Raw genomic sequence first — 72,089 nt, 5'->3', positions numbered from 1 at the left:
GAGTAATACCAATCAGGAGAACATAGAGGTTGGCTTCTATCACCCAAAAAACCCCCAGTGCTGAGGGCCAACACCTGATAACAGCCTTGAAGGGAAATGCATCTAAAGTAGCACTCACTAACACCATTCTGCACAGCTCCACACCTACACCAGCCCTTTCATTATAGTACCTCACTGGGGTTTTGGGCAAGGTGTGATGTGGTGGTTTTGGGGGTTTTTTTACCCTTCAGCTGAGGGCAGGGTGTGGCCTTTGCGATGCTTTAGCAGGTGGTGGTCGCAGCCCCGGGAGAGCCTCCCCATACCTGCCACTGCCTGCTCAGCAGGCGCAGCCCGCCCAGGTGGAGCAGTTTCCTCTAGCCCAGATGACACCTATTAGCCCAGATTTCCTATCGGTGCTGTATAACCTATTGTCTTTGAGCTTCACAGAGGAGCTCAAGCTTCCAGCGGCAGAGGCAGGTGGCCCAGCCCCGCTGCCCTGCCCTGGCTCCCAGGCAGAGCCCACATTTCGCCCCTCGGCTCCCTGACACCCGCCTCGTCGCGGCTGCAGCTCCCCGTCAGGCCTTCCTCCCCCGTCAAAAAATGGCCCGGGGGCCTGGCCAGGGCCTGCCCGGCCCACATCCCCGATCACAGAAGGAGGACCTGGGCGGAAGCCTTCAGGTGTTAACCGAGTACTTTCAAGGAAGTTCTTAAAAAGGCCCGAGCTGAAAACGTCATGCTTTTGTGTGACTCAACACACAAGCCTAAAAAAAAAGCACGCAAGTCTTCTAGAGGGCCTGAATGCCAATCCTTCCTGTGCAATCATGAGTGAAAACAAACAAAGCCATCTTAACAATTCTGTAGATGACACATTTTAAACAAAAATGGACTATATATACACATAATCTAGCAGGCTGCATTAAAATGTACACATGAGAAAACACTTTACCGTATAAAGGGACCTGGCATATTTCCATTCACGGGAAGAATTTGCATGGCTTTTCAATGACAGAGCAGGTAACTGCTTTCGCAACGTAAAGTTTTTAGGCTGCTAAAATAGCATCGTGAGGAACGGGGCATATACATTTCCCATTTCTTCTGCGCTGCCGCCCCAGCGCCGGCCATGTCGGGGAGGCAGCGGTCGGCTGAGAGGCAGAGCCCCACCGGTGCCTGCCCGGGCCGGCATGCCATGGGCTGGCTTTAAGCACCTCTTGGCTGTTCGGGCCGGGAGTAGCCTCTCTCCATAAGCAAAAAGATAAAGTAACCCATAAATGAAGCCAAAAGGCGGTGGGCAGCTCTGCGGCTTCCTGCCACGAAGAAGCCCGAGGCCCAAGGCCCCTCACCCCCAGGCCTCTGCAGCCACAGGGAGGGAGGCCCCAAGGCCTGGGGTAAGGGGCATCCTGGGCCGCGGCCTCCCTGCTGGGCCACAGGTGTATTAAAAATATAATATTTTTATATTATATAAAATAACATAATAGCTATGGCGCAGGAGCCCGGGGCCTGCCTGGGGCCTGGGCCCACCTGCGGTGGGGAGGGCTGCGGCTTTTGTGGCAGCCTGCTTCTCCTGGCTCGCTTAGCACCTACTCACCTTTTGGTATTAAAGGGAAAAATATAAGCTGATAAGCTATCCCTAGGCAGCGTTTCCGAGCTGCCCAAAACAGCCTCTGTGGCTGCAAAGATCCTTCAATAGCCTGTCAAGAACTGACGTGGCTGTGTAAAGAGCTGTTCGTCCCTATATCTCATTTTAGACGGATGTACGTGCCACTTTCATATCCTTCAGCTCAGCGTAACATTTGCCCTTTCATGTTCTCTGTTTAAGCCACCGGGAATTCAAAGCTATTTCAAAGCATAATTATAGCAATCTGCATATAAAAGGCTATATGTCCTACGGAGAGTTCAGTGGAAAAAAGCAAACTCCTCAAAAGAAGAAAATTAGGAGTAAATCCCACAACTAAGATTCAGTAAAGTTAATACATTTTTCATCTGATGTGAACGGTCTGTGGATTCGAAAAGCCAGTGGAAAATTATCTAAGCCACTGCACCGAGTCAGTCTGCATATGTATATAAAAAATGTAGCTGCTATGGGGGGCCCACGGCTTCAAAGCTTGCTGCCGGCCGGGGTGTGCGGCAGGTCCCTTGTTGATCTCAAGGCATCCTGCAAGGTGCTGCCTCGCAGAAATCGGTTCATTCATAATATTCCTTACACTGAACATGCAGAGTTAACCCCATCAAACTCATAAAAATGCTTAAAAATCATTGGAATGTTTTTAATTTACCTTACTCACTTTACACACTTGCCTTAAAACATCTCTGACAGAAATACATCTTTTTTTTCATTGAGTTGCATGTAGTCACAGGACTTGAGGAACATTATAATAAATTAAAAATTGAATATTTGCAACTTAATCATGAGCGCTGGCAATACTGATTTTCTGGGATTATGTTTCACAGGTGGTTTCCCTACCACACAGTTTCTCCTTCTCCCTCTTCCTAATTTTTCTGGGATTATGTTTTCTAGGAATTATATTTCTGGGATTATGTTGCAGCGGAGGTTTCCCTACCATATAGCTTTTCCTTCTCTCTCATTTTCCAGGGCCCTCCCTTGCCTGCCCCCCCAACTCGTCACCACACGCTCCTTCGTGCTAGCCACTTTTCAGTTCTCCTTTAGCTCAGTCTCCTTCATCGGCTTTTTCTTCATAAATTTAGGCAGTATGTAGAGATTGTTTCCAAAGAGCCTAAAAGCACTGGGAAAGCCGCTCCAGCGGAGCTGTCTTTTGCCTCTACCATTACCTTCTGCACAAGCAGCCAGCCATTTCACCCTCCCTGGTTGACATGCTGCAGACAAACCCACACCTTTCTGTTTTTCTAGGAAGAGCTTGGTAATCATCGTTTGGCTGAGAAGAGCCTCACAAAAAGTTAAAACCAGTATTATCAATGATACCGAAGATCAGAGAATTTGCATCCTGGATATTTAGAAATGCAGAGACATATGACTTTTCTAGAAAGCTGTGTTGTGAAGAGGCTGGAATACAAGATTTCATTTTAATAATAGCAGATGACAATAATCCAGACCTTCAAAGGTGCTGGAACAACTTAGGAAAATCAGTGAAAAAAACAGGGTATGTACAACTAACATTTCTGTATTTATAGCCTCTTAGTAATAAAATGCATGTCTGTTAATCAACTTACTTTATTCTCTTCTTTGAGAAAGATATTGCATTGATTTCTTAATTATAAGAACGGTCTTCCAATAGGGGTTCAGCTCTGATCACATTTTCTAGGCTAAACTACAGTAGTGAAATTCATAACAAAATTGTTTACTTTTAAACAAACTTTAAAGCATCCCTTTGATTATAGGCAATTCCAGTGTGAGCATGTATTGGTAAACACGTATTACAAAAAATAAAATACTGGCAAAAAGATTACAAGTAGAAAGAAAGGATTTCTCAGAAGTTCATGAGAGGCAGCATTCAGTCCTGAATAAAAATGTTTTCTTGCTTGTTGTTTGCAAATGCCATAATTTGCCTTTATTTTAAAATCCTGCGTATTTTAGAAAACGGATAACTTCAGGCTTTTAGCGTAGAGGCATTGAAGCATATGGTAATCCCAGTCCCAAACACTAAAATGTGCCTGTCTGTGCCAACTCTTAATTACCAGCTCATTAACACTCAGGTGTCAATTGCTGGTGGCAAAGGCAATACTCAGTTGGCCTGGTTTCTGTCATGCACAATGTAATTAAATTGACCTCCGCAAAAGGAGCCCAGTAGTTGCCTGATACCACTTGGACACCGATTGCCGCACTAATCACAATCGTGTAATTTAGTGAATCACACAGTGTAATGAGGGAAAGACTCTGGAGAGTACCAAATTGTACTTGCATATGTAATAATGACTTTAAGGACAATTAGGGAAATAATCGCTGCTCTGTTTTCTTCCAAGCTAATAATGAACTGCAGTAACTATTTGAGTTTCTGTTGTTGATTTAAAACTTTAGCTGCTATCTTCTATTTTAAAATAATGGTCAGCAGCAATTAAAATGTAAAAAATAAAAAAATTAAGACTAGTAACAAAGCTCCAGCTTCCTTGTTAATAGCCCCACAACAGATTACAGTTTCAAGTACTACTGGCTGCCTACTTAGTGCCTGAGAGACCTGTATTAGATGGTGTGTCCCAAGAGAAAAGGGTGGCTAAATGTACCTCACTGATCTCCAAAACGGGCCAGCATGCAGTCACCCTCACCTCACGTGCCCTGCGCACATGACAGCGATGTGAAGGAAACCAGCCAGGACTGTGGGTGGGGGGAGATGGTGGGCACGCCACTTCCCAGGTAAGGGCTCTACCTTTGGCACCGACATCTGAACCGTGTGTATGAACACAAGTACTCGGTTTAGCCAAGATTTAAAAAATGCAGCTTTGTCTGGTCAATGTACAGCTTCTGAAGAGGACTCTCTGCCTTGGGAGTTAAGAAAATGGGGCTCCTAAGGTTGGGTTTATTGTATCGAAGCGTTGGCACTTCAATGAAGCGTCAAAATTTGGAGCATAGTTATCTTTAACTCCCACTTGGCCAGGTAAACAGCACCAGCAGTCAATTCAGTGCAGCTTCAATTTCAGCTTCCCCTGATACTTTTCTTTCTTTCTGCTATTATTTAGCACCTTACTGCTATACTTTAGTGAGGTCACCTAATGTCCACGTCTAAGCTTGGGTAGAATGGATCTGGGCTCTGACACGCAACCACAGTTCAAACCTGTGAACTTCCAAACGGTCAGCCACACCTTAACTTCAGCATTTTGTCTTCAGCAGTTCTGAAGGCTGTGAGTCCCCGGACAGATCTCTGGTCGTACACAAGTACTGAAATTCCAGGCTTAACATTTCTGTGGAGAAAAGCTCTGATGTTCAACTTCTTTGTCCCTTCTCATCCTCTGCCAGCAGGCCATCTTTCCTACACATCTTTTCTGCAGTACCACTGAATTTCAGTACTGTATAGATTAGGTTCCCACTTCCTGGGTATTTTCCCTTGTGGTCCTCTGTTTGTTTGTCTAAATCCTGCTGTTGACTTTAATAATTAACCTGTAAGTTCAGTGTGGCGAGAGCATCTTTTATTAGTGTGTTTGTGCATTCGCTAATACAAGCAGCTCTGCCTACAAATGGGTCTCCTACGTGCTATTGTTTTACCGACGCTGACAAATAAAAATCTGATGTCCACACCTAAGTATGTGTAAGAGAAGGTATTTTGTCCTTGTACTGATACATTGCATGCATTTCATTAATCAGCAAATCACATACAATATGAAGGAGAATTTTTATGATACATGCAAGCAACTTTTTTATATATAATACAGAATGTCAAGTATATTTGCATGAAGACATCGGATGGTGTCAATATGTGACACATGCTAAAACTAGAACTTAAAAATTCAAGACTCTGCTGCAGGTATTTTACATATAATAAATATCTGGGTCTTAGATTTTTCTTTTACACTAGTACCAGCATGATACCTGAGCCCTGGGCTTCTGTATGGTCAATTCAGTTGTCATGGTGAGTGGTTAAAAAACCACCGCCAAAGAGTGCAAGCCATCTGATTACTAGTTTCTGAGCTAGGAGAAGAACAAAGATTTTTTTAAAAGTGAAAACTTTAGTTCTCCCAGAGTGAGGTAAATAGATTTGCTGGCAAAGCTTATGCAAAACACGTAGAAGGTGCAAAATAATTTCTAGAGATGCTGCAAAATCTAAAGAACAGATGAAAGCATTTTGTTGATGATCTGTTTATTAAAGATTGTGAATTCTGGAGAAGTGATCCATCTAACAAAGAGAAAGCAATGCTGTGCAGAGATTAGGAACAAAAGGGAAGCATCTTTCTTGAAGAGTGACAGGCCATCAAGGAAAGACACTTTCCAGTGAAGTGCTAACAGATGTAGCATATCAGACTCAATCAGTTGAAAGGTACCCAATCTACAAACAAGAGGAATTCAACATTGTTTCATGCATAAGTTCCTACCTGCAAAACAGTGCTCAGCATGGATTGCATAAATATGCAGCTAAGGGAGGAAGAAAAATTCACGGTACCTTCCCAGCAGACATTTGTAAATGTATCCTGTGTTTGTTGAACAAAGAAAGCTTAACATTGAAATAAAGATGATGGAAATGCTGCATCCATAATTGTGGGAGAAAGGAAGTCAGACTCTTTTTTAATGTACTAACTTACTTTTGAAAAACATTGAGTATACCTGGCACCTCTGGTTGCTCGGAAGTTTTTAAAATCAGTCTTTGGAGACATGAAGTATTTTTAGATAAAAAATACATTCAACAACTAATTTCTTTTCGGTTGTGAGTTGTGAAGGAATCACTCTTCAGCCTAAGTACGGACCAAGAGACGCTTCCATCGGAAGGGCCTGTTCCCAGGTTCCTTCAAAGAAAGGTAACCCACAAGTGGCTCCACGGTGAAGTCCCAGTGACGTGAGCTCATTGTGCTGAGAAGCAGATGGTGTCATCCCCCAAATATGAGTTAGCTGTAGCCTTCTGAAACTCCAAACTTTCGCTTATTGTGGTAGCTATTGTACGACATAAGCGCATGTAAGCGATCCTAATAAAAATGCCCGACATGTAAAAGCATTATCCATTGACTTTTTGAGAGGCAATACACAGGTTCAGACAGAAGTACTGAGATGTGCAAGTGATCCTTCTGAAGCACTTGCCCCATATTCCTTTTACAACATTGTGAGCTATTCCTTCACCACCCGTTTTGTCTATACCACTCCATTTCTATTCCATTTTGCTCTCTTCCCCTAAGGAATCAAGCCCTCATTTTTGTCTGTGTATGTTTATCTACTACCACTCTTTCTGATCATGACAGCTGCTGGTGATTTAACGTACAAATGGCAGCCAGAAATCAGCAGGCCACAGAGTGTCATTTGTTATGCCATTTTGTCTTTGACTCTGCACAGTCTAAGGGCAATAAAGAGAAGGATGGTACTGATATAATTCAAGGTGATGAGCAGATTCTTCCAACTTGAATGGCCTTCTTGTGATCTTCCATATTATTTAAGGGTTCAAAGCCTTCTGAGATTTTGATCTTTTAAGACAGCCATTTTCTCCCAGTTTAGCTTCTGTATGTTGAGTAAGTGCAGGGGGAATGCAACAGGGTGTTAAAATACAAGATCAATCCAGGGAGGTGTTGTCACCAGCAGCAAGACAGAACAGTCTTTGTTGCTGTCTCCTTTCTTCTTCAAAAGCCCTAGGGGAACACAAATCCTGGGAATAGGATGGGAGCAGGGGGAGATCTTCACTTCTAGCAATATAGCCTGGAAGCAGTATAGTCTGGATAGCTGGTGAAAAATTGACGAACTTCTGGTATGATCAGCTTATATCAAGAGTGTGGAGTGATTAATTCAGGTACCCTTTTATATTATCTCATTTCTTCTTCTCTAAATTGTGAGTTCTGTACTATGACTTTGAGAGGGACAACCCCATATCTCACTTTTTAATTCAGTTTGTATTCATTGGTTATTTATGTATATTCACTCAACTACAAAATTGTAGTTCTACATAGATGTTTGGTATTTTGATTAATGGGTCAGTTTACCTTGTTTACAATGGACCTGGCAGGGCAAGATATTCACCTGTAGTAGACTGGTATTACACAAATACACAGTAGGCTAAGAACCTACCTGTATTCTCCTTGGTTCATTTAGACTAAACTGGAATTGAAGCAGGATTTTACTTGCACACCAATAAGTGCACAAAATTATTCAAATGAATTTATTTTCATACGTCTCTTACAGTTTTTCTCATTATCTTACTTGTTCAAGGTACCGTCAGGCCAATTTAAGTGTCTTGGAAGGGGAGGAAATTGGGGAAAGAGGGAGAGACAGAACTGTTACAGGTGCAAGGTTTTTCTTTGTAAGAGCAAACCAAGACCAAGAAGATAAAACAAGGACCGTGACAACATAGGCACAGGAAATGTTCTTATTTGATTTATTTGAAACAGCTATTACTCTGCAATCTAAATACTCTAGTACTTTACAATAACATAACATCAAAGAAATAAAATTACCAAAACAAAACTCCATCTCAAAATGAAACACTCCTTTTTCCATCCTCTTTGGAATCTCTCTTCTACAACGGCGGCACATTGTGCCTGCATCAGCACAGTCTGTAAGAACAGGTTAGGTAAACACGCATTGGTAACGGCATTCAAAGTGCTGACCCCGCAGCAAGGCGGGAGAATTGGGAACCAGTGTCAGGGTGCTGGAGGGCTGGGTGCTCCCTTGGGACCCGGGGCTCGCCGGGGCTGTCAGGGCAGTGCCCATCCCGTCGCCCCAGCCAGGAGCAGGGCAGGCGGAGAGCGGATGGGGACAGCCCCAGCCCTGGGCGTCCAGCACGTCCCTGGGCCAGGGAAGGGCTGGAACGTTGGCCCACGGATGGAGGTCAGCATCAGGCCTGGTGAGGGGAACCAGGGCGAGACACAGCCCCAGGATGCCTGCGGCCATCGAAGTAGTCCAAGGGAGTCAGAGAGGTGGGCAAATCCTCTTTTTATACCAGCAATTCCATAAGCACCATTCTTATTTTATTTTTTCTGTGTCTTTCCAGTTTGTAATGCTAGTGTGCGGGTACTTATTCCAGGGAAATGGTGAAAAAGCATTGTTTCCCAACTTAACTGGTACAGTAGTTCTGTTGTCAATAGGATGACTTAGGAAAGACTTCCCTTCCAGAAACGTATCCAATTGTCCAGAATCTCTGAACTTTCCAACATCTGCCAGGTAAATACCATGTAAGTCCTTCCCACTAATGCATTCTGTTAGCGTAAGATTTTTAGACTGCCCTTACCACCATTATGTCCAAGTATTTTCTGATAATACATTCATCTATATGACTAACATGTCAGGTGTGGCTTTCTCTCTTGGTGTCTCCCTTTGGCAAGACCGCAAGCTCTCTAATGGTTCTGTTATTTGCCTAGTGTCAGTCTGTGTGTCATCTCCAAAATTTCATCTACAATACTAAATAGTCCCTGGAGAGCAAGCTCATGAGTCTATATTTAATCAGTGATTAGCCGTAGAAGGTGGCACATGTGCCTAGTTCCTGCACCAAGAGAAGTTTAAATGCTTTTGTAGACTGGAGCAGCAAACCAGGAGATAATCCTCCAATTTGCTGTTTAGAAACTCTTCTAAGCTGGATATGGATGCAGGAATTAGCTGAGATGGAGAGAACCGAATACAGATTTCTCACATCCTGAAGAAATGTTCCAGAAGTCATACTGTCTGCTCTGGAAATCTTAGGCAGTTAGTCTTTAACCTCTTAACAAACATCTTAACAAAATAGGATCCTATTTTTAGGTGTTCTGGGAAGACATGTATTGAGCAGAAAACTACCAGAGAAAGCAACGCTGATAGAGGCCCTTTTTCGACCATGCTGATGATAGTATTTGCCCATGATGTTGGCCACTGAGGACAAATGCTTCTTTTCTGCGATGGGATCTAGACACAATTTTCTTTTCCCTGCCCTCCCTAATCAGCAAATCCAAAAGGATTTAGGCTCTGAGTGGAAAGATGAAGAGCTCTTCATTTTTCTCTTTGAAGCTGTCCCATTTTGCAAAGAATAATTATATATTCTTTTGACAGAGAGACCAAGGGCACCAAATTACATATTGCTCTCTAGACTACTAGTTAGCTCATTAACCTGCATGTAGGGAGATCTCAGCATTGTAACACCCATGTGATTTTACAGTATTTTATATTATAGTCAGTGTTGTCGAGGTGGTTTTATTCTTATTATTTTGATTTAGGAACTGGATTCTATTCCCAACTCTGCAACAAACTGCATTATGAAATTTCTCAATTATGCTTCAGTAAAATAAGCATCATGATACAGGCATCTGTCATAACAGTGGCATATATTTTGCTTACTAATAAAAGATATAAAGCGCACAGAACAGCAGTCAATAGAAATTTAACTTTAAAATAAACGTTTTTTTCAATTTCCAGCTAGGCATAGATTCTCCAGTGCTCGAGGTTATTTTTTGGATGAGAATAAGGTTTTTGTTTTTTTCCTGAAGCTTTCGATCTGTGAATATTAGCAGGGTGTTGAGTGAAGTTGTAGGTTTCACTCTGCAAATGAAGAATTAAACACTTAACAAATTTGCCTGCAAATGGCGGTTTCCAGTTTCCTCCAGATAGAATGGAAACAGGAAAGAAATTTCCTTAGTCCAGTAAAATACCGTGCAGACTTCAAATATCTTGTTACTGTATTTCACATCCTTATCCCTGAACAGTGGGAGGTCCAGAAATTATTTATGTAAAAAAGAAAAAAGGTAAACTACCTGCTTTAGCCTGGATTTTTTTCTGGATAAGCTGTATTCTTGGATCAGATTTACTAAATAAAACAAAATTTTATTTCATTAATAATAAAATGAAATTAATTCCTGTGTTGTCACACAGGAAGCGACAACAGGAATTAAAGTAGCAAATTAAAGATGCCGGGCTGTCCCCCGCTGTCCCCCGGGACAAGTACCAGACTTCACGTGCCGCTGTTGTTCAACTCGGCTGCGGTTGGACTAACTTGAGTGCATACTTGGAGTGTCAAGGAGTGGATTTATTTTTTATTTTGGGGGTTTTGTTTGTTTGTTTGATTTTTAACAGATTGTTTCCAGAAGCTCAGTGAGGTTTAATGATGTCGTTACAAGGTATATTGCATTTTCTGCCTAGGTTATGTTAATTAGCTATCTTTCACTTCCAGCGCTCTGCCTCTCTTCTCTTTCTTTGCTGACAGTCAGAATATAAATCAAACCAAGCCTCCTACAAAAACCGAATGGCCATGAGCTCCGAGGGCATCATTTAGCCTCATCTTTGGGGGTTTGAGCAGGAGAAGGTTCGCTTGCATTCATCATTTTTTTGCAGATAGCATAAGCCACAACAAAGATATTGCTGTCGTGGTGAAATCTTTCTCTTTCGTGATATTTATTTCCTGAACAACGCCCGATTTAAGTACCAATTAACGTCATCTGCGAGACTAGGAAAAGCAGAGAATGTTCTCTCTCTTTTTCTCTCTCTCTCTTCTTCTTCTTCACAGCGGAACAGTGCCACGCCACTGCTCTCCTGTCAGTACGCCATACAGTTTCTGCGCTAAATTATTCTGATACCTGTCTAGAAAAGCTGTAGCGATGGGGATGGAATTACTAGGTGATTTTAACATCAGACTTCACCTAGGGTTTTTTTTGGTTTTATACTCATCAGATGGGAATAACCTCCCCCCCCCGCCCCGAGGTGAACATGCAAACCCTTCAGAGGACTGCTTTTATACTCCGAGTAAAAGTTAGACCAGAAAAGATCATAGGAAATATCTTTCAGTCTAGGTCTGAAAGGAGATCACGTGCTTAGGGTCTGATTGTTACCTTCCGAAGCAAAACTTGCCAAAACGCTCATTGTTGAGGTTGGTATTTTCTTTGCTTGCTTTGCTCACACTTCCAACCACCAGCTATGGCAGTGTAAGAATACTCTGCTCCAATGAGTTTTTAATTCTCTGCCCTTCTGCATTGTAAAAACATGAATACATCTTTTCAGGACTGCATTTCTGTCTTTGTCTTCTTAGAAAACCTGAACAGTGGTATCCTTTAACTCGATGTGTTATTTTGCTTTGGGGTAAAATTATTAGAAATGTGTCTGGTTTAAACTGACACATAGCCATGTCTGAATTTCCAGACTTGATTTTGCAGCTTGTTAAAAGCAGAGCTAGGGAAGTTTCCCTTTCTCTGGTGTCAAATAATTTTATTGGAGGCTGCTCTTGCTTAAAAATGCATGTGCATAAAGGAAGAAATGAAAACTTCCTTTTGCTCTCCTACAAATCACTGTGGCTTGGGCCATTGCTTTTAATGGAATTAGGCTCTGATGCATATAAAATAGAGTTCTGTTCTGCAACGTGAATGTTTGGATCCAAGACTTCTAAAACTTAAGGTTGGTTTGGTTACATTCCCTTTATCACGTTGTTGTAAGGCCTTGTTATATAGTACATTACTCTTCATGGCTAGTGCAACTCAAAGATGAGTTATCCAAAATACGCTTCTAAGTTGAGCATCAGATGAACTTTAATCTTGAAGGGCGTGTATTTGGAAGCACAGCTTCATTAATCGTTTGGCTTAACTGAATTTTCCGTATCGTATAATATACATATATATTTTAGTATATATTCATCTACTTGTCTTCAGCTCTCTTCAGTAAGTGGTAAACGTTATCTGAATCCTGTTTGCCATTTTTGGTATCTTCTGATTGACTGAAGTGGTTAACATCCAGAGGACACTTTAATCCGTGCTGACACAGCAAACAAGAAAGCTTTAGCACAGTATGTTTCATCTTGACTCAGCAAGATTTCTGGCACTCACATTTATGTATTTTTGACAGGCTGCTTCCTAAATGAAGCACTTGCCTTCTGGAGAACTACACCCACATAGATTTCATTTTTCCTGATGTCTGTCAATATCATGAACTTTATTAACAAATTCGAATTCAAAACCAATTTCATCAAGAAAGCTGTCCAAGCTGGTTCTTGCTCATTTCTTACATACGAGGATATCTACAAAACCACAGATGCTCAACAGTGGATTTTAATGGATGTGTGTATTTGTTTATATATATCCATTTCACACCAGGACAGATTAGCAGATTAGAGACAAAATAAAACGAAGGAGCTCTTTAAGAAGAATTTGAGCTCTGATTGTAGGGATCAGTGCAATGGATTTAACTCACAGTTTCAGAATTTCTCATAGCAGAATATTATAATAAAGTCTTACTGGCTGTCATTTACATTACTGCAAACAGAATAAACAACTTTCTGTTCTTTATAGACGACTGATGCCAATGTTTTGCAACCCAATTGCAATAACTAATTGTCTATCAAAGGTGCTTATTTTGGCCCCTACACCTTTGTATGGTTTTTAATTCAAAAGTCCCAATGCCATAAAACTCGAGGCTTGGACATGGAACGATGGCAGGATATGATCAGCTTTCTCCATATAAGACATGCAAATATTTAACAGCCTTGCAAAATTGCAATGACAATTTATCAGCCTAGGAAGACTATCTATCCACCTTTTACCCTGAGAAATGGTAGTACTTAAAAAAAGAAGAAAAAAGCCTACTATGAGCAGGTAAAATTTGGAAAGTCAAATGCTGAAATGTGTGTTTGGTTGTGGGTATAATGCATGAAGGGCGTGAATTCAATTCTTGAATGCCAAACGCCATTCTACGCTAAGCAACAAGTCTAACGTTGTAGTATCACAAATGTGTTTCTACCCTTCTGTTTGCATTTACTGATAGGAGCGTACTCCTCGAAGAAAAAATCCAGTGGCAGCTTACCAGATTTTGAACTATAATAATATACACACACACGCATATCTCCCCCCACACACATACAGCGACTATAATGCAGGAAGCGTAATCTTTACACATTGTATTTATCTGTGCACTGTCATTCCACTTCATTTTGCAACAATACTGATGAAAAATTACTACACCTTGTTCAAATCAGCTGAGAATATATTAATGGAAATACCTCTTTTCTTTTTTTCTTTCTCTCAATAGGCAGCTTAGGAAAAACTTGCATTAAATAATTGGAATTTTATTTCAAGTAGTGACATGGTTTAGTATTTCTAGGTTTTGGAAAAATCCACCTAGAAGAAACTAAAGTCTGGTATTGAATAAATTGAATAGGCAAGCTGCTTAGAAATCTATTGCTACATATCTAAATCAAGAATTGGGAAAAAAAAAAAGATTTATAGATCTGATTCCATTTTGTTATCCTTTATATGATCCTGTCTTCTGTGCTGGGACTTTAGTTTACTCCAAAGGCAGTTCTTCACACACACAGCTTGTTCTATTATGCTCGTAAATTGTAAATTTAAACATTAAATATTGCTTCTGATACCTAATTGAAGGATAGAACATTCTTGTCCTTACAGCTGTGTACAGACCACATCCTCCAAAGCTTTGCGTGCCCTTCCAGAAACATTACGGAACAGCAGGGCGGAGAAGCTAGTCCGTGCTTTTTCTCTGAGGCAACACGTAAGTACACTTATATCATCCCTGACAGGTATTTTTTTAACTATTTTGGCAAACCTTTAATGGAGGTGATTGCAGAACCTTCCTTCTCCCAGCTTATAGATATTTCCCCTTAATACCCAATCTAAACATTTTCTGCCTGGTTCCGTTTACTTTTGTGTCTAATATGCAAACCAGAATCCCTAGCCATTTGCGTCACGTATGCTTAGAGGAAGAGGTAAATAAAAAGCTGATGTTTAAAGGCATTTACATACCTATCACTGCAGATAGGCACCTAGTAGCATGATGAAATATATGAGAGGTGCTGAACAAGTCCTTTTCAATGGGACTTGGCTGGATGCAACAGGTATCTTCCCCACTAAAACAAAGAAACGGGAGAAATTGAGCCTCTGCACTGCCAAATATGCTTCTCAGCACTTCTCTTGGGATACAGCAGCTATGTACTGGTTTTTAACGTGTCCTAAAGCTTGTGGTGTCAAATGTTACCGTACTGAAATTCACAGTCAGCTAGAGAAATCAGCAAAAGCCACGTCTTCAGGTATCTTGGGAGCCCAAGCTGTAGTACTTAAAACCTCCCTTTCCCTCAACAGTTCTGCGTCTTGATTCCTTCTGGGACTCCCCCAGTGACCTCAGAAGGACTTCTGTGCATACATGGACCAATGTCGACATTATTTAACATTAAAAAAAGAAAACAAATGGATGTGTATATCCCATACACTTTTCATGGAAAGAGTTCAGTTATGGAAATGAATGACAGGGTGTGATATGGTTACGTTTTTCAGAAAAAAATGGCATGCAAAATGCAAAGGCAGTTTCATTAAATAAAAACACTTCAACTGTCCAGGAAAACCATTTCCTTTTCCTCCCGAAGACTGAAAGCAACCTTAATTTATGGTATATGTCTAATAGTAGAGAGATACTTGGAAATACAGTTCTAAGAAGGGCAAGGACTTTCTTGCTTTAAAAGCAGGAACAAGAATTTAACCAACTCCTTTAAATGAAATATTTGTCACAAATGTCATTGCTTTTCTTCATTAAATTAACAAAGCATGTAGGTGACTAAAAGTCCCACTACCTACAGCTAGAGAACCATTTCACTGTTGTGGTTGCTCAAATCAATAGCCACTGTTGGTGCTTTTTTTTGATTGTGTTTTGTATAATATCTACGTTTTAGAAAGGATCACACAAAATATTTTGTAGTTATACAAATGTGCTGGATGTACACATTAAAAGTGTTTAACAAGCATTTTTTTTTCTTCAGAATATTAAATTAGTAACTTCAAGGCTCGGTCCAGTAGCTGTTTGTACAAAGAACCCTCGCAAATTGATCAGGAGTCTTGTTTGGATCCATAGCAGGACGGTTTCCATACAGATGATTTATATACTCCTATCTAATGGAAACTGTCATGATAAACAAAACAAAACAAAACAAAAAACAAAAGGAAGAAACCCAAACTCTATTACGACCTAGCAGTGGCTAAATTCAGCTTTTCACACATTCATCCTGTGGCAGCATTGGTGGGGATATGGGAACTTCTATAGAACAGCACGATCCAAATTCCACTGCAATCAAGCAGAGGTTTTCTCTTGTCTCACTTAATATTGAATCATCGCTAGGAATTTGTTCAAATTTGGCTAGACATTGGTTGATAACACAGTGTTCTCTCATTTGTTTTCAGTATTTGACATATTAAGATAGAGTGGGGAAAAAAACACAATACAAAAAGAAAAAAAAAGAAAAAAACATTTTACTAGTTTTTTTACATTTAGTAAATGGTACTTAAACTCCATGGACATGAAAGTAATTTTAAACTTTACCTTTGAAAGTTTACCTTTTTCAATATTTCATAGAAAAGAAACGCTCTAAGATACCGTTTCAGACCACAGAATTATTACAGAACATAAAGATTATATGCAAGGGCTTAATCCTTTTCCCAACAAAGATGGTAGCCAACCCCTTTATAACTCCGGTGGGAGAAGGGTCAGCTGAGAATGTGCCATGTTCCTAATTTCAAATCTCCTTTGTGATAAAAGAGTCGATAGTTTGGCATATACTTTGCCTCGGTAATTTGAATTCTATCAACAACTATTCCTAGCCACAAGAGAAATATTTTTAGGCAATATATTTGTATAGTTTCACAAAACTATGTCCGAGAGATGTGTGCGTGTTTGTGTGTGTGTATGTATGTATGTATGCATACTTATGAGTTTGGGATGATTTTCTTAAAATACTTAACTTCACTTACATTATATCTTACATTGCAAAATGTACAGACACCCAGTGTTCTTTTTAACAACATATACAGGTGAGTTTATAGAGCCTTATAAAAGATTTTGTGATTCCAAATTAAAAACCATAGAAATATAATCAAAATAATGGAGAGTGATTTATACCTCTGATAGTACATAGCGCTCATTCTGGTAATATTGACAGCTGCATCTTTGGCATTGAAAATTCATTACAACTTTTAGACAAAATGTTGTTGCTTACAGCTTTTTTTTTTTTTTTAAACAAGAAAAACAGGATTGACCAAAATACGAATATTGGGGAAGTACTATTAAAGGTTTATTTTAGCTTTGTTTTTTTAGCAAGGCTAGCTTAGGAACCCTGAATTACCTTCTCACTTTAGTGTATGGTGTAGACTGTATGAATCCATTTAAAAATCAACTAAGTTGTACCACGTTTTTCGGAAAATTATATATAATATAATATATATATATTTTATATTTATTTAGAAGCTTGAAATAGTACAGTAAACACTTTGCAACACGGTGTATAAACTACAGAATGTCTTTGATAATTTTGTGGGTCTTCAGATTAACAACATTTTTATGACCCACAGGTGAAAAGAACATGATCACAATCTCTCTTGTAAAGTTGGAATAGTTTGGGGAACACTTGATCACACAAAAATAATAGAAAACAGTCAAGTTTAAAACAGTGATATTGCATTTATAATGCACATTTCTTTTATCTGTACGATTGGCTTCTTGTGGTGAATATAAACATCTAAAGGGCTCAGTGACATTTTGGAGAGAGAAAGATATATAGTGCTGTAAACAGGCACACACTGATCAGAGAGGCAAGATCAGTTGCCTCTGAAGTTTCTACAGTTCTACACATTTCAACTCATTTCTCAGGCCTGCTGAGAGCAATTAGGTCCTATTGTTGGCCATGATGTCTCCAACAGCACACAAATCCTTCAGTTACACAGAACTGGATGGCCAAGATAATGAAGTTGAAAGTTGATGCTTTTTGTTGGTCGACTTTTGTGCAAATCATGCTGCGTCAGGTAAGTCCTGTAGAAGTGACTAGCATATCCTTTTCCGTGCTGCAGGAAAGAAAGAAAGACACTTCTGAGAGGAAAAAAAAAAAATCAGTCTCCAACAGTTCTTAGGTTTAGTATTTCTGAGAGTGTAGAGAAACAATGAAAACTTGTCACAAACTGTCGCTTAAAATTCCCGTTGTAGCAAACAGTATAATGTTGATTCACTTTTCAGAGAAAAGTCTTTTTGAGGCTTGATAGCCTGAAAACCAAACTTCACAGGCTGTTCTATTATTCTGTCTAACACGTCACGGCAAGTATTCCAATGTGCCTATACAGAATCAGTATAAGACCAAGGCAAATAGTCAGACTTGCAGGTTCAATATTACTGGAATTTCCAAGCCTATTTTTTCCTAGTTCATCTTGTTATTTGCAGCAAGATCTAGAATCCCCCACAGATTCAGAAGTCGGTTTTCCTTCTCTTTCAAAGTGAACCATTATCCTCATCACCAAATGGCCCTTTAGTCTGGTTTGACAGAGACGAAAAAATGGTGCATTAGTGCTACAATTCAAATTTCAGCATTTACTGTCAGGCTGGAAATTAACTCATGTTACACAGATGAAGAAGGTCAATGCATTAGCAAACCCGTATCCTATCCACCAGCTGTGGTAGCTATATTACCTCAAGACACTGGCTATTTTAACTGTAATTGGGAGCAAAGGTAACAAATGATTTGTAGTAGCATTCGGAAAGACCCTGGGTTAAATTCCAATCTCAGTCACACGTGAAGTTGAGACAAGGAACTAACTCGCTTGCTGAAGTATTATTATCATCATCATTATTGTTTAGTAAAGCTTGTAATGACAAAATCAGGTTTTACCTTAGCTCCAGATCAACTAAATCCCTACCTGAAATGCAGTATATTTCTGTGCATAAAGTGTTACAACTAAAACAAAGAGGAATCTTAACTTTAGAATGAATCTTTGAATCAAGCCATCCATATATACATGTTGATGCTTGCATGCTGACACACAAACACATCCAGTCTCCGTTCCATTTAACATAATTATGTACATTAGCCATACTTGTTCGCTATATATATTCACTAGTAAACATATGAAAAGTATCTACCGTATCACAGGGAAGTTAGATTACTTACAGGAAGATGTTAACATGGGTGTTGTACGTTTGTCTAATCTAGCCTGCCTATGCCATAGGACGCATGCAGAAAAATGTGAAAAATATTTACGTGTAAGCAATCTGTTCGACATACAGACAATTGCCAGCTGTGTTATTAACATTAAAATTAAAACATCTAATATATTCTAGTTTGGATGTTTCGGTTCTAGCAAATTAGTAGTAGAATTAGAAAGGATTTTTAAAAGCTTCCACAAGATTTTTTTTTTAACATAGTAGTTAAGATTAATGAGGTCAGAACCTTCCTGATGTTTTGATGTTGTGTATGATCAGACCAATCAAGTTTCTAGACATCTTTTAAAATATCTTTTTAAATGTTACAAAAAACAATCATTCCAATAGTACTAGTAACAATAACACAACTTATATTTGATCTTCAAAACTTTTTTCCGAAAGTTCATTAATAATTTCAGTTCTCTTGTAAATATTTAAGTTCAGTAGTTTAGATTGCTGTCTGCCATTGAGGAACTCATGCTGCAGAACAGACACAGTAGGACTTTCATGGGAGAAGACTATAGAGATACGCAGATTGCTGCTTTCATGCAGCACTACTGTCCTTCTAATCCTGTCTGACACAGGGCATTGGTGGTGTTGATGTGGCACTTGATGTACGCAGCAAAATCTGTTTACGATATTCTTTCAGATAATACGGAGAATGAGTTACTGGCTCTGTCTAGTCTTTTGCCATGTAAATTAATGCATTTTGTAGTTTTTAAACTTCAGTTAATGTGCTTATATTACAAATCAATCAGGCCATTTTACAGCAATAACTAAATAATACGCCTTAGGGTGCAGAACACCTGCGACTCTCCCCACCTACAAAAATCCTTGTCCCAAATCCTAGAACATCTTCTGCCAACACATGAAAGGCATTGGATTTCAAAGGCAACTTTTGTCCTCCGTGGTTTTGGAGGTTTTTTTTGTATTTGCACGGAAATTTATGCGCAAGCAAATCTCTCCATGTCTATACCAGTTTCCGTCTTTTTACAGATGGGGAATATAAATCAGAGAGGTTAAATGGAAAGGAGGATGGACATAGCTTAAAACAGAGGGCAATGAAAGTTCTGACACCTGCTTCTGGCTCTGTGTGTGTGCATGCATGTGTGTTCATAAATAAACTTTAATAAGAAACACTAGGCCTCTCTGTATCACAATTTCTCCATCTGTAAAATGGGAATAATATTGCTTACCTATCTCCTAGAGGTGCAGGAAGGTTTAAATCACTATTCTTTATAATCCATTTTGAGATCCAGAGATGGCAAGTGCTATAGAAATGGAAGTATCAGAGTCAGTGTAAGAGCTGGAACAAGAACACCATAATTTCTGGTGCCTACTATTATCCTCTGAGATCACAGCTCTCTCTTTCATCCCTATTTCACCTCCTCTCAAACTAGTGCATAAGGAAGCTTCAGGTCTGCGTGAGTACAGCTACTAGTTAGAAAGAAGGTTTTAATAATAAGCAGTTTCACAATTCCGTTAATGTAATGATACTATTTGTACATATATTCTAATAGTGTTTGAGGTGAACAAGATGATGAAAGAGTCACAAGTATTCCGACTAAAATTCGTAGCGTACATGATTTGTGCTGTACTGACTACCGGTCCTTCCCCAAAGACCTTAACAAAGATTCTGCATGTTACAGTAAGAGCGCTTAATGCGTAAAATTTATATGGAAATGCAATAAAAACTGGAAATAAAAACCAGCAAAAAATATATTAAGATTCATTTGTTCCTCAGCACACATTAGCAAGCCTCCCATTCACAGCGAGCTAGTTCTGTGTAGACTGATGAGAGAAGACATGTAAAGACATCAGTGGTAGATGAACAGAAAAAGAAATGAAAAACAGTAACATAACAAACAGAAAAAAGAAAATAAAGCATGAAGTGATTTTTCCTTGCTTATGAGTCAGAAATGAACAGAAAATACTGTCAAGCCCTAGTCTCTTTAATAAATCTTCCTTTCACCCTCTTGTGAATCATCCTATTGCATCGAAACGTGACGTCAGACAATACTTTCCAGCCATGAATACAGACATATACATTTCCTCTGTTGGCAAACCCTGGAAGGGATTGCCTGTACTTGGAAGACCTTCAAACTCTCTGAATAAAAATCTTCCCCTGCTTAGTATTGCTAGCTAATCTAACCAGGACAGAGAGAGGGCCCGCTGTGTCCCTCCACAGCTGGCAACGAAAGCAGCAAAAGACGACACCTCCTGTACCTTTTATAACTACTGGCACTTTCACTCTATACTATATTTAAGAGCTCCATAAACTCGCACAGCACTATATCTGCTATAACAGAATGACTGCAGAGTTCCCCCAAGTGCCAACAGTCTAAAGATCCAAATGAACCCCTAGATAATAAAATCTCAAAAGCATATCAAATGCCAGGCATGCTGCTGCTGTTACAGAAATACTGCTGATCCCCCTTCACTTAGGAGAAAGGAGAACCTTGAACCTAAAAAACTCCGGTTTAAACCAAAGCAAGCTACGCAACAGGGGCACAGGGGGAAAAGCCAGTACGTAAACTGCCGTCTTGCTGTTTCAGGTCCGAATTCTGTAAGTTAGCACAATTTCCAAGTAATATTTGTCTTCACGTGGGCTTTCAGATACGGGCTTCTATGCAAGCACTCAATGCATTACGTTTTTTCCCGTGGGTCCCCCGTAAAAAAGGGTGCCTCGCCGTGCCACCTTTGTGCAGATCGGGGGCCCCCACGCAACACTGGATACAGAGATTACGGCAGGCTGTAATCTCCTGCGTTCCACTCGGCAATAGCCCAGCTCTTCAGGCTTTGCAGCGAATGCCTTTCACTCGTAGTGAACAATAATTTTAAAAGGCGTTAATTACCTCATATACATTATGGCAATGTTGGTTTTAAATTTGCATTATTAATTTTAACTCTCCGTATTTTTATGGTTTGCTTTGCAGTCTATACGTTAACTGTAGCAGATGAAATATTGCCCTTCGCTAAGTCCCACGAGCTTTGACAGAGCCAGGAATGGATAGTTCTAGTGACAACCGACAGACCGCCATTCAGCATTCTTGTTTTAACTCAGCCCGACTGAACAGAGACCAGGGTTGAAGTTAGTGGTAGAAGTTATTCCATACGAAATAACCTGGCTGTTTCAGGTAACCTGGAGCTCTAGTTCAGTTACCAGCAACTATATTTTTGGAAAGAGCTCAACAAGTGAATGGGAATGCAGAGTAAACTACCATAGGTCCCTCACCCTTTGTAGTGGTGTATCCGGGTAAAGGGTGAGACACACGGCTGGGGCTGGGGGATGTAGGATGGGGATTACTCTGCTGCCACCCATGTTCTGTGGATAAAAAAGTATTCCAGTCACTGCAGGTGTCAATTCAGTATCTTTTGCAATCCATAAAGTCTTTTTATTTTTTTAATCAGCTGTTACTTAAAGACGTTTTTTAAAGCATTGCTAATAATATTTTCTGAAAGTTCCGCTAACGCCATTATAGAAAGAGATTGTCTTATGCAGTTCAATAAACCTTGGTACACAAATACGAAAATAATATTTTTCTCATATATCTCTTCCTCGTGAATTCATTGAAGGGAAACTTTTTTTCCTTTTCTTTCAAGTCTTTAGTTAAGAGATTTTGTGCTTCAAATCTTGGACAAAATAGCTTGCGTTCCAGATGCCCATGTTACATTTTACACAGTTAATGTGGTTTTGTTAACTCTGTATCATACCAAATAGTTGAAAACAGGAAGATGGAACATACTTACTTTTATACTTTAAAAAAAATGTAAAAAGGCCAGCACTCCCCTAATGTCAATGGGTCAGTTGGCTCTGTGGCCACTGTTTATGTGCTTATGTATATGTCTGAAGACTCCTGAAGGCCACCAAGGGAGTTAGGTAAGGAGGAGACCGCTTTCTGTCTGGCCATTTCCCCCATCTGACAAGCTAGGGAAGGCAGGACAAGTTCCTGCACGTGAAGATGTATGTTGCACCGAGGCAGAATTTCTCCTTAGTACAGACATGGAATTCAGTACAACTGAAATGTTCTTTCTGGGATCTGCAAAACCCAAAATATAAATATTGTTTCTAAAATAAACCAACAGTATTTGGACTGATGGGTACAATTACCCAGATTCCATGTGAAACAAACAAAAAAATTGAGCATTAGGTCTTCAGGCTGTGAATAAATAAAGTAGGCCAAAATGCAAAAGTTCATAATTGTTGCACTGAATCTTTCCTGGAGACAGACTTGCTTTTAGCTAAATAAACAAACCCCACAGACCATTAAAACCATTCCTTCCTTTGTGACTACATTTTTACTTCTGGAACAAAGACGATTATGCCAAAAAGCCATCTTTTGTATAAAACAAACAATGTAACCACATATATTGTCCTTTCCTTTTGTCTTGCATTAAGTACGTACATTTCCATGTCTATATTCATTTAAATCAGTTCAAGAAACAGTGATTCCCAGCCAAGCCAAAATTTGACCGTGGTGGACACTGTGCTGACCATAATCTAGCGAACGTGACAAATAGTGTTACCTACTCCATGAGAAGGGGGAAAGGGGGTTGCCCTTTGCACTTAAACACAGAAGTGCCACTTTTCAAATTTGATCACAGTGTTGAATTCTGTATCAACAACTTAAACAGATTACCACTCTTCTTTCAAAAAAGTTTATTGACCAAATTTCTGACTGACACATATTGCCACTTCTATTAGCTTCATTTCAAGATCGGAAAATACATACTTAAAAGATATTTTCGATGTTTGGAACATGTCTTAGTAAATATTTTCATATGGCAAGTGGGATACCCGATACAAATATTGACACATCATGATAGTCACTGAAATTACGTTTTCGTGGTGCTATTGAGTGCTCTGAGTTTTATATTCTACCTGGACTTAGCTGATCCTCTGAAAAAAGAAAAAGCATTTCAGTCCTTAAGAATAAGTATCCACGTCCCAGTTTATGTAAGCAGCAGTTAAAATTTCTCTCTGTTTAGGAATATCCTCAAGCCTAGGCTTAAATTTAAGCACTGACCTTAATCAACATGTGCTTTACACTAAACATACAATTAAAAAGGATTTTCTTTTGAATCAAGTCCTGGATTTTGTCATAAATGTTCTGTGGTACATAGGATACTTTTATGTGCGTTTGATTTTCTGTTCTAAATACTGGCAATTTTTTTTCCACGGCCAGCAACAGCTCGGTGGCATAGTACATGTCGGATTTGATTTATCTCTGGTTGCCATTATTTACTGCAGAAACAATGCTTTTTAGTTACAATTCAGCACAGAGAGTACTAAGCTATATTCTATAACGTACCATAAAAATACCAAAGACAGTTTTCCCACACGATACAGTGAGCAGAAGAAAGCATTTTCATCTTTCTTTACTATTATAACCGTATTATCTACCTGCAAACGCTAAAGATAATACATGACATCACAATTATATTCAAAGAACCATGGAATATATAATTTTGCAAGAGTTCTTATAATTATGTACTGTATTAAGACCAATTAAATAACTCCTAAATTATTCCTGTTGTATGTCAAACTTAGCACAGAGCATATTCCCTAAGAATATTTCCAAATTCTCTAACAGCAACTTACTCTAATTGCATGCATGTTCTAGTAGCCATTTCACATTCTTCCTGATTCACCGTAAGCTAATAATTTTGGTACTATCTTCAGATATACCAGTATTTGATTCCTTTCTTTTTTTAATAAAAAATGTTTACGTATTTGTATGCAACAATCATTTTTTTCTCCTCAATCTTCTTTTATTCTTCCTCCATGCAGTTCTGTTCTCTGGGTATTTTTTTTTTTTTTTAAATTTCACCGTTTTATTGCACTCTTCTGAAATCTACAATATACATCTCTTTAAGCTGACAAGCCTGAAAATGAACACCTCAGTTTGAGAGTTAACCAATGCACAATACACTAAAGGCTGGCTACAGTGTGACTTAAAATTTTCAGTGCCTTGGGGAGAAAAGGAGGGATATGAACCATTCCTGCTAAATTGCTTTTAAGTGCCCAAGTTCCCTATAGATTCAAGGGAGAGGCAGACATGTATCAGTCACCGTTTGGTGGCCTTCAGAGGTGCCTAAATTAATCATGCTGGATTTGGCCTGAAATAATTAAATTTACTTGTTCTTACACAAGGTAACATGCATTACAGTATTGCACCAGCAGTACGCTGTGTATTCCTATCTAATTTATCCTTGCCATGATGTTTTTTCCACCACCTCTCTCTCCTGGCAGGCATTACGCGGCATTAGGATCTGGCAGGTATGTCCCCTCTCTTTTTGCGAACATTTTATTTTCCATTTCTAAAACACAGTACTTAATATTGTTTTTCAGCAGCAGCGTACACTCAGGTTTCAGAGTCCTTCCCGCTTCACCAAGATAACGTACTTCAGTGCATCATATAAGCTTCTCGCAATCCTTTCAAAACTTCTCTTATTCGAAAAGACACACTGGCTCGGTTTCTGTCCATGAATGAAATGTGCCCATTACCATGCTTTGTCAGTCGAGACTACCAGAATGGAATGATTTATGTCCACATTATTAATATTTCTCAGCCATATTGAGCCATATATGGGGGGAATATAGTATGATCACATTCATCTGCTTTCAGGAGTGGTCCCTGGCCCACGTTCTGACACCCTCACCATGCCGGGGACTTGTTAGGGAGGATAGTTGACACAGGCTGAAGGCACGCTAGAGAGTGCGAGAGCACAGCCCATAACATTCCGGTGCTAGGAAGGATCCTGTTTAATTAATTAGAAGCAGTGTAGCCATATTGGACATGGGGAATATTGCAGGTACAAAGCACAGAGCACTTGATCTCAAGTAGAGCAGAAAAAAGTTATTACTGCATCTCATTTGTAAAGCAAGGATTTTTTAGATCTCTATTCCTATCAATACCCACAGCTGTGTGCAGCTACGTTCAATTGTCATCTAAATTCCAATTGAGAATAGATGGATGTCAAATTAAAGCACAAATAGGCAACTAAAAAAGTCACAAAGTGACAGAATTTTACTCTGACAGAAGATGAATCTACAATATCAGCATCTATAAAATTCCTGAAGAATAAAGAAAGGTTGCATTCAAGCAGTTTCGTAATGAATCCTTTTCCAGTGCTGAATGCAGCCATGGTGCTGGAGGTGAAAAGAAAAAGTCAGAGGACTCGGGTCACTTGCTAAAACAGGAGTCTGTCATCCCCGTAACTTCTTTGGTGAATCTACTCTGCATCCTTTTTTTTTTTCTTTCTAATCCACATTACTCCTGATAACCTGTAAAAATGTCATGTAAAATAACACCATTTACACATATGAAATAGATTCATGTGTATGCAAGAAATGCAGATTTACTCTTGCAACTCATACATGCACCTAATTTTCAGGCAGAATTTAGGAAGCAGGTTCTGAGGATTTCCTTCCCCATGCCCACAATGTTTTCTTCAACCGAGACCGTTATCCTATCAAAGAAGGAAACTACATTACCTCAGGAGAATTTGGTTTTACAGTCCAAATGTGAATTCACATTGATTACTATCGTTGTGTTTAGTTCTTGCAACAAATTACTAGGTATTGGAGTTAAAAATTATATTGTAATTGCATCTCCTACTTCCTGTCTTACAAGAAGGTACCAAATATATCATTTTTCACTCTTCTAACTTCACCATACTGTGTTTCTAAAACAAATTAAATATATCGACAGCTACTTCCCAGCAGCAGTCATCCTACTGCTAGCACGAAACTGTGGATTCTCAGTGGCTAGTGGACAAATAAAGCTGGTTTCAGGCTTGCCAGAGAAATAGCAACACCGGTCCCTATAGTGTGCTTGTCCAAACCCAACACGTAGATGCAGCTCCTTCTCTTACTGGCTGTTTGTTGCGTTCTTTAAATGGCTTTCCCTATTTTTCCTCATTTGGTCGGGGTGGGGAAAAAAAGGGAAGCCCTCAAAAATTAAAGCAGTGGAAATGACAGTGGAAAATCAGAGTTACTGTGAGCAGCAAGAGCCAGAAACAAGAATAATTTCCCTGCTTTGCAGGCCAAGGAGTTCCTCAGATAGAGGCAAGCAGAGAGGAAAAGCCTTTGCTGCGCACAGACCCAGGATTAGGCACACATTCAGTTCTCCAGCTCCTGACTGTCACAATAAGGAGGTTAGTACATTTAAGAACAGCGTTTATTCATAATTAATAGAATTAGCCTATCAAAAATAAATAACTTCAGTGCCTTTGAAAATTTTAACTGCAAACATCTCCTTGCTTTCCAAAGAGACTCATGTCCCTAAGTGTCTAAATTGCTTTCGTCATTGGATTTAAATTTATAGGACAAAGAGGCATTTTGGTCTTTTAAACAGCATAACACAGTAATCTCAAAAATTACTCTTGAAGTTTCAAGCAATCTTTCTGCTGGTTTGGTTTTTTTTTTTTTCATATTCTGCTGGTAGGAATCCAGAAAATGGTATTTTATTATTTTAAAACAAATCTCCACAGATGGTATATTCACAGCAGACATAAGCACTCTCAAAATGGACATAAATGAATAAATGCAGCACCAGTCCGAGATAGTTAGATATACAAGATTTCTATGTGTTCCAGTCAGAACTGGCAAATACAGACTTTTACAGCTATTAGAGGAAAAGAAATAGGTGAAGTAAAAATTTAAATTTCTTTCAAATAGAAGTTACTCAAGTTCTTTTACTTTTTCAATTATTTGCTGCGCTGTAGTTGCAAAGAGCTCTAGAGTCATCTAAGATAAAAGATGCTATGTAAACCTAAGAACGAGTACATTTTTTTAATCAGTATTTTGTACAGTACGGGGTACTGTTAATTCTATCCAAGATCACAGTTACATAGAGATTCAAGCAAACAGTGTTTAAATATAACAGCTAGCACCTGTGCTTTAAAATGAAAAGAAGAATCCTTATTTCTTTTTTTATATTCATTTTTTTCATAAAAACTGATAACAATAATGTAATTTATAGGTTTTACTGGGCTATAGCCAAGTTACCTTTGCATTTTTATATATCCCTTTCTAATTTTGCTTTCTCAATTATCCATTTCCTTTCTATTATTGCAGCAGTACTCTCTAAGTGTTCTTCCCTTTGAGCGATAGCTGCAAGAGGAATACGTTCAGATGAAGAATGCAAACCAGCCATGAATGTGAGACAAAAATACCTTTCAGGAGTTATGCAATAATCATTGAACAGTAAATCATCATAAGTGGTTTATTCAAGATCATAGAGTACCTACAATAATGAGTAAAAAGACATCATAGTCTTACTCTCCCCTTATTTATTTTAATTAGTATTAGTTGTTTAAGTTTTATTTCAGCTTTGAGGGGTTTTTGGTAAGCTTTATTTACCTAATAGATATGATGTATCTGAACTGGCAAACTTGAGGTATAAGTGAATAAATGTCTTAGCATTTCAGATACAGCAAAAATGGGAATGCTCAGATTTTTTAGAAAAGGAAAAATATTCAGTCAGGTTTCTTAGCATTATTAGATGTTGGCTTTTCAACTCAGCCTCCATTTTTGCTGAGCAATTTTGCATGTGCAAAGTCATTTGCATTTGTGCAGAAATGAGAGCTGTGTCCTGTCCCAGAGATAAATTCCTGAATGTAAGTTCGGAGTTCCACTGTCTCTGACAGGATAGGCAGGACATTCAGCTATGCAGAGCAGACTTGAAGTTGAAAGACACAATTTTAACATTCTTTTTGAGCAGAAAACTGTACTATTCACAAAGGAACAACTCTTTTACTATGCACATATAATTTGTTTATTCATTGCAATAGAAGTTGCATTTCAGTGCAACTTTTTCTTTTTTTCAGTCCAGCATCAGAATGTTTTCTTTCTTCTTACCCCAAGAACTGCAATATGTACATGCAACTTATTGGTGCTAATTTGTTTGCTTTTAATTCTGTGCCTTTTTAATTCAAGTATGTGTGAAAAATTGCGTTTAAAAATGATTAATGGAGGATCAGACAGCTCACAAGTTCACCTGATTTGTATTAGAAATCAAGTAGACTGATTTTAAAAGCAAAAATGTAGACAGGCCTCATTTTTAAAAATAAACCAAGTGTCCCACTCAAAATAGCTGTTAGTTTATGCAAATGTAATGCTATAATGTCTATCACAGCTGTGATAAAACTACACAAATAATTTCCAGAAATAAGATGTAACTAAACAAAAACACAAAGAAAATTCTCCTTGCATCATATTAAATGTACAAAATTGTAATTTCCTTCCTTTTTGGGGGAAACTTTTCAAAAACAGTAAAGATTTCTCGCTGCAAACATGCTAAATTTATGTTAAACATCAGCAGAAAATGTTGTGTTACATATCCTGCCATACAAAAACAGGCCTTTATGATCCTAAATAGATCAAAATACCCAAAAAATATTTACATGCACTTTTTTATTCCTTTGAAAAATAATCAAAGAATTGTGAGACACTTCTTTGTCCTGGTATAAAGACATGAACATTCTTCTCCTCTAGATTCTTTGTTCTGATCTAATTCAGGGAGATGGATAATGATATTAAGTTTAACAGTTCTTTGTGCTAGCTCTGTGGTAGATTATTTAAAATAAATTAATGGTCCAATTCCTAAACATTCAACTGTGCAAAGACTTTTGAAAGCTTTTTAATTGTATTTGTAAAACAACTTGACTTGGATAGGTCAAGGTGAGCAAGTGACAAGTATTTTGTAGAACGAGAACTTCAGACTACATCTGTATTTTCAGATAAACATAGGGACCTGTGCTCAGACCCAAGGCTGGCCTCCCAAATTGTGTTCAGACCTTCATTGTACCTCTACTGCAGAGTGAGTCAGTGGCTATCCAGGCTAAGAAACGGAGGCACAGAATGAGGACAAGCTTACCTTTAAAGTTTTTGGAGGATACAAACGACTCCGCAAGCCTACGTGCATCTACCAAAGGCAGTGCTGATGTTTAGGATCCATGACACACAAATCAAAACGGTTAGCCAAACTAAGGGATTTTTTTTCCCCTTCCTTGCTTAGGCTGCCAGTTCTTTGGGGAAGAGACCAGCCTTTTTATTCTCTATGTATATGTCATACCTAACATGATAAAATCCTCATTCATGCATAAAGTATGTTGATGGTATTGGCAATAATTACCATGACAATAGTATAGGTTCATCAGTGAAGATGCTTGCGTGTATGTAGAAAATATTGCGAGTTAATTAGGGGGCTACTTTAGAACACAACTATTATTCCAGAATGTCTCCTTGTATAAACACTGTTATTCTGTGTAGTAAATTGTGCCTTTATGTAGTTTATTTTAACCTGCTTCCAAAGTAGATTAAGCTATGCCCAGGTCATTTTTTTAGAGCAAACCAAGCCTTTCTACATAGAATGTTAAGATATTGTGGCAATATTCGACTGTTTTCATATATTAAAAAAATCCTAACCTCTTACTAGGAAGAAAAAAAATATTCTATCACTAATGTCAGTACATAACTTTAGGAAAGCTCTAAAGTATTATAAAAGAAATGCACATCTAGAATGATCCACAAGTACAGAAAAAAAAAACCAAACTTAAAATAAATTAAAGCTACTTCCTATCATCAATTATAGACCAAAACACTACCGAGATGGATGTAATGATGGTATTGTCACTGTTACCATCTCAGGAGCTGGTCCAAAGTATTAGAAATAGATCAGAATCAGATTGATCGGGTATTCATTGTGAAGATGCTCTCTGTTAGATACCCTGCAGAATCTGCTACAACAGAATTTGAAACTTGGATTAGGGTTTTTGGTCACTACAGTAAAAATATTTATAAAAATAATGGCTAATATAACCACCACTGAATGAAAAATTAGGTAGAAATTATTAGAATCTATTCTAAAAATATAGGAATTGTTCAAAAACTACTTTTGTTTTCCTCACCAGTGTTATTTTGCGTATTTGATTTCCTCCAGTCAAGTTCAGAATCTTTCATGTTATATGAACATTCAAGCCTTTATGAAAATTTAACTGTTTGCAGAAAGGCAGTTTTCAAATCACATGGGTGAATAAGAAGAAAGAAGTGTAAATTACGCAATAAGAAGAATATGTGAGTTAGAGGAATCCTGAAGTCACCCTGAGAAACTTGTTTTCAAAAACCCTACGGTTTATTCATGACCATCACAATTTAATAACTTGTATTCATAATAAATACTTAAAACTTATGTAAACAACATATTCTTCAAAATACATTATTTGAGTACAGAGAGATCTACTTTTGGTGTATTCTGCTCAGAACAGTATACAGAATATATATGTTTATGTGGAAATTGTTGTATGAATAAGTCCAATGGCTTAGACCAGTAAGGTGAAAATTTGATAATGGAACATAAAGAAACCCTTTCAAGTATGAGGATTTATATTTTTTTCTACATTATAATTTGTAATATAGCTGCTGCTGTTTTCACGTATCCATGCAACGGCCTAAGCCTCAAATAACAAAGCAGCAAACACCGAAATCCCCACTATTAACCCCTTGGTTTCAATCACACCCCATAATCATAAGTTTGACAGATTACTGTATTATTTGTGTCAAATGTATATAATTTTATCAAATGTGTATGATCTTATCAGTTCATGACCTGGTTGCCCTTCAGTTGTTTTGCTGCCTTGCTGCTCTCTTGTTACTGAGAACAGCAAAGGAAAGCGCCCAGCTTACCTCCTCCTTTATCACAGTCTCCTGTTTACTTCATGTCCCTACCACAGCTTGTCTAAATTAATTAATACTAAGCATTTGATATGACTTTGCATCGAAATATTTTCTGTATTTTTGCTGTTACACTATGCATTTCCACAGAATGAGCGGACTGGCTAGAGCAACATAATGACGTGTTTTGTGTAAGAGTTTTGTAATACATTTTTAGTGTCTTTTCAATTCAATTCCTTTTTACAACCTGCCATTTTATTTCCTTCTTGCTGGCTTTGTACACTGGGGGACACTTTCAGGGAATTATTCGGCGGTCTTTTTTCTCAAGAAGAGTTAAAATTTCTCACGATAATATGCATCGCCTTCCTCAGTTATCTTTTCTACCGTCCTGCACTGAACGTACCCGTTGGAACGCAGCGCGGGAATCACCAGACAGACACAAACTTGAGCGGAGACACTCCTCTGGCACAGCGAAAGCTCCACATAGAGCTACCAGTGTCCGTTTGTAGCTATTGCGCTGACGGCACAGCTTAAGCGAGTTAAGTTCTCTCAGCTGTTCCGCCGTGCTGACACTGCTCCGCAGCTTTCAATTCCAGAGCGAGCTGGGGCGGAAGCAGACTGGGTTTTCTGGACCACGCTTCGCTGCACAATGTGTGCATACGTAGTCGATTAGAAATTCGATTGACCTAAACCATTTTGTGTCATCTGCAAATCCTGCCCCCTTCTTCTCGTTTCCATTTCTAGATAATTAATTTTTTTAAACTCCATGGATCTCTGCACAGACACTTTGGGAATTCTGCTTCTGCTAAGATGTTCCATTTATCCCGACGATTTTTTGCTCTCAGGCACAGAGAGTCTGGTAATGCTTTGCCCTGTGACAACACTTGCTTACTTCAGTAGCTGCTTCTACTACACAGACGCTATGCTAAAGGCTTTTTTTGACAGTTCAAAACACTATATTGATTAATTCTCACCCACTCTATCAAAATTCTAATAGACTGACAATCTTTCTGTGCAGTTTTCCTGGACAGATGCCAGCTGCCTTGTTCCTAAAAGGCCATAGTCACAATTTTATGTCCTGTGATAAGGTTGCTCACTAGTCGCTAATTTCTGGTACCTTTTTTAACAATAAACACAACTTCTGACATTCTTTGGTTACTTGTTTTTGTTAGAAACTGAAAATTAAAGCAGCACATAATCCACTGACTTCTTCCTTTTTGTTTTAGTCAATTTTTCAGCAACATCCTCTCCCATGACTCATTCTTGAACATTTATTTGAAATTATAAGCTGCGATGGGTGCCTTCCTAAATATGCCCGTCTGTCTTTCTCCATCCCTCCTCTGGTAAATACAAATGCAAAGAAACAGTTTAGAATCTCTGCAACATCCCTGCCATCACTAACTGCAGCTCGAGAGACCCACCAATTCTCTCCTAGCTTACTACACTTGACATCTTAAAACTGTCTATTTATTTGCCTGCCTTTGGCTAATTCCTCTAAGAAGTCCTTCTTATCTCTACCGATTACTATCCTAAAGTTTACCTGCTAGAACTTATGCTCTTTTCTGATCATTTTGCTGAAGAATCTCTCTTTTAAGAGACCTTTTTAGTTCCAATAGTTGTTGTATTCTGCAACATGCTTTTTCTTCTTTGCTACTGATCTTTTGTACGGCCATTGCCATACATGCTGCAACTTTTTATAGAGTATTTTTGCTGAATATGAGTGGTCCGTTTCATACATTTTAATCACTTCTTTTTAAAAGAATCATTCTACTGACAAACTGATTTTGAAATGATCTTGTTAAGAAGCTGAATTTAATTTTCTTAAAATTGCAATTACCCACTGGCTCAACTAAAGTTCCTTCCTGACCCAACTTCCTCCTATGCATTCCTCCTGCCTTATTCCTTGCATACATTATTATTCATTAATTATTTACTCATTGCTACAGCTATTGTGCTCACTTTCTTTTCTTTGCTCCTGTTATTTCTATACAATTATAATATAAATTTTTACTGAAGAAAATATTAAATAAAGGAAAATAAACCAGAGAAATATTACTCTTGTTTTGTAGCAGTTTTATCTTTGAGGTTCAAAGAAAAAAAGCAAAACTAAATCTGGATTCTCAAGTGTGGACTACATAATACCACTCATTTATATTGTTTACTTCTGGCATTTTACCTCTAATTTGTTATGCCCTTATACTAGAAAAGTGTAAAATGTAGACCAATGTCTGTATGTAAACACATTGTTTAACAATACTACTTATGTTAGCTGAACAAAATTTAAAATCCCTAAACTATCAATAAAATAAATACTTCCTTGTTATTTGAAATAAAACTTCCAGGCCTAGAACAAAACAGAACAGAACTACCATGTCACCAGATATAACCATTGTAATGCACATACCACATCAGAACTCGGTTGTGATTAAACCATCAGTGCTACAAAACTCAAATTTTTAACTGAAGTGTTGGAGATGAAATTACTACTGCTGAATTACAGCTTAGTACTGAAGATGACACCTAAAGGTGATTGACACCTGACATTTTAGCCTACAGAAAATAAGCTGATTGTCTCAGGACAGGGTTTTTAGGAATGGCTTTCACATATCAGAATTGGTATCCAAATTTAGAAGCTTTCAGTAAAGCAAAGCTAAAGAGTGAGGTGGTAAAAAGACCTCTCTGAAGGACTGAAATACCTGGACAGCTAAATAAGAAGGGAGAACCGAGATGTCTGTGCTGAGAATAATCTGTAGCAAAGATCTTCACACGCCAGGACTGCCAGTGCAGCACCTTTCAGAACAACTAAATACATTATAAAAATAAATAAATTCATACCATTCAGTGAGATTCTTTTTTTTACCCTTGATCTGCTGTCCTAAAAGGCTTTTGTTTCTTTAAAAGGGTCGGTATTGCAATGTTAATGTCTTTGGCTTATTTGGATGAGATAAACATCATAAACTCTTCAAGTCAAGGAGATTACAGTCTCTAATAAAATACAGAAGGCTGCTAAATAGAATGAAAAGACATATTAGATCAAAGTATTACTCAAGGGTTCTACAACGGGCTCAGACTCCAAAAGGAATTATGAAGGTCTTTTTGAGATCTATCACACTCTTTCATGCCACCCGACCATAGTCAAAAGGTGACTAAAGAAGGAGGCAAGATTTTAGAACAAGACAGAAGGCACAGAGGAGCACTGACAAAAGTCAATACTATGTAGGCTGAAAGACGATCAGGCAAAAAGTGTTGCCTTCTTCCTTCCAAACCCTTAATGTTAACTATGTAAATAGTTACTTCAAAATAATACACCTACTGTTTATTCACAAGATACTGCTCAATCATAAAAAGAAGCTCTTAGGACAGTTCTCCAGACTCAGTTTTATTCTTAAAAAATGTTAGCCTGGCAATGTCAGTGTTTAAACCATCTATCCAAGAAAATTTTGAAAATAATCCAGCAACAGAAAACAAAATTGAGGGGCTCTCCCACTAATATCAGCTGACACTTTTGTTGTTGACAATCATGTCATACTAAAAACAATCAAGATTTTGTCTTTTTTTCAAAGCATTAAACAATGCCTTCTTCGGTGATGCCTGAATGGAAGAGAAGCCATTTTTCCCCACTGCTCCTAAAATTGTGTCTGTATTATTCCTACTATGAATAGCAGAAAGAGCCAATTTTTATTCCCGCAAAGGGAAGACTTTCATACAGCTTTTTGAATAGTACTTACTCAAATATGGTGGTTTGTAAGGCGCTCGTGTATTAGACAGCAGTCCATCCAACTCCTTCCTCTCCAGAGTGTTATGAAGGGCCTTCTCTTTGCCGAAGGTGGAGAAGGACCTTTCTGCCCCCGGCTGGGCTTCTGGTGTTTCAAACACTTCAGTGTCTGGAACGGAGTCCATGCCAGGTACATGCAGATTGCTGCGGTAATCTGCAGCTTGGCGTCCATCAGATGGAACAAAGGAAGGCATCCAGCACCGATCCGAGTGGCCCAGTGCTTTACATTCCTCCGTGCAATTGGAGAAGAGATCCATGCCTGCAAGCATGAGAGAAAAAGAAACTACAGATATAAGCTTCAGCATCATGCACAGCTGCTGACAGATAAGAAAGATTATGCTGAGAAAAGAGAGAAGTGGAAAGAGAGAAGTCGTAAGAACTTCTTCCGCTACCTTCATCTCCTCAACAAACAAAAAAAATCTGATTGTCCAGTCTTCAGAAGTCAAAGACACCATTTAATAAACTTAACTAAATGCCAGAATGTCACACAAACACAAAAATATCACAAGAAGAAGGGTATTGGTGGTTCTATCTCACAAAATCACTTGCAGATCTCACTGTTTAGAACCTCTTCAAATAAGGTTCAATTCCTCTTGTAAGTTGATGTCTGTGGTTCACCCATTGAAAATACTTGTTTAAGAACATGAAGGAATTGTTTCTACATAAATGTATCTCTGACTAAAGAAATGAAATGCTCTGATTGAGGAAACACAGATTTCATTTACGAAAATGAGATATTAATGAGTCCTAAAAAGGAACTATCTCTGCATACATAGTATACAGATAGAGCCTACTGGTATTAAAAGCAGATCTCACAAAGTAGGAATCCAGCTTTCAAGTGATAAGGATGGCTTATTTCATCAATTGTTAGATCATTCTTTCAGAGAGAGTTTTCATTGCTAGTGCCGCAGTCCTTAGTATCATCAAATCATCCAAGTAATCGGACACAAACCTATAATAAACTACTGTAATTAGCGGTACAAAAGTAGCCGTAGTCCAATGTGACATGGTTGTGGACACTATTGACAAAATTGTTAATGCGTCCCCTATATAAGCAAACACTTGTCCCTGTCAACAGGGAACTGTTTGCTTACAAATCCTTTAATGCTATTAAGATTTCAAATGACAAACTATGCTTCTATTGACTACCTTCAGGTCGTCCTTCCAAAAGGATATTTCCTGGCTGTGAATCGCTAAGTTGTTGGATTATACTTGTTTTGAGAGGAATGGTGTATGAAATCATAGCCATAAAGTAAAACAAGTAACAGCGTCTCCAAGTTGATGTTCAACATTGTACAGAAAAGCGGAACAGTAAAGAAATATCTTTTTCTTGTGTTTATAAAAAGAACTGTCTTGGAATAGGTGTATGTCAAAACTGAACTAAATCTGTTACAAACATTGCATTTACAAGCATTGCATTAGAATTACAAAAAATGACACTATTTGCAAGAGAAATAGGAAAAAATTTTGAGCAGCTGTAATAAGATTCATATAATGTAGCTCATTCACCAGCCAACATTATAAAGAACTGGATTAGCTTGATCTGCAATGTGAGGATTAGTGTTAAGAATTCTACCACCGTTTTGAACCATAATTTGGCTTATATTAGTAATACTTATGCGCTATCTCACACTACGAAAAACAATCTCTTCAGCAAGCAAGAACCTTTCTGAGCTATCAACAAGTGCTTGAGTACTAAAGGCAGACACTTAGAAGAAATATGAAGAAAAAAAGCTTTTTATCTCAGATTAAACTCACTTTATAATGACTTTTTAATTTTAAATTAAGTAATATACAATGCTAGGTCCTGTTTCGATTAGAACCTTGCATTGATAATTGGCATGCAGAAGTCTGAAAATAAATTACTGATCCGTGAACTGTTAAGAATGCAAACGTGAACTGCAGATATGATTAAGGAATCAGATGAAGATCATCAGGCAAGGCGTACAAATTGTATAGTTCTAAATTCCGTAGTGGTAGTAGCTATCAAAGACTGAAAAGAGAGATTTAGAAGCAGGCTTCCTAGGAATAAATTAATATATAACAATGTCTATAAAATTCTCTGTGTGTGCGTGTATCTTATGTATTGCAATGTCTGCACAAAAGTATCTCTTATGCAAGAAAAGACACTTCATTAATCTAACTTGTTGCCATTCAGAAGATTTAAGTGACAATTAACACAAAATGGGTATTTCATTTTTCAGACTTCCCAGCAAAGTTACACGTAAACAAAAAATAATCCCACTCTTAATAGAAAAATTATTACAATTGCATTTTGCTAACAGTGTATCAGTGACCATATGCATTCAACATTTTCTGAAAGACAGCAGGAGAAAGAAAAACTTATGGATGTATATTAAATTATATTATCTTGTCAGTGGGGAGGGAGATATTATAATAATACTGTTTTTAAGATACATATTCAGGCAGACTTTTTTTCCCTTCATGGATTTATCTCCCCTGGAAAATTACCCTCCATTTTACTACTTTGTTTTCACATTAGCTGCTAAACTGCAAAATGTCTCTATCCAAGTATTATTTTTTCGTTCCTTTTTGAATACTGCTTGTCTACTGCAGTGCACTGAATAGTATTATGTAACAGCTTATTATAAAAGAGATGTTATAGCCACTATAAATCAGGAAATCAGGATTTTGAATAAACAAAGTAATGAATGTAGGGGATATAAAATGTAAGCTTGTATGACAAACTTTTCCCCCCTTAAGGTGAGAACCTGTAAAAGGAAAAAAAAAAAAAAAATCTGAATTTTAATATACACTGCTGGAACACAAAGCTAGAATGTAAATTATTATTTAGGATGGGAACAAAATGTTCAGAGAGGCCTGGGTTGGGTATTGTTCCTACTTGAATCAGTCACAACGTTCCCTAAGAGTTTAATGGATGCAGAACCAAACCCTTGGTTTTAGTATTTTGACAGAAAATAAATTCAAATTAGCAGTCTGATTTTGAAATCCCTGGCACCTATGTATATTTAGACTGCCTGTGATATGAATGTTGGCTTTTCTTCCTCTACCTTTTTCCTGTGGGTCATGGTATAGAATTCTCTGTTTCTAATTGAAAAAAATTAAAAACAGTGGGGGGAAGGCTTTTTGCTGTTTTCCAAGAAGGAAGGCTATATCATGGTAAATTAAGAGAGACGTTCAGCACAGAAGAACACCTTCATGCACCAAGAATCGTTCTTGATTTATAACAAAAAGAAATGTTCAGCAGTATAACACTTCCAACTCATCTCCCTCATAAATCTGGTTATATATATGGTCATTCAGAACTAAACTATCCATCGTAATTGCAAACCTACGTTAAAGGAAAATGCTTTATATTTTTCATTTAGTTATTATATTAGACCTTGCATGCAGATAAACTGAGATTTTTAAAGGTGACTCTGAATTATGAATTTCAAATGTCCTTCGCAGATACAAACAGATAGTATAGCGCACTGAAGTGCTGAAGAATGATAAGCATTGCACTGTTCCAAATACAGCACACATATAAAAGCTCATGGCAAAGGCCACTAGTTCATTCCTATTCGTTCAAGTCTTATTACTAGATAGGCCAGTGGGAGATCTGAGCTCTCACACAACCTTAACTTTGCAGATTTTGAAGGAAAACAAGCCCACGCCCCTCCCTCAGAGGAAACAAGAAACTAGGAAAGCAGTTAATATTCAAGTTGGATATCTGCCTCTGAATTTCCTGAACTCAGGTGCTTTGAATCAGATACTTGGTAGTGTTGCATTTCTGAAGCATATTCCCAATTTGCTTCCTTTTCATATTTCAAAAGGAGAAAATCAAAATTTCTATGTGCATGAATTCTAATTGGTTTGAAAGACAGTTTAGATCAAAGCAAAAATTAGGCCTAAAACCATTTTTAAATAATGTATTCTTTCTTAATTTAATTAAGGGAGAAGTGCCATACACCACGCTTTTAGAGCAATGAGCGAACACATTCATATGTATTACTGAGTAAATGATGTAATAACAAGCAAAAATACAAATTAAATGTTGACAAAGTATTTTTGTAGTATTGTTATTGGGAGGGGGTTTTTTTTCCCCCCAACAAGTGTCATTTTTTCATAACTTTGGCTTTTAATTGGAATTACATGGCATTTTCTGTTTCTTATGTTGTAGCTTTTCTTAAAAAAGCTAGTTAGATGAAAGGTGATGCAGGGAATCAGGCCTCCTTTTCAGGGCTCCAGTACCAGAACAACTATCCATTTGGTTAGATTATCCTTGAGCAGGTTACTCATTTCCCTATGATTCATGTTTTGTGTCAGTGAATAAGGATAATGATGTTAACCTGCTTTGTAGAAGATTTTTATCTACTGAAGAATTGGACTTTCCAAAACGGAGTTACTATCATTCTTTCTTGCTAAGTAATTGGTGTTCTGCCTTGGATAAAACTGACTTCATCTGCATGAGAACATGAATAAAGATCTTAAAGTTATTTTCAATATTCAGCTCTTCCAAAACACAACTTCAAAGCCCTATCTGGACCATTGAGATGTGGACCATTATGAAGCACCGAGCCCAAGGAAAGAAGAGGAAAAAAAGAAAAAGAAACCACCCTCAGCTTGGGTCAAAGCACTTTTCTAAGCTATTTTCATGTTCACTCTCACTGCATCCGAGATAGACTCCCAGCCCAAGTGATCTTAAAAACCAGATTTAGCTGTCACTCTACATAGGCTCAGAAGGACTACTGGTTTTCTCTGTCCCTTATCATTAAAGTTCTTCTTCTGACTTCTCAAATTCTTCTCGTTATGAGCACTGAAATATCATAGCTCTTCTACAATAACGCATACTAACCCTCTTGGGGTTTACCTAACCCGTACCGAAAAGATACGAGACAATGTTTCACCCTGTGCCTTTGTACTAGACCCCATCAATTCTCTTCATAAAGTCCACTGGTGGAAGCCTAATTTTAGATCTCAGCCAGGTCACCAATGCATACTGTCCAGTACTGCGCAGAGGAGATTATCAAAAAAGCTGATGCATTTTATAGTATGTACATATATTTACTTAGCTTCACATCTTGGATATTCCTTCCTGAAGTGCATCTGGGAGCTCATGCCAGTTCAGTGGAAAAGGTGAAACATAGGTAATGCTGTGAAGAACTCTGCATGTTCAGCTTGAGAAAGCCGAGTAGTTAGTGAGCAACCATATGAAACAAGTTGATGGCATGAGTCCAAATCTCACAGGACAGGTGTCTAATCATACGATTTAAACGTACACACACGCAGAGTATTAATTGGCGCCCAAGTCGGCAGTTGCACAAGGGAGACAGGAATTTAATCAACCATGGGAAATAAACGAACCTCATGCTTAGAAATTACTCCTACAGAACATGATTGAAATACAGCGTGTTAATAATAGGTAGTAGTGTTGTATTAGTTGCATTTGTTCTACAACAAATGGCAGCTTTTGCCTCAACAATTTTCAGACAAAGAAGAGCACAAGTAATTAGAGAGTTTGAGAAACCCCTCCCCTCTGTTTGCCAAAAACTTACTGCGCCGCTTCACCTTTGGAAAGTCATTTTCCAAAAAGCTCAGATTCCTATCCCAGTCAACTCAATTCATGAAAATTAGGCTCTTGAACACTTGAATATCCCAGTTCTTGCCATTCCCCCCTAAATGCAGATGACAGTACTGTTGTACTTCATGGATATTAAGATAGATAAGAATGCTGATAATTATGATGCATTCAGGTGGTACTTTAACGGGAACAATATGAATCCCTTACATACATTCCAGCACATTTGAAACCATGATTAAATCACTATGAAGAAAATATATTTTGTGAAAAGGTGAACTAGAATCTTGCTTCAAAACATAATAAAACGTTTTATGATACACAGAACAACTTAGTTCAGAATTTTTATGAAATAATTGTGCAGGATAAATCTATGACACCATGATAGATTTTCATCCTGTGTGTTTTCCTTCCCAACTCATAATTGACCGTGACTTTTGACAGTCAGCTTGGCTAGCAATGGACTATTGTAGAATAGCTACTTGTGTTTGTTCTACAACAAATGGCAGCTTTTGCCTCAACAATTTTCAGACAAAGAAGAGCACAAGTAATTTTGAGTTTGAGAAACCCCTCCTCTGTTTGCCAAAAACTTACTGCGTCGCTTCACCTTTGGAAAGTCATTTTCCAGAAAGCTCAGATTCCTATCCCAGTCAACTCAATTCATTAAAATTAGGCTCTTGAATAGAGAATTGTAGAATAGCTGCTTGTGTGCCACAGGACCGTTCACTGGTGACAGTAACAGAAGTCATGTACAGGACAGTAAAAAGACGTTTTGTGAGCAGAACACGCTGCTGACTAAAACTGGTAGGGATTAAGTTTTATTTGTCAATGTGAATTATATACTGAATATTTTTGAATGCAAATGCAATGCTTTTGAAACAAATATGATGCTTCATGGCATCAGGTAACATCTTGACAAAAAACAGCCCAAACTTCGGCCATGTTATCAACCAGTGTTGATGTTACTTCCTTCAGTAATTTAGAAAGAATTTATTATAGAGCATCAGAACGACTGAAAAACTGAGAAGGCATTACCTCAGATATTTGGTCTAGCCATTCAAGATCAAACAAAATTTACGCTCCTTTTTTTTCATCATAGAATACATCACCAAAAACTAATAGCAAGAGCAAAGTTTTTCTATCAAAATATTTTGTTATTGCTGAGGTCAAAGGGCACATTCTTTGCATCACAACATCAGGATTCAGCCCAAAACTTACAGGAAAACTGTATTGTAAGCATGTAGAAAATCGAAGCAGTTTCTACAGAGATTTGTATTTAGATATCTGTTTGGAACTAGCATTTAAAAAATTGTGCATGCAAATTATTCTCAAATCACAGAACCAATATATTAAATTGAAACTTCTGTGTGTTTGAGGTTTCAGTTCAAACTGCTCATTCTGAGTAGACCAAAGCTAACTGTCAGCTTTCATTACTTCATATGTAATCACCATTGAAGACACAGAAGTTCATAAATCACGTTGGATTCTTAAATGATTTGAAGTTATTTTGAAAGTACAGAATAGATTTTTTTTCCCCTAGTTTGATAAAACAGAAATTATGAAAATGAAGAATTTAGCCAGCTAAGAACTAATGCCAACTTTGACAGTAGTTCCAGTGTTCATATCTGAGAGAGACTACTTTTTAAATGGAGAGAAAGAATAAAGAGCAGAGGCACAACAATAACAGCACTGAATGCATCTAAAAGAAAACAGCTTTCAGTTGATGTGCAACTATATGATTATATTCTCACCATCAGTCAAATCCAGCCCCTTCTGCAGATGTTTATTCTTTTCTCTCCTGTTTGGTTATTATGGTTCATTATGTTGAGGGACTAAGCTGATTGAAATGTTCATTGAGATGACTGCTGCAGTAAAACGCGTAAAAGAAAAAAAAAGAATGCAGGGAGGGCAGGAGGAGAGGGAGCTTTTTATAACTCACTAGGACTGATTGCTGCATCAGAAACTGTGTGAAAGAAAGGGTGGGGGGAGGCTAAATACATGGCTTTTTAAAACAACAATAAATCATACGCCATATATAGGCCAAAAATGAAAGAGGCTCTGTGTTCAGATGTAAACTTCTGGCAAGACCTGGTTTGTTGTCAGGTTCCCAGACACAAAATAGACACTCTGTTCACATAGCATGAAGCCCTGCAAGAAGCAGGGAGCTCCGGAGACTCTTGGCTCTTCTTGAGTCTCATTAGGTCTGCATATTAATGACTTGCAGCAACATAAAGGGGCCCTGTAGCAGCCTCCTCTTCCCCTGGTGCCTGGGTTTCCCATCGTTAAGGGCACAGTGACTACAGCAGCAAGAAAATAGAGGACCTTAAGAGAGACGTGGGTGAGGCAGCACTGCTGTGACAGTACCAAGTCCCTTGCCCTGGTATTTTCTAAGATGGGGTCAGGGGAAAAAAAATGGACAACTGGAGAGACTCTGGCAGTATTTTGTATGACACACTTGTAGCAAATTCTTATACATGATAGAGCATAGAGGAAACACAGGGAAAGAAATCAGTGTATTGAATCAAGACATGCCAGACTTCTGGTAAGGAAGAAAGCACCAGCATTTGTGGCTAAAATGCAGTGCGAGGGTGAGAATGAATTCTAATGCACAGAGCTCAAAACAAATGTCCCCTTCAGGAGGAAACGGACAGTGTGAGAGCAAAGACGGCAAGCCCTGCACATGGGAATAACACTGCAATGTATATGTTTTCTAGGTGATTCAAATCATAGTCTTTGAAAGCATTTCTTTCCTTTGTCAGGACTGAAAGAAATGTACTTGCGAATACCTTAGCCTTATTAACATGGAGATCACTTATACTATATGGGGCCTTAATTTGAATTAAAAAACAATCCTCAAAAAAAATGTTAAGGTATTACACATTCAGAGCACCCAATGTGTCGCCACTGATCCCCAGCAAAAATCCTCACAGTCTAGCTGTCATTCAATCACTGGGTTCATTCTTTCCCTTGGGAACTCCCCCTGCACTTCACGCTGCCATGACAGCTGCAGTGCCTACTAAACAAAACTGCCTAATGCTTTGAAATTCTGCAAATCTGCCGTTGAAAAAAAAATACACTATAAAGCATACCAACAATTTTGTTTTAATGTGCAGGAAGTTTTGCTACAGCAAATGATGCAGAGTAACATACCCCCCCCGCCCCCCCCCGACCAAATGAATAAAATGAACTCTGCCCCGTGAATGAAAGGGGTTCAAAATTGTCTCCTTGCCCAGGTAACTGTAATAGCAAGCTGACTTAAACCCAGCCTCCCATACAATGTGCTCACGTGATTTATGCCACTCTTGTATTATATTGCTGTAAGTAATTGTTCTTTCTAGTCTCCCTACTAAATAAAGATCTACTATTTCCATTCTCTTATCAGACTTACCAGAGGATTGACCTCGATTAGTGGCATCATGATCACTGTCTCCTTGCTCACTGTCTCCATGACCACTGTCCTTAGAGCTTACTATGTCTGCTTCCTGGAATGCAGAACTAGACACAGAAACAGCTTTACATTAGAATAAACATGAAAGAGGAACTCATAAAACATTCTTCTGCCATCACATGGCCAAACACGGTGCTGCATTCACTCACTCCTGCCTTGCTGCACTGCTTCTGCAGAGGTGCTCTGTCCACCATGAACAAAACTGGCATTTTCAGACCTTGGCAGTCTAGCTGATACAAACAGTAGGCGTTGTTACTTCACCTGGTTTTCATGTAATTGGTATGAATGATTTGGTAGCATCTACTTAAGCTGGATAGCTAAATTTTAACTCAGAGACACCAATGTTATCTGGAAGACCCTACAGCAGCATTCATAAGTATTTAAGGCACGTTTTAGACCAACACAAAACGAGATTTTGTTCTCTTTCCAGTTGGTTTTGAAACCAGCTCAGAAAAGCCGTAATTCAAACTCATTTAGTCGACATTTTTTTATTTAATATGTCTACACACATTCAACTTCCCACTGCTTGACTACTATTTCACATCTGCAGTAAACACATTTCTGCACCCCATTCAGACTTGCTAAAGCATGCATTAGGAAAACAAGGCTAAGGAGCTCATACCTGTTTACCCGTCGAGGTCTGTCAACTAGATAACTGAGCTCAGCACGCTGATGTTTTGTCTAGGAAAAAGAAAATATTGAGAAATATTTTAACTCTCGATATTTCTGTAACCAGCATCAGAAAATATACCAGAGCAGCTCACCATATTCACTGTAAATGGTAATGTTTAGCTGCAAGTAGGCCTACACAATCTGTTTCTAGGACGTAAGGGAAAAAAAACCAACTCCTATTCTGATTCGCACAGATGGGAAGGCATGAGGGATTTTTTCCTGAGTTTTTTGGGATGAGATTCCGACACTTTTTTTCACAGTGCATGCTGTCAAGCGTCACAAGGACTCCCACAAAAATCAACAGAACTATTTCTAGAGTCGTGTACTACTTAGTCTGAGGAAAAAAAACTTACTGTAATCTAGTTTTCAGCCTGTTTTTAATTCCAGTGTATAAAAATAGGGGGAGACAGTACAGTTATTGCACCCTAAGGAAGAAAATACACTGAGATACTCTCAAGTCCTTAAACAGGCAACAGAAGTCAGACTTTTATAGACGTGTTGAGGAAAGGTCAACCTTACAAGCCAACATTAGAAATTTTACTGCAAAACTTAATGCTTTAGAGAATATCATTCAAACCACCTCTGCCAGACTGGACAGCATTCAGGTTTCAGTGTTGACGTTAAGAGAGAACGTGCTGTTTTCATTAGCGCACAAGCAGAGAGGTACCGAGAGGCTGCCTGAGCTAACCCAGTAAAAAGTGATGAACCAGGGGAGTATTACAGCATGGCATATGCTTTGATAGAAATTCTCTGAATTCTAGCTAACACAACATAGGCAACATGTTTAACAGGAGGGGACTCAGTCTCTGCATATAATTTCACGGAAACTCTTTCTTGATGCTTTCCTTCGCGAACTCAGCTTTGGGTTAGAAAAAGCTGTTCAGATAAAGAAAAGTCAATTAATAAACCCTAATTCACAAATTAATTAAAGTTCCTGCTAACTGTAGAGATTGCCATAGTCCCAGAAGGGGGTTCCCCCAAAGCCTTACTTGCACATGCAAAGATTTCAGGAAGAGAACAAAAAGACAGTTTTAAAATGTTGCTTCAGAAATCCCTGTGATTAACGCCTCGCGTCACTATTACCGTCAGCCGAGTTACTCTGCGGAAAGCAGTACACACCCCCAGCCCCCCAGCCCCATACCCCCAAACCCCACCGGCGTTGCGCTCGCAGCTAACGGCTCAGGAGGAGCCCCGCGCCCCGGTGCTGCCCGGCCGGGGCCGCCGAGGGCGAGCGGGGCCGGGGGGGTACCGGGACACACTCTTGGCCGCAGCCGCTCCCGAGCGCGGTGGGGGGGAGCCGGCGGCCGGCCGGGGGGCTGCCGCTGAGGCCTCCCGAGTATTAGGGGCCAAGGAGGAGAGAGGCGGCGCGGAGGCGGTGGGAGAAGGACGGAGGGGAAAGGGAAGTGCCCTTCCCCGGCGGGAGAGGAGGGGCGGGAGCGTCGGGAGACGACGGGATAGGGACGCGGGGCCTGGGGACAGCCCGCACCGCCGCCGGCCCGCAACGGTCGCCCAACGGCCCGGCGCGCGCAGCTGGGGGTGGCGGGGCTGCCGGGCCTTACCTCGCTGGACAAAATGCTGCCGTTGGAGATGATGTCGGGCTGCTGGTCGGCGTAGCCGGTGACGATGGCCCCGCAGGGGTTGTGCTCGGCGTCGGTGCTGCGGGAGGGGCTGCAGGGCTTGAGGAACATCAGGTCGGTCTTGGCGGACTCGGGGGTGAGGCAGACCTGGTAGCAGTAGTTCTGGTTGTGGTGGTGGGAGCCGAAGCTGCCCGACTCCTCCACCGACACCTGCGCCGGGTTGCTGGGCACGTTGGAGCTCTGCACCAGCATGATGTCCGACTTGCTGAGCTTCTTCTTGCGGGCCCGCGCCTGGCGGCTGCAGCAGGGGCAGCAGCAGCAGCAGCCCAGGCAGCAGTCGCTGGCCAGGCAGGTGTAGATGTTGAGCTTCTTCTCCTTCTGGCAGCGCACGGCCAGCACGATCATGGCCAGCAGGAAGATGAAGGAGACGGAGCCCAGGGCGATGATGAGGATGAGGGTGAGGTCGAGCGAGGTGTCCCCCCCGGAGCGGCTGGGGCGATGCTCGCCGGACCCGCTGCCACCGCCCCCCGCGCCCGCCCCCGCGCCCAGGCCGCCGCCGCCGCCGCCGCCGCCGGGCCGCTCGGCCGCGCCGTCCACCAGCACCACCTGGATGGCGGCGGTGGAGGAGAGCGGCGGCTGCCCGTGGTCGCGCACCTCGATGACCAGCTCGTAGGGGCGCTGGGGGTCGCGCCTGGCCGGCACCCTGCGCGCCGTCCGCAGCTCCCCGGTGCGCCAGTCCATGCGGAAGAGGCTGGCCTCGTTGCCCCGCACGATGCTGTAGGTGAGGCGGGCGTTCTCCCCGTCGTCGGCGTCCACCGCCGCCACCCGGCTCACCAGGTAGCCCGGCTCGGCGCCGCGGGGCAGCGCCTCCCGCGCCGGGGTGCCGTTGCGGCCGGGCAGGGGGCTGACGATGGCGGGGGCGTTGTCGTTCTGGTCCACCACGACGATGTTGACGGTGGCGTTGCCGGCCAACGGCTGCGGCTCCTCGCCGGCGTCGCGGGCCTCCACCTGGAAGCTGAACTCCTTGAGCTGCTCGTAGTCGAAGGAGCGGAGGGCGTAGAGGAAGCCGTTCTCGGAGTTGATGGAGACGTAGGTGAAGACGGACATGCCCTGGATCTGGCTCTCCAGGATGGAGTAGGCGAGCTGGGCGTTGGCGCCCTGGTCCCGGTCGGTGGCGCTGACGGCGTAGATGTAGGCGCCGGGCACGTTGTTCTCGCTCACGTAGACCTGGTAGACGGGCTGGCTGAAGCGCGGCGCGTTGTCGTTCACATCGCTTACCCGCACCTGGATGGACTTGCTGGTGCTCAGCGGCGGCTCGCCGCGGTCCCGGGCCACCACGGTGAGGGTGTAGGCGTCGCCGCCCGGCTGCTCGCGGTCCAGCGGCCCCTCGGTGACGATGGTGTAGTAGTTCTTGAAGGAGCTCTTGAGGCGGAAGGGCGCGTCGCCCTGCAGCAGCTCGCACTGCACCTGCCCGTTCTCCTCCGAGTCGCGGTCCGAGACGCTGAAGAGGGCCACCACGGTGCCCGGCGCCGCCGCCTCGCTCACCGCCTCCTTGACGGTGGAGAAGCTGATCTCGGGCGCGTTGTCGTTGGCGTCCAGCACCCGCACCAGCACCTTGCAGTGCGCCGGCACGGCGTTGGGCCCCAGGTCCTTGGCTTGCACGTACACCTGGTACACGCTGCTCTCCTCGTAGTCCAGCTCGCCGCTCACCTCCAGCCGCCCGGTGCGCGGCGCGATGCCGAAGAGCTCCCGGGCGCGGGCCGAGATGTGGCTGCTGAAGGAGTAGATCACCTCGCCGTTCTGGCCCTCGTCGGGGTCGGTGGCGTTCAGCTGCAGCACCAGGGTGCCCGGAGGCGAGTTCTCCGGCAGCGACACGGTGTAGACGGGCTGCTCGAAGGCGGGGACGTTGTCGTTGGAATCCAGCACCCTGATGGTGAGCAGGGCGGTGCCGGTGCGCTGCTGGGGCTGCCCGCCGTCCACCGCGGTCAGCACGTAGCGGTGCACCGCTTGCTGCTCCCGGTCCAGGGGCTTGTCCAGCACCAGCTCGGCGAAGCGGTTGCCGTCCCCCTGCGTCTGCACGTCGAGAGAGAAGTAGCTGTTGGGGGTGATCTCGTAGGTGCGCAGCGAGTTGGTGCCCACGTCGGGGTCGAAGGCGCTCTCCAGGGGGAAGCGGGTGCCCGGCGTGGCGCTCTCCGAGATCTCCACGGTGAGGTCGGGCTCCGGGAAGGAGGGCGGGTTGTCGTTGATGTCCAGCACCTCGATCTCCACCCGGAACAGCTCGAGGGGGTTCTCCAGGAAGACCTCCAGATGCAGCAGGCAGGAGGGGCTCTGCTTGCAGATCTGCTCCCGGTCGATCTTCTCATTCACGTAGAGCACCCCGGTTTCCAGATTGAGCTCCAGGTAAGGGCTGCGGGAGTTGGGCGCCGTCTGGAAGCGGCGAGCCGAAAGTTTTGTAATGTCCAAGCCCAGGTCCTCGGCGATATTCCCCACGAACGTGCCATGCTCCTGCTCTTCCTGCACCGTGTAATGGAGCTGGCAAAGGGCCCCCTCCACCATCCAGAGCAAGGCGAAAAGGAATAGCACAATCATCTCCAAACGGGGGAAGAGATCCCCCCTCCCCAACACCACCTCGTCCTCCTCTTCCAAAAGCCACCACCACCTCCTCCTCCGAAAATACACAGTACAGTGTGTGTGCCTGTGCGTGTCTATGTGTGTGCGCGTGTGTCTGTCGGTCTGTCTGTGTGTGCGCGCGTGTGTGTCCGCGCCTGCGAGCGTGTGGAGAGAGAGGGATCCGGGGAGGGGGAAGGAAAGGGGGGGGGGGTAGAGGTTGATTTAAGGGGGTGCTAGGTATTATTTCTTCTGATTCATGTTAGAATTTTTTTCTCCCCCATCTCCCTCCTTTTTGTTACGGGTATTATTGTTTCACACGCTGACCAAATGAAGAAGACAGGCGTCCCCACTTCATCTGTGATCTTCGAAATAAATGGCCAACTAATAATAGCTATTAGCTGGAGGTATCTAGAGATACACAGTAGCCCGCTTTTATTTATTCCGAGAGTCTTGGCACTGCACCGCGGCAGCAGCAGTGGCGGTGGAGGCAGCAGCAGCAGCAAATCCCAAGGAGGAAATTTTTGTATTTCAAGATTGTCCTCGGTTTGTCTTCCTGGTGGGAGCTGGAGGGGTAGATGCTGCTGGAAGAGACGGCGGACATGCCCTCTTTAGATGCAAGAAAAAGGCAGAATACCTCGAAATGAAAAAAAAAAATTATAAGCCGCAAAAAGATTTCGTATCAAAAAAAGCAGAGAAGAGCTTTGCTACCCAAAACTTTCATTCCCTGATTTCTCTGGGATTTCTTTTTTTTTTTTTAAGGTTTTAGATTTTTCTCTCTTCTATTAATAGTCTTTCATTTTCTTCTTTTATTGCTATTATTATGTTCATCATCATCACTCTGCTTTCTATGGATGTGCCGATCAGGTTTTTTCCTCTTTTGATGCTTTTGCGTCTAGCCCCTCTCTCTCTCTCTGTGTGTCTGTGTCTGTCTCTGCTTGCTGCTGCTGCTGCCGCCGCCGCCGCTCGCCTCCCGTCCCGGTCCCAGCCGCGGCCCCGGCCCCGGCTCCGCTGATCTCTGCCGGCGGTTCTGAGCCGACAGCGCTCGGCTTTTCTGTTTTTGCGCAGCGCTCGGCTCCTGCCAACCAATCAGCCGGCAGTAACGCCCCCGGGGGCGGCACCCCATTGGCCGCGGCGCACGTCAAGTAGGCTGCGTCAGAGATGGGAGAGCGGGTGAGCGCGCCGGCAGGCAGGCAGGCAGGCAGGCAGGCAGGCAGGCAGGCAGGCAGGCAGGCAGGCAGGCAGGCAGGCAGGCAGGCAGGCAGGCAGGCAGGCAGGCAGGCAGGCAGGCAAGCAAGCAAAAGCAAAAGCAAGCGAGAGCAAGCGATCTTGGGCTGCGCCGGGCTAGCCCTGCAGCTTCCGAGGCGCTGCTGGGGAACGCCTGCCTGCCCGCCCGCCCGCCCGTGAGAGCGGCTATTCCCCCAGCGCAGCCGCCGGGCAGGGAGATCACCGCTCGTCATCAGCGCGCACACACGGATGATCGTAAACAACCCTCTCCTTGGAGAGGGAGTTTCCACCAGCTACTAACTTTCCTACCCTAAGGCCGGGCGCAGTAACATTGTTAGAAAAAGCATAAACAAAGGGAAACTTGAGATTATTATTTCCCTCCCCTCGCGGGCTGCCTCAGCTAATTAGTTTGTTTCACAGTGGAGAAAGCGCAACTTTCCATCGTACCTCTCTACAGTGTTTCCAGCTCCAGCCAATTTAAAGTATCATGAGCCTGCACCAATTTTTCCCGATTTACACTTTGGAATTTCCACTAACGTGGCAGGAGACTGTCGGGTACGAGGGAAAGCGGGCAGGTATTCCGTCACTGGCTACTTGGGGTAGCGGGAGGGCAACACCGCGGGGCGGGGGGTGAAGGCAGGGAGAATGAGCAGAGCCTCACAGCCACGGATGGGTTTGTTTTCAAGCAAAACGCTCCGATATCGGCTGTCGGTGCTTGCTGTACCCGCGCTTTTCACGCCGGTAACGGCTCTGGAGGCTCCGAGCCGGCGTCCGCAGCAGCCGCCGAGACTCGGGCTTGCGACTTGCGGCAGCTGCGGGTAACCGGGGCCGGGCATCCTCCCGCCTCACGCAGCAACAGGGCATCTTCCTCCCGCTTTCCCTCGGACTGCGAGAAGGCAGCTCTGCGCTAAGTCAAGCCGATTCTCCCAATAGTGCCTCGGAGCACGTCAAGCACTCGCGTAACGCGGCTTGCTCACCGCGTTGGGCCGGGAAGCCGCGCTGGCGCCCAGGGCCGCACTTGGCAGATGTCACCCCTCTCAACCTCAGTGCCCCCTCCTCCCCGTGGGCTATGTGCAGCTTGAAGATCCACGCCCGCGACTTTACGAAATGAAGAAAGTAAGAGTAAAAAGGATGAAATGTTTGTAGTTCTTTCCCCCCCCAACATGTTATTTTATTGTTTCTAAAGAAGAGCACAGTGCAGGTACAAGCGGCTTCTGCTGTCACCCCACCTTCCAGAGGTCGGTCAGGAAGCGGTGACTCCCCTGCACGCATTTCAAGGAGCTCTATGCCGGGATGCATTTTCCGTTGCGGAAAAGCAGGACTTCACATTTCCAAACTTGTGCGCGTACCCAAGCCACCCCCGCCTTTCTGCGCGCTCCTGCCCGCCCGCCCCTGCCCTCGCTCCCCCGGGAGGGAGTCCCGGGGCCACCGGCCGCGGCCGGCTGCGGCGGGGGCACAGCCAAGCTGCCGCCGCCGCGGCCAATCCCACCGCGGCGTCACGCCGGGGGCCGGGGCGGCAGTTCGCGGAAGGGCCCACTCGCCGGCCCGTGTGACGGGGATTTACAGCTCAGCAGGCTGCGGACGCCGGCGGATCGATGCGCGGCGCCACTCGCCCGCCTCCCCCGCGGGACACAGCCGCGCTGCCCCGCGCCGCGCTTCGGGACTCGGCGTCCAGCGTGGCGGCGGCTTCGCGCCCGGGACTGCCGGCCCGGCGCTGGCGGAGGCGCCCCGCGGGAGGCCTCGGCCCCCGCTACCCCCCCGCCCCCGGCACCGTCACCACTCGCGGGCGGCGAGCGCCCCCCAGCGGCGGCAGAGGCGCACTGCGCCCGGGTGGCGCCACCGCCTCCGCTCCGTGGAGGGAGACCAGGGCTTTGGTCCCCGCCGCCGCACCCCCGCCTCCCGGCCGCCCTCTCCTCCGTTACGGCGCTCACGCCCGCAGGCGGCTGCGGCCGGCTGCGAAGTGCGGTCTAGCGGCACAGGGGAGAGGCGGGAAGCGGCGACCACGCGCGTGTGCGGCGGAGCCGCCGGGGCTGCCCGCAAGGAAACGCCACCCCAAGCACCACCTTGTCCTCCCCAGCGCCCCCCGCCAGCGCTTCTGGCAGAGCCAAGCAGCGCCGGCGGGGCCACTTCCGCGGGTGTTTTCCAATAAAACGGGTTTCGTCAGGAAAAAACGGCTGGCTGCCGCTTTCTGTCGGACGCGGGCGGGAGCTCCCCGCGCCTTGCTTCTCGTGCGCTGCCACCGACTCCAAACGCAGCCGGGAGAGTTCGCGCCCTTCCCGCGCCTCGCTGCGCGGGCCGGTGCCTCACAGCCTGCCGTTAGAGAAACGGCCGCTGCCAGTGACGTAACGCGACCCGCCACAGCCTGTCTCTAACCCCCTCCCCCCCGCAGCCCCACGCACGGCGGTGGCTCTTGCCTTCGAAGAAAGCGGGCAGCGCCGGCGCGACGCGCGAAAACCGGGGGGACCTCGGAAGCGGCGGGGCCGTGACCGGGCCCGCCCCCGGCGGCCGGAGGTAAGGGGGGGGTACGGGCTGCCGGCGCCGCGCACCCCTGCCTCACCGCGCCGGCGGCGTCGGGGCGCTCCCCACGCGCGCTCGAGGCGCGACACCCACGCCACGCTTTTGCGAAGACGGCAGTAACCACGCGGGAATACACATATACGTGTGTGTGTATACATATATATATATATACACACACACACACATTCACAGCCATGCACAGGCGCAGGGGGAGCCGCCTCCCTCCCCGCGCCGCTCCGCGCCCCCAGGCGCAGCCGGGTCTCCATTTTGTGTGAAGCAGTGGGGGCGGCGGCGCTGGGTTCCTCCGCGTTGTGTTAAACCCCCGAGCAGTGGATTAAAAGTGCCGATGATCTGAGGCAGCCCTCTAATGCGACACGACAAATTGCACTTAGGCAATACACGAACGAGAAAATGATTTATGGATTTTCACGACGGTCTGAGCAAATGAAGGCGACGTGAATTATACATCCTAATGTGCAGTATATCATTTTCTAATAACACTGTTTTAGTTCTAATGCTGTACGCTGCTCTCTTCGATAAGGGGGTATTGATTAAATAAAAAGTCCGAGGGCTGCCTTTAAACTGGACGCGTGTCTTCTTCAGGCACAGGCTGAGGTTTATGATTTCCCCCTTGTGAAAGCTGAGGGCTGTCATCGGACCCCTGACACCGTGGCTTTTAGTTTTTCCATCTGTCATCATTTAATTTGGCAGTTACTTTGCCGAATGAAGAGTAATCTTTGGTATCGCTGCGTTTCACTCCATGCTGCGATTTAGGAATGTTAAATGCATCAGGTTTGTAAACTCACCACACTGATGGGGATAGCACCCCGGTAAGTCAAACCTTTCCTCCCTGCCCAAAATCCTTAAGTGCCTCTGGCAGCCCAAGCACAAAGGGGCATTTTCTATCAAGGAGAACACATGATAAATAATACTCCTGCCCAACCAGAACTTCCCTAGCATTTCTGTTTACCAAATCTCACAGGTTTTCTTAAAGAGAAAAAAAATCCAAAGTTTGCTTTCAACACACATGCCAGGAGAGTGAATCAACCCGAAGAGCTGGGTGCATGTGCGTAAGGGGAGGACGAGCTGTCAGACAGGGAGGGGGCTTAGCCCCAGATTCAGCCTGCATGAGTGCCCCGAGGCCGGGGCACTCTGGGCCTCTCCCCCCACCAAGTTCTTTTGCCCTTCATCCCAGAGCAGCAATGAAGACACAGTGACATAAACTACGAATATTCCCAATTACTTCAATGGTTCCTAGTCTAAAATACCACTTGATATTAAGAAGGACAAACAAGTCCCAGCCTTTTGTGAAACAGTATAAGAGAGATAGGGAAGATGGAGGTAAAGGATTAATGCATTCATTTGGGGGTGGTTTAATCAGAGATTATTGGGGAAGAGGTGAGGAAATGCTTCATTTCTGATTACCCAAGTGAAGCATTTCCATTGTTCAGACACAAAAGGAGTCACACAAGGAAATGTCCAGATGCTGTGTTTCGGATTAAACAATAATTTTCCTAACCTGAACAGTCATAGCTTTGGGTGTAGAAAGCTAATCCCCATTGTTTAGTTGAGTCGCCAAAATGATTTTCTGGTTCCACTTTAGGTATCAGTCTTAGTTTTAGGCTGAGGAACATTGCGGCCCCTTTACTGTCTGAATGTTAAAAACATTGATAATTGGACTTACCCCCCCTGCCCCCATCTCCTAGATTGTCATTACTTGGTTTAATTTTAATTATCTAGGTTTTAAAAAAAAACCCAACAAAACCCACCCAGGTTTTCCTTCGAGAGAATTAATAACAGCTCTTAGCGCAGGAAAGATTACTGGAATCAATGATGTGATTAGGGTTGTAAATAAGAAGTAAAAGATGTCACCAGTAGAAAAAGCCTGCTTTGCTAACAGGAAGATGCATATGTTTTACTGATAGGGCCATAGGATGAAAATCCTGCTTCAAACAGGCGTCGATACAAAACAATTTCAGAAATTAACTAAGAGGCCTGATTAAGGTTATTTGTGTCAGAGGGAAAGGATCACTGCCACCACTCCCTCAATGGATTTCTCTCCTAATTGCCAATGAGGAGACAAAACAAGATGGCTAGACCATTTGCTAATCAATAAAAAAAAGCCTGCCTTCATGTTTGCCACTCCTTGGGGCAGATCGATGTAGCAGCCACCTCTTGCAGAGGTCACCAGTGATCAAGACATTTTCTGATGGCTTTTAAACAACGCTGGACCCAAGCTTCTGCCTGAGGTTGCAATTGTAAGCAGAACTGGAGCTATGATGTTAATCATCCTCATGCTTATGGGAGGACTCCTGGTGATAAAAACAACTCGTTGTATTTATGGCCCTAGACAGCTGTTTTAATAAAAGAAGATAAAGTATGACTTCATTACATGCTCTGTACTGCACTAGTGATCAGATACGGTGGATCCTCTCCAGAAGGTGCTGGGAGTCTTTCTGAATAAGAATTGCAGTGAATGCACCGCAGTCCAGAACAGAATCCCAGTGGATGCATCCTATAGGGGTTTCTTAAGGCCAGCTTCTGCCTCCTTTTCTTTGACCCCAAACATTCATACAGATTTCAGGGAGATCACACAAGCAGCAAGAGGCTGCTCAGTGTGAAACAGTAGATTGGTGTGTCCCGTTGCTTTTATCCCACCTTCTCCAGCTTTCAGAGTCTATCAGATTGTTTATTATGAAAACCTCAAATGATTATTTGAGCCTGTTTTAATGACTTGTGTATTTAGCTGATTCAAGTCTGCACTGAGATAAATATAAGAAAATTGTTTTTCCCCAGTTAAGCTCTCAACGTTTTCTAGCAACCAGGCCTTTTTACAGTGTCCAGATAGGAGCACCCCATGTCCTGGTCACTTCAAAACCCTGACTTCTGTATGCATGGCTTTGCACTAAACCAACATACATTGGGCCCGATTCCTATAAGCTTGCCTCATGCCCCATTATTTTCAATGTATTAGTGGCAAATCTGCCAGTCTGGAACTTAACCCGTATTGTAGCGCTGCAGATAGACCAACAGAAGTGACTTTGCACAAGGTGATCAGTCAAAAATACACATTCCTTTTAATTAAGCTATTTACTTGCAGAAGAGAGATAACTAACTTACCTTCCAGAAGATAATTCTCGACAAAATACTTTTTAATAAGCCAGATTATTTATCATTTAAATGGGATTTTCAGAAAGATAGTTTGCTCCATAGATAGAAACCTAGTATTGCATCAGCTGAGAAGCAAAATATCATCACATTTATCAAGACAGGCATCACTGGGCCACTATTTTCTATATAACTTTCTTTTTTTATGATATGGCTCAATCAACTGCACCCGTTTCTGAGAACTTCATCAAAATACAGTTGACCTATATCTGAATTTAACAAATGCTGCTAAGCTTGAATGATTACTAGAGCAAATGAGGACAAAACTCCAGTGGAAAACTCCAGTTGCTTGAGACTCTTAAGCTTCCTATTATGCACTCAAAGCCATAGGTAGATGTAGTTACTCATGATACAGAAAATGTCTCTGTTGATTTTCTTTTCAACAGCAAGTTCAAGCCTTGAACTAAAGCATAGCTTGTTTTGTGTGTGTAGTGCTTGGCAGAATAAATACAAAACCCGCCCCCCCTAGATTGTTTGCCCAGAAGAATTTGCATTCTTGGGTCTCGGTGTTTCATAGATATATAATCTCCAGCATAATTCTATCATCTGAGTCATCATACCAACTACACAGCAGATAACAATAGCATCAACTAGGAAGGGAAAGGAGAAAGATGTCAAAAACAATGTTATAATTATGTAGTCACTCAGGAAGGGAGTGCACATCTGAATTTTTTAAATAACTGTTCTAGGTGGAGTTACTTTCACTACCAGTAGTTAAGACTGCATTTTTCTATTTGAGCCTTCACATGATAAGCTGCTATGCTCAGGTACTTGCTTTTTCTCCTCACGTTGCATCTGGCTAGTGTCAGCTTTTCCACAGTGTTACCCGCCTCAATTTGAGTATTGAGGAAGTTGCAGTTAGAAAGCAGTTCAGTCATTTATGAGGCAACAATCAAGGAAAACACATTGTTCTGTCTACGCTGAAAATATCGCAATATTCAATTCAGAAATTTTACCACCTCCACATTTTGCAAGGGTGACTTTAGCAGATGGAGGTCTCAGGAGTGCTTTTTGCCATTCTCAGGAAGGTACACCAAAATGGCAAGTCCTTGAAAAGCCCCAGCTTACACACTCTCAGAAATTTGTAAGTTGGTCCTTGAAAAATCTGTGCTAGACATCTCCTCTCACAACTCCTGCTTAGTGTCTGGACTGCATGACAGAGAAGTGTGCAAGTTCATATGTTCCACGCAATTGCTGAGGAGGATGAACACCATTTTTCTCTGAACAGTTATTTCCAGGGTTTTGCAGGCTCCTCTGTAGAGCTGGATATAGATTTAGAGCATGGGTCCACTTACCAGCCATACACTTACTACTCCCACTGGTGGTAGGGAAGCTGGAGGAAGTAGAAAAAGTAAAGCATACATATAGAACAACAGGTAGAGTGGCAGAAAAAGGAGGTCACAAACACTAAAGCATAGAGAAACAACTAAAAGTGTAAGTGCAGCAAAACAAATGGTAAAAGAGAAAAATAAATTAAAAAATGCATTTAGACTTAAAAGCAAAAGCAACACAGGCTATAACCAGAAAGCTAAATATCCTACCAAACTTTGCAGCAGCTTCCTAAGCTCCTACAGCCTAACAACAACAACAAAAAGCTGTTAGTTCCCCTTTTACCGGCAGGCTTTACATATGCAGATGGGAAAGCTCAGGACTGCTAGCTCTTACTTAATTAGGTGAAGTAGGAATAGGCCGTGCTATAGATCTCAATGGTCCGCACTCTACTCATTATGCAAGTTAGGGCCTGGTGTTGCTACAATTACAGTTTTTCAATTAAGAAATCAAAACAAAAGATTGCCTCTCTCAACAGAAGTCCATGCTAAACTCGGGATCTCGGGGGCCGTGCTGGCCCAGCAGCCACTGCCTCACGCAGCTGCAAGGTTGCTCTGATCAGCAGGATCCTGCAGCTATGGGGGACAGGGTGATACGCCTCACTCAGCAAAACTTTGGAAGAATTATTAAGAAAGCATGCAAGTTGCATAATCAGACTTAAGAAATGTTTGATTTGAAGTTACTTATGATATGCCTTCTAATGAGCCCTTACGTTGTGGTGGTCTGTTACTAAAAGATCCCTCGCCGCTGCGCCCATCAGTCCTGGAATTTGTTCATTGGAACGAGGGACTCAAATGGTACCAAATTTTTATTCTGGGATGAGAACTTTTCTAAGAAAGCTTTTGCTGTTTGATCAGTGTACACAATGAGCAATGCTGCTGACGTTGAATCAGAGCTGGTTAGTACCTTCAGCTTCTGTTACAGTATACAATGGATGAGGAAGGAAAAGAGAGATCTTACAGTAAAAAATGTTGAATGCCAAATGCTATTGCTGTTAACGTATGTAACGTATACCCCAGTTCCTTAATTTTAAGAGGGGCTATAACAGTGTTGCCGATTGTGTTTTGACACGAATGGATGAATACTTGCAAAGCACTTGGGTATGATGAGGAGAGCTCAGGAGGTGATTACAATTTTATAGGAAGCGGAGGTATTGGCACAATATGCACTGAAGAAGTCTGCAGCCACATCTGACTGTCTCCTAACATGCCCACAACAAGCTGCTGAATCACACCTGCTTCCTTTAATACTGGTGTTCTCTCATTTTGCAGGCTTTACTATGCAAATCTTTTTGAAGTAACGCATGCATATACAGTCACGTACATGTGCTTATATGTAATTACATGATCCTTCATGCTGAGCTTGGAAAGGAATGACAGTACTGCAAGATCTGCATGTGGGGGGAGAGGGGAATGCAGCTGCAATCGAGTTCAGCAGGAGCAACGGCCAATACAAAACCGATCCTGCCTCTAGCGAGAGGCAACGTCTTTTAATTCAACACACTTTCAAGCTCTCAGGAGAGGCTGGTCGACTCTGCCACTCGAAGCAGCAAAGCATTACCCCCACGACTGGCAGGGTCACCGCGCCGTGGCGGAGCTCAGCGCAGCAGCTGGATGGCCGTGGTGGAGAGCATCCTTTTCCCCAGCGGCAGCCTTCCTCCCAGAGAGCTGCGAGCTGCAGCAGCTGCTGCGTCGAAGGGATGGTCCGGCAAATCCTGCAGCTGTGGGAGGCAGCAGCTGGATTGCAAAAAAGTGATGTAATGCCCACGCAAAAAGAAGAGCTATGCTTACTACAAATAAAAGTAGCGATGCAGCATACTGTTGCGTAGTAACCTGCACGGCTGTGCGGTCACGAGAGGAGTGTCCGTCTCCAGAAGGCAGAGAGCTGACTTCAAGAAGTAATCAATTTAGCAGAGAAAAATATAACACGGGCGCTGTGATAACTCTGCATGAGCTAAGCATGAAAATAAAGAGATTTGCAAGAAAAGGAGGGAAAAGGACGACAAGACAGGAAGGACTCAAGTTGTGGGAAGTGTAAAATGGAAAAATGAGTCACGTAAATGTGATTTAGGGTAGAGTGGGAAGATGATAGAAATCTTGTAGGAAGGCTTGGGTTTTCTTAGCTTTGAAAAGCATTCGAGAGTTGGCTGGCTTTCAGTGATTCTCATAGATTTCCCTGTAATTGGGGGAAACGGTGAAAGGGGACTGTTGCTTCCTGTAAAAGGCAGCGTTAATAGCAGAGTGGGAATATTTTGGAACAACTTATCACTATTACTGGTTGTGGCCCAATATTGGCTTTAATCAGGAAAGTCGGTTCTGGAAGAATGTGTTAGAAAGTTGTCTGCTGCTCTCCCACACTGCTGTAATGTTGGGCAGTAGGGATCTGGGGCGTACTAGTGTCTCCCAGTTTTCATCACTCTGTAGTTTCTAAGAAACTGGAGGTGGCCAGGAAGCTAGTTTATAACGCTCCGTTTGCTGGCAAGAAAGGATATATACTTTTGACCCTTTGCCACATTTTGCTCAGCACAGAAGGGAACAAGAACATAGTTAGGAAGGAAGAAATTGCTCTTGCAGCATTACCAAAGTGCCAATAAATAGCTTCAGAAATGTGGTTCTTACTGAAAGCAGAGATAGAAAAGCCAAATAATAGTTGTATACATTGATTTTGCAATGTAGGTATAGGCTTACTGGGCAATATTGAAGAATATTAACTGAAAATCCTTGACCAGAATTCAGAAAATTATAGCATCATCAGAATGCTTTTACCTACAGAACTGTATATATAAAACTGTAAATTTTAATGCTGCTTTTTAGAATTTTCAATAGGTAAAAAATAACCACCTTGTGTTGTGGTCTCTGTGGGAAGAGGGAGGATAAGACCTGATTGGTATTCTAATCTGAGAAATCACAAAAAATGGGGCTAGAAAAAATATATGTATCTAACCGTATGTCTTTCCTGCCAAAATGAGCTTTCTGGGTAATAATTTGTTTCTGAAAATTTCTGGAGGTGATTGCTGTAATAAAACAGTTTCCAAAGTTTATGTGCTTTTAGGGAATGGCAAAAATTGGCATTTGATGTAGTACCAGAGAAGACAGGATTGTGTTCTTGTTTTGCTAGTGGTAGTGATTTGGAAGAACTGCTTTACTTTTTCCATGCCTCAGTCTTTCAATAAGTATGATGGGCATAATATTATTCCTCCCCTGTGAAAAATATGGATTAGATCCATGAGTAAGAAGGTTCTATACAAGGACTGGGCTTCATTACTGTGTATGAGTCTAATCTGAGAACGGTTTTCTGTAAGCCTGCCTACTGAAATGAGACACAAGTAGAAATGACTGCTTTGGGCATCCTAACAGCAGAAGTTTGGGAACTTTTTGTAGGATCTTGGTGTGGTTTGACAGGATGAAAAATGCAGTGTTAGAACTTCCAGTGTCACATCAAAAATGCAGTGGCCATGGCCAAAATAAAACCTGATATAAACATGTTTGACTTATTCAAATGTCTTCAGAATATATAGATAAGTTAATTTTGCAGTGGCAAGGCTTACTGCTCATCCTCTGTATGCTGGATCATAGGTAACTTCTGTCTTGACTTGGAAGAAGTCAGTAGATGTTCCATATTGCTTGATTTGTCTAATTTACTGGGACTGTGATTGTCTGATTAACTTGAACCCTGTCCAGCTTGTTATTGCTGTGTGATCAGATAGCATGTATATGATCTGTCTACTTGTGTATAGAAGATGCTAATCATATATTAGTGATCTAAAAAGCCTAGCATAAATTTATTGAAATACCCGTAAAATTAGAATAGAGGTTTCCCCAGTACCATCTGGTTGCCAAATGTGGCATTAGGCAATAATATCGTTCAGTCTGTGATAGTGGTAGAAAAAAAATCTACAAAACGGTTTAACCTTTCTGGCTGTAAGAGCATCGTGACTTTGGCATCTGTTCTAGTCCCACTTAAATCAGTGGAGTTTTTGACAAGAGATTTTTTTACTTGGGGTAAGACGAGATGCTGCTTGTAGACACGGCTTCATTTGTCCTACAAACCTGTGTGTGTTTGCCAGCCAGTGGACAACCATTCTTTGATCATGTTTTTTGGGTTTTGTTTTTGTTTTTTCTTTTTTTCTCTTACAGGAACAATAGAAACATATTTTCCTGGCACTCACTGCAAACAGTAGAAGCCTCACCTGAAATTAGGAATGGTCAGTATACAACCAGCATAAGTTTTAGTTAAAATGTTTTGGAATCATGTTCCCTGTTTTTATCATTTGATGCTATATTCATTTTTTGGCCTTGCTGTACAATACATATGCGTACACACACATGCATGCATACAAATGGAAGTAAAGCTGTCAATTACAGAAGTCTGACCTTGCATTTAATGAACATGCGAAATTGTGATGAAAAACCCGTAGGTAGTTGGGACATGGAAGAAATGCAGAACGAGGACCCTGGAACCAGCAATAGAGAGGGCATTTTCTAGAAAGAAAAAGTATGTCCCACCGTCCCCTCAGTTTTTGGCAAAAAATTTTTGGTTCAGCATCAAACTGAGGGATAAAATAGTAGTTATTTTCACTGTGAATAATGATACATCTCAGAGTAGGGAACCAAAGTTCTATGCCCTGTTGTATTTTCCTTTCGCTTCCTCAGACCAAATGAATTGGATTATATTGTGGAGAAAAATGCTGGAAGTTTCTGTTTAAAAAATTATGGAAAGTAAATATAAAGAAAGCACATGTTCCTTTTGATTGTATTTTTATGGAGATTATAACCAGAGTTGTTTTCTTACAGCTTTAAGCTGAGTTGTTATGAGCAGTTATTCTTACGGAGTCAGTATGGACCTGATCCAAAGTTGTTCAAGCAAATAGTGAGATTTCCAGTGATTTCAGTGTTCTTTTGACGAGGCCCTTAATCTTCTAGAAAATGGTGAGCTTAATAGCACTATTGTGAACGCGGTGTGTATGGAGGTTGCTTTTGTGCCTAAAGGAGAAGATGGAGATTTACTAACTGGTTGTCTGTAAGTATTGTTTTATTTCATTGTCATTCTATTCCCTTTCCAGCTGTTTTTGTATATAAAAAGTTCAAGTAAATCCCCTTTAAAAGGTCTGCTTTTGTGTTAAGGTACTTAAAGTTTAATATCTTTGTGTCAAAGAGCTTTTATAAAAGAAGATTTGTCCAGGCATATCCTGTAATAAACATCTGGAAACTGCAGGGGTTGGCTAATGGTGGCTGTATAGCAAGAGTACAGTTTAACTAGCTGGCTTTACATCAGGATTAATTTTCCCCCATGTTGGTTTTTTTTTTTTTAATCTTCTCAATTCACTTATTTATTTTGTAATCTGAATATTAATGTCCTATCGTGGTTAAATGGTCTTCAATAGTCTTCTGGTTCGTAGGTAGTACAAAATACCTCATGCTGGATTGATGCAGTGAGGGCTGTATGAAAGCAGATTACATCTCTGCATGGTATTCACTGATTAAGTGTTTGAAGAGTTAAGTTGCTCATCTTTAAAGACAACTTCCTTTTGTACAAAGTATATAGGAAAATGAGTATTTCTAGATTAGTCAAAAGCAAAAGCTGCCACAAAGGTAATAGGTATCATTTGTGTGTGGGCCAGAAGTTTAATTAAGATTAAACAAAACAGAAAACTAGAGCTTTAGCCTATCTGATATAAACCAGAAGTGAAAGCCCTTAAACAATTTGGGGCAGGAAGGGAATTTAAGGTTTTTACAAAATGGAAAAGGAAAGACAGTGAATAGTTTCAGTGGTAATGATGGAGATGAGGAGGAATTGCAGAAAATACCACAGAGGAATAAGGAAATACATGTTTGCAAAGGTCCCAGCCGTAAGGAAAGTTCTAGCAAATAAGAAGTGGAATATGAAGTGGTAATCCCTCCGCTACATATGTAGTCCTCTGAATGAACAAGCAAAAACTTGATCCTTATTTTGGATGTGATGGTGCTGAAGGGTAATGAGCTGTAATGACAAAAGTCACTGTCAGAGTTCTCGGATGACAATAGGAGGTTTTAAAAAACAGTTTTAAGTGTATGACTTAATGGGTAATTCATGGAGAATTATTATCACTGACAGTCCAGGAACAGATTAATTGAGTGGATGTGCAGAAATAAAGTTATCATCTCCCAAATTTAGCTGCACTCACTTAGTAAGTGCAGCTTGACTTTTACAGATGAAATGGGGCGAGGTCGGTCAGAGTGGAAGTCAGTCGATTGAGTCAGCGCTTGGGTAGAGGCACAAACCTAGATTCAGTCTCCTGAGCAACGGAAGCGGCGTTTCCACATGCCTGCTGGGGCAACACCAACAAAGGTTTACTGGGAGCGCCGCACTGCCAGTAGATGTTGTGCAGATGTTGTGCAGATGATGTTGACCAAGGACCCAGAGGAATCTGGTTCACTTCAGGACCTCGTCGTCTCTCAGAACAACTCCCCTGTGATGATTCCCCACAGGCCTTCCAGCAAAAGGAAGATTTTAATTACTTTGAGGAAGGAGGAGAAAAATGAAGATGTAAATGAGAAATGCATGTGGCTACAGATGCTTGCAGGTGTTCGTTGTCAATCCCTTTGTTCAAAAAGTCCTCAGCCCCATTTGATTCTGAAGGAGGAAGAAATTTGCTTCTGAGATATTGAAAACAAATTTTGTTCTCATTTATGTGGGAAGATAAATTGTGATACTTATGAAACTACTTCATTTTGTGTATTTTAAAAGATGTTTAGTATTCAAGGATGGTCTAGATTTAGTCCTAGAAAGTTGATATCTTACTGCTTTGTGTATTTCACCTGTGGATCCAATCTTGAAAAAAGCAGATTACAAAGCTGCAAGCAAAGTCTCATATTCTCTGCTGCGTTACCTCAGTTTTTTGTGATGAGGCTTGCCTTAAGAAGCCACACTTTCTAAGCCCATAGACTGTCTTGTATCTCAAACCACTAATAAATGCCAGCTAGTATTAATTACGGTGTTGGTGTGTGGTTCACATTAAGAACAGCAGGGTTACTTTTAAAACTGGAGTGGCTGCAGTCTGTTGCAACAGTATGAGCCGGTAGTGGGTCTTCCCAAGTACGCGTCAATCATAAATAAACTTTCTCAGACCTGAACTGTGCAGACTTGTGTGTTTTGAGGTTAATCAGCGCTCGTGGGGTACCTCTTTTGCCCTCATCAAGCTTTTAACAGAGAAGAGTGCAGGGAAGAGCCATGCACAGGCATCATCTAAGTTTGGGTTGTGTCTACCCTGCGCGACCTGTGGGCCCGTGCTTTTATCTGTATCCTGAGTCTGTGGTGGGAGAAGACTGCAAGAGATGTTAGCTCTCTGCCCTTCTCCCTTTCACCCAGTGTAATTCAGATGGGACTATTGGAGTGCCTGGGTGACTTCATTGCCCTGAGCACGTGGGGAGCTCAGATCTCTTGTGTGTCCTCTGCCCCTTCTGTTGTATTGATTTCCTCCTAAACAAAGAGGCATTTTCTCTTTTCCTTCATTCCCCCCAAATGTGATTCTGCCATCATTTTATCATGTGTGGAGGTGACTTCAGACTTACGTGGTTTGGGTTTGTCTCTCTTTGCTGGCTTGACAGGTTGTATGGAGCCTACTTGTCCACACAAACACTTAAATTAAGTGGCTGAGGTTAGCCAGTGGAGAATATGCCTTGAACCCTCTACCACAGACTTCCATGTGCTAGACCAAACATAATACGTGCCTCCGATTTGATAACTGTAAGTATTTTAATTACACGGATGGATGTTGCTAGTGAAGGAATGTAGTAGAATTTAATTTTACTAATATAGTATGTAGTATGGATTCAGTTTTTAAGTTGAAATGGTCATATGCAGAGTCAAATTTAAAATCAGTTGATGCAGACAATTTTTTTCATTAGTAAAAAAATTCTGAAATATGTGTTTGAAACGGTCTGAAATGAAGTTTACTTCTGGTTTTCACAGCTTCTGCAATTACGTAGAATAGTAGAGTTCAGTTTAATTGACCATGCACAATGTGTTTGCATGTTACTAATTTTAAAATCCAAGGCTTAATGTTAAAATTAGAATTTGAATGAGATAAGTAGACAAATACAAATTTTTTATATACACTAAGCTTTTCACTTGCTGTGATGCTGATGCTTAGATACCCTATTTAATGATAGTTAATACAGTGATACTGATTTTGTCCCTGCTGTGTTCATTATTAACCCCAGAAGGTAATGGAAATCTTATTAGATCCTGTACTGGATATTAATATTGTGTCTGACTATGGTATGAAAAAAATGAAGAAAGAGCCTGCAAACATTTGTAAGTTAATTGCCTGACTTGGAAACCACTAATGTACATGAGTAACATTTACTCACGCAGATTGTCTCAGTGAATTCAAAATCCCTCCGATGTGTGGTTGCAGAATGAGGCCATAAATCACACCTTTATGGAAAGTCTAAGAAATGCTGATGGGAAGGCACCCACAAGGTACTGTGGAACTTAGTAAGTTTTCATGAACAGTATTTTAAAGGTATATATAATTAAATAAAGGTACTGGTCAGTATTTAAAAAGAAAGAAGAACCAGAAGTTGAGCTAAGTTTGCCTATATATATTTAAAAAAAAAAAATCTGGAGCAGCCATCAGCTCACAGTGGTTATTTCTATTCCGTGTGACAACCACAACCACCATGTCCGTGTTCCTTCACACCTGCCGCACCGAACTCAGTGCCTGAGTTACACATGCCTCCACATAGGTTTTTCATTCATTTTTGTGGCTGGCCAGCACTGTGGTAGCATCAGTGGCTGGGTGGACACCTGAGCCGCGGCGGAGCCCGGCACCCTCCTTTCACATGGGAGGCCATGCCAGGGCAAACACTGATGGGGCCTGTCTTACGGCTAAGTGAAAACGCCATGATGGCCCACCAGCGTTTCAGCTGTGCCTTGTGTACACGAATGGCGTAGCGATATCTAACGGAGGCAATGACAAGCTTGTGGCCAAATGCAATTCCCGTCGCGGGGAAGGTGACTTTTTTTTAGCACCTGCCTGCAGGGAAGTGGTTGTCACTCCCCGTCTGGGCTAGTTTATTTGGGTGCCTGTAGCCAGATGCAAAGATGCTCTGCAAGCGGGGTATACACAGCTTGAAGGTATAAAGCAATTATTTATTGACTAACACACGTGAAATGTATCTGGGATTTAACGAGCTGCTGGGGGCCACCCCTGATAAGGCAGCTGGGGAGGCTTTGCTCCATGTAGGCATCAGTGGGGAGAGCTGGCCATGGCTGGGCTTCTGTGGCTCCCTGAAGTGGGGCCTTCAGTCCTGGTCACCTCACCTGGTGATCCTTGCTGGTCTGGCTGTGTTTCCTGGTACGTTTGATTTTTGTATGGAGGTTTTTTTGCGTGTGTGTTGTTGTATTGGAATTTTTTTATAATTTTTTTTTTTATTGGTGTTTTTTTTTCCTCTCTGGGTAGCTGATTGGGAGGCAAGGGGAGATGGGGCTACCAGCACCCCAGAGGGAGTTGCGGTGAGGCCTGGGGCAGTGGCAGTTCCCATCCCCACTAGTCTGCTGCTTGCCAGTGTCCTGCCCTGCCCCTGGGTGGCCTGGGCCCTATATCGGCAGGAGGACTAGCAGCCCCTGTCAGACACATAGACTCTTTGAGCCCAGGCCTGGTAACTGGCCCAAAGGTTGCCTGCTGTTAGCCAAAAAGGTCCTTGCTGCTGCCTGTGTGAGCTGTGCAGAAGGTAGAGGAGGAAAAAAGGGCCTTCCCAAGAGGGAGCCCCAGGGCTGACTCCAGATTGTCACTAAACCTCCAGAGCTCTCATACAAAAAAGTGAGTTTTGTTACATTGACTCTTTTAATGCGTTTCCTTCTCCATGCCCTGGCACTATTTCATGCAGGCTGGGCTGAGGTGAGGTTGAGTCCCTCCTTGGTGCAGGTCCCTTGTGCCCCTGCTCCAGCAGGGTGCTGGGGCCACAGGTGGGACCTTGGTGAGTGCACAGGCACTGCACCAGGCCCAGCTTGCTGTGAGCGTGAGGCCGTGGGGAGCAGGAAGGCAGGCCCTGCCTCCACCATGGTGCCTGGGGAGCACTCTCATTCAGCGGGGTTCAGAGGTCTTGGAAATGAGTGACTGGATCCATCCATTTCCTCTAGTTGATGGTTTGGCTTGATCCATGTATTTTCTGGTTTTGGCGGGTGACCAAGCACCAGGAGCTGTGGCAGAACTGGCATACAGATACTTGTGGTGGGTGATAAGGGTTTGGGCCTTGACCACCAGGAGCGTCAGGGTCAGTGTGCTGCCTGGAGAGGCCAGTCTTGGCATCGTGAACCAGGCTTACAGTTTTGGAGGTAGATCTTTGGTCTCTGGACTTTGTTACAGGAGTTCTCCAGCCACTGAGCAGCCAGAAAACCTTTTTAGCTGCCTTTCCAGGTGCTCAGGACTCCCAAACTATAATTTCATGATTCTTCAGCTGGCTGGAAGTATACCCACAGTGGCTGGTCTGTAGGTAGCAGTCTCTGGTGGCATTAGCAGCTGGCTTAGCAGTGTCGGGGACAGAAGGTGAAACAGGGATCTGGGGACAGGCTTAGGGCATATAAAGTTATGCTGCATTTTTATGGCAAACTTGGGTGATTAATTGGTTGTGTGTGGTGGCTTTTTTTTTAATTACATGGGCAACCATTTCTGTCTAGATTCTTGAGTGGAATAGGTATTCTGTTTTGCTTGGCGTGAAGCCCTCATTTTACAAGGGCACTTTAAGTACATATATTGGCTTATTTTGAAAGCTGACATCCACGCATTTATGTTTTAGCTACCCATCTCTTTCTCTGGGTTTTTGTTGGAGCCTCTGCAACTGGAATACTGGGCCCAGGTAGAGATTCTCTGTTCAAAGTTTGTGATCTTGTTTCTGTGTCTTTGTCAAACTTTTGTGTGTTTTTCCAGACAAACTTAACAAGGTTCAGGACTTTAAGCTTGAAAATTTTGTTGGCAGGCCACAATGAAACTGGTGCAATGGAAATAAAAATGTGTGTAGCATTAAATTAAATGCATGCTTTCTATGCCATCCAGATAATGAGTATATTGTTTAATTTCCTTGCAAGGAATCAATTTTCCTTACTCTGTTTAAAATATTCTAAGTTATCTAAACTCCATGCCTGTATTCTTTGTGTGTGTGTAATAAACAGCCTTCAAAATGTGGGCTGAGGACTCATTCTTTTTCAGTAGGATCTGTGTTTATAAAATACTTATGGATGTGGGAAATTAGAAGGATGTAACACAACTGAAGCCAAAGTAGAAATAGTAGAAAAGAATAATTTTTAATGTGTTTGCTTAGTGTTGGTGTCACTTCCCATGATAGGCAAGTCATAGGCAAAATATACTAGGCAAATAATTATTACTGTATTTTGTGGCTTTGAAGAATGACTCTGTGGATAGAATAAGGGGGGTAATATTCCAGAATAGCAGACCACATCAGTGCTGGGCAGGAAGAACTCTTGAGTATTAATAGTACAGTCTAGATAGAAGCAAGGATTGCTACTGTACTTACATTATCAGAAATAGCAATTATTAAGTGTTCTGTTTTTTTTCCAAATTGTCTTCAGGGTTTTTTCTGGACTTTTTTTTTGGGGGGTAGGGCTTTCCCCCCCCCCTCCCCCCTGTTGTACTCTAGTCCTGTTATCACTTTTACCCATACCACATTAAGCTTTCTCTGCCAGTATGAAAGTAAACGCAGGTTGTAGAAGAAATTCTTCACTACCATGGGTAGAAGAACACCTGTTTAGCCCGGGAGTTGTATATCTAGGCATAGCTAAATCAAAGGCTCTTGACACCTACAAAGAAGTGCATTAATCAGGATATAATTAATGTTAGTTTGCCTTGAATCCAAATAAGAGCATGCTAAGATGGTTAACAAAAACCAGTATGTGAGTATTTTGTAGTACTGATGGCATAACTAGATATAACATATAAGTAATGTGACCACCAAAGAGGCAACAAAGATGAGGGTATTTGCACATAGGAAACATCTGAATAACAAAAAGTTGCAAGATAAATGTGCAGACTATCCTACCAAATGCACAGGGGTGAGTGGGAAAACCAAGATGAGCATTACTGGAAGCAGATGAGCCCTGCTGTGTAGGGGTGGGAAGGAGCAAGTTGCACAGAAGTCTCGAGGAGGAAGGAAGGTAGAGAAGAGAAGGCAAGCCTGCCTCGGCCCCAGCTTTCCCGGCTGAGGAGCTGTCAGCCAGGCCTGATCACTTTCACCTCTGCAATGACGAGCTGCCACCAGCTCTGTGGTGCTGTGTGCCACTCGCAGCTGGCTTGGCATAGAGGTGTGAAGGGCTGGCAGTCCTGCATGTAGTGAAAATGATTAACAAGGTGTAAGGGCTAACCACTAGCATGCTGCTGCCAATGAGTGAGCTTAGTACAGCTTGCTTTCAAAGTTTAAAGCTGGTCTGATTTGTCAGTATTCTAAGCCTTTTCAGCGTAATGCACTCTAATTTCCTAAGTGATATGTTGAGATAATACGTATTAATTTGAAGCATAGAGCTGCTTTTCTTGACAAAGTAAGAAGCCAGAAGGAGCAGAAGAAAGCTAGCATGTTTAGAGGAGAGAAGATGGTTGTTCTCTCTTATTCTGAGGAACCAACTTGTATGACCATGAGACTATGATAGCTGGATTTGGCTTGAAGACAAAGCTGTAGGTGGGGAAAAGTAAGATAAAGGTCTGAGGATTAAGTGTCTTATTAAGGGCAAGTGTTTCAGGGCCTTAAAATGGACTGTGTGTGTTTGGCCAGAAGTCTTTCCAACAAAGAAGGTGGACTGCCCTGGGAGGGGTGCCATCTACAGTGCATCATTCGCGTTGGTGGAAGTTAGTGATGTAAGCTGCTGGTGCAATGGGTTTTACTTTGCTTAGCATTTTGCTTGTGATGATCAGCTCCAGCTCCTTGCTAGGGAGTGGAGAGTCTCAGAGCTCGGCCCATAAAATGTTGGATTAGCCTTCAGAAAGGTGGTTGCTCACAGATTGTTCTGCTTTCAACCAGTTAATGTATAACTGGGATGCTTACATTAATGGCTGTTATCTTTTCATGTCAAGTGACTGAATTATTGGCTGGGAATGTTACGTGCTTATAGAAGGGAGCTTTGTGCAGTGAAAAGGCAGGCTTCCTTTATCTCCTTTAAAGATGTGATTGCATTTTAAAAAGTCTGTTACAAATAGAATAGGAGCAGTAACCCTTGCTCCTAAATGTAGGCAGTAATCTAATTTGAGCTGTAGAAACTGACTTCTTGAGCATTTGGTGAAACTTCTAATCCTTCTGGAGAAATAATTGTGTGTTAATTAAGAGCCAGAATTCCACGAGGCTTATTAGCTGTCTAGCTGGATCTGAGAAGCAGAAGGTTGAACAGAGTTTAACTAAAATTTAGAACTGTTAATTAGTCTTTCTTCCTGGTCTCCTTTCTATTTTCTTGGTTTTGGTTTGTGTAGCATACTTTGAATGACCCGTGCGAAACTACTGTGCTTCTGACATGATAGCTCCCAATTGTAAATGCTGTACTTTACTAGCTGTGAGAGAATAAAGCTTTAAAAGAGCTTGGCTTTCCTTAGCTACAAGCTAGCTTATTGTGGAAGAAGAAATGACAGAAAGTGGAAAAAGCAGGCTGGCTAATCTTGTTAAATTGGCTGAATAATGTTGCGTTCAGGATTCATGAACTCCATGCTGGAACGCATAGATGCTTTAATAAACTTTATATGACCTGTCTTAGTTTAGTGCTTTTTACAGAGTTCAGAAAATGTTTGATAGCATATCAAACATAACAGCATATAGCAACCTAAACATGACACCACCTTCCTTATAGACCTCCATTTTGGTAGCTAGGAATATGGGAATTTGTGAACCTGTGGAAGTTGTACTTAGCTGGTGCGTGCCTGGGCACAATCCGGGAGGGGAAGTAAACCCTGAAACCAGTTTTAGTATCTTTAGTAGTTTGTTAAGCAGCGCACATAGAGATGTGAACTGTTTCCAGAGTTTTTCACTTGGATGTTACGATTAAGTTTTTACTTTTTGGAGTGGAGGGGTGAGGGGGATGCTAGCATGCAATATAAAACTCCCTGGGATTCTGGTACGACGTGAGGTGAGCTGAGCAAAACGGCTGCTATTTCGGCTCAATAGCCCCTGTACCCCCCAGTGAAGTCATTTTGGGCCCGCTGAGTAGGGATGGTTTAAAGCTGTATAGTAAAAGACACAAGAATTCTAGTCATTAATTAGACTTGTCAGAGTTTGCTTTGTATTTCCAACAATGAATACCACTTCATTCCAGGGTTAAGCCCTTAAGCTAATTTGACTTCCGGCTCTGGTCCTCTTATTGAGTGCCTCACCTTTAGATGTTTTGTTGTTCTAATCACTGAAATGTTTATATTTTCCTTTCAGTTTATAGTGTGTCTCAACTAAGACATTTACATTAATATAAATGCATTTGCTTAATAAAGGTGCACTACAAAACAGAATATGCAACAGAATGACTAATCCTGGTAATATAACTGGTTTCACACCAATATGGTATGCCTGTATTTTAGTTCACAGCTTTGTCAGTAGAGGGGAGAGGGCCAAGTGGGAAAGGGGAGTGGATTAAGTGCAGTGTAGATAGCCCTTGAATTGTAAATGGAAAAACTACTTGGATCTGTAAAAAGTCCTTATTGCACAGACTAGAGTAGTTGTGTAATATGACCATCATACTTCTACAGGCCTGTTGTTCCAGGCATTTGGGGGTGATGGATTTTTTTGTTCCATATTTTTAGTTATTTTCTCACTTCTGTAAAATATATATGTACTTATTAAGGGTAGCCTAAGTATAACTCTTAAAGCTAAATTTGAGGAGCACCTGAACCAGTAGGGTGCATGATCATAATTGAGAGTCTAGGTATGCATAAACAAGAATCCCAAAAGCTCTGTTACAGTGTGCACTTACTGTGTGACTCTCTTGACAGAGTTTGAATTATTCCAGTACTAAGTCTCGGGCTGGTTTCTTGTTACTACACTAGCTTTTCTGTCAAGTATACTGCACAGCGTTCTGATCTGACAGCCACTTGGCAGAAGTTGCTTGC

The 72,089-nt window shown here is 41.9% G+C and overlaps 1 protein-coding gene across 3 annotated transcripts; it reads right to left on the bottom strand.

Annotated features, from left to right (window-relative positions):
* Positions 1–19,714: 19,714 nt before the first annotated feature.
* On the bottom strand, positions 19,715–48,760 carry PCDH10 (protocadherin 10; the record flags this gene model as incomplete). 3 transcript variants are annotated; one of them, XM_081999771.1, is made up of 6 exons in its annotated part: positions 19,715–19,749; positions 21,714–21,803; positions 34,886–35,191; positions 43,863–43,969; positions 44,545–44,603; positions 46,154–48,760. In XM_081999771.1, the coding sequence occupies 6 exons, from the start codon at positions 48,758–48,760 to the stop codon at positions 19,715–19,717; spliced, it is 3,204 nt and encodes a 1,067-aa protein (XP_081855897.1). The 3 variants fall into 3 exon arrangements, with proteins under 3 accessions (XP_081855897.1, XP_081855899.1, XP_081855898.1); XM_081999773.1 differs by lacking the exon at positions 21,714–21,803; XM_081999772.1 differs by lacking the exons at positions 19,715–19,749; positions 21,714–21,803 and having other exon boundaries at positions 34,792–35,215.
* Positions 48,761–72,089: the final 23,329 nt, after the last annotated feature.

This window comes from Phaethon aethereus, assembly GCF_964289735.1.
Source record: "Phaethon aethereus genome assembly, chromosome: 4".
Taxonomy (NCBI): domain Eukaryota; kingdom Metazoa; phylum Chordata; class Aves; order Phaethontiformes; family Phaethontidae; genus Phaethon; species Phaethon aethereus.
The sequence above is the reverse complement of the archived record's forward strand: the minus strand, read 5'-3'. Positions and strand labels throughout refer to the sequence as shown.